We start from the raw sequence: 72,089 nt of genomic DNA on the forward strand, positions 1-72,089 counted from the left end.
CACATTACCATAATAAAGGAAGCTTTGTTAATCCATTTACTGTAAGCAGTCAGCTCTGCCCTACTGTCCTGAAAAATGCTACGAATTGTCACCATTGCCAAAGACACCATCCCCCGTCTGCTAGGACAACTAGTGTGCCGCTATGAATGTGCCTGTACTGAATATTCAAAACTGACTTTGCCACTACGGTTATGACTACATTACAGTGCACCACAGACGCCTGCCGTAACAAGAGAATTAGTGTCGGCGTGCGTCGTGCGTCGTGCGATGTACGACATGCGTCACTGGCTAGTCAAAATGTCTTCTGTCAGGGCAAGACGCTACTCGTCTGGCGAGCTCTTTGTCTTGGTTAAGTGGCGGGACCAAGCGTTCGCCACTAACCAAGACAAAGTGCTCGCCTACAGAGCCGCGAGTAATGAAATATACAGCCAATATGGCATTCGCCGTTCAGGTCGCTCACTGCAGCGCAGGTGGAGTGACCTGCTTCGGAGGGACAGGCCTCGCCTACAGCGAATTCGGAGGCGAATAATTCATAGTAAGTACAGCATTGCTGTATAATCACATGAATTACAGTATACTGTACAATAACGAATACAGTACAATGCACGACTCTGACATACTCTACATTACTGTACACTGCACTGTAGGGTTTTGGATAGTACAGTATCTGACGATGACTGACAGTTGTTAACACATACTGACATGACTGGCAGACATTTGATTGACAGGCTGATTAAATCTACAGTACATTACATGGACTAAAGGGTTACACACTATTGGTCGACATGGCTTGTTTGATTAATAAATTAGTAACAAAAGGCAAGGTGATTGATCCACCATTCTAATGTCTGTCGACCAAATCTGTTAACCTACAGTACTGTACACACTATTTTTCTGTGCTGGGCCTGCCCCCTTTAAGTCTGACATTATTACTGTGCGTCATGGACAGATTCAGGGGTCTCCAATCAGCTCCCAACTGTCATCTCACAGGCTGTGCTTGAAAAATGATATTTGGGAACTGATTGGCTGGTATCTTATCACTACTCACTCTGTGCCCCATTTACAGTACAGTACAAAAGAAGGGAAATACCAGGGCGAATTTTCATTTGGTATCACTGTGATACAAACGAAAATTCCACTTACCCCTCCGGCGAGGTCTCGCAAAGTCCTCAGCGGGGTCCTCCGCTGGGTTCGGGCTCCAGTGTCATGCGCATGTGCCATCTTGTAAAGCTCGTGGGGTGGCGACAGTGCCACCCACATAGCCTATGTGTAACGTTGCACCACTTGGTCATACAGTACTTTACTGGACTGTATGGGTTTTTTTTTATATACAGTACAGTACAGTACCATACTGTTTTATTTTGGCCCCAATGCCAGCTTCACAGACTACAGTAGTTTATGTACTACAGTATACTGTACTGGTTTGTATTTTAATCAATAGCTAATTCCCTAAGGCCATCTACCTTAATAACGACATGTATTTTTCCCCACAGGGCGAGCAGCTCCCCCTGCCCTGGCAGCACCACCACCGCCGCCACCACCGCCACCACCGCCGCCACCACCACCATCACTGCCAGCAGCCGGGCCCAGTTGGCTGAATTTTCAGAGTAAGTACAGTACACACTACTGAGGCCATCTACAGTACTGTACCGTAATCCCTCTCCAATTTGGAATAGAGGTCTGAACTCTTGTTTTCAAATGCTCCTTAACGACATGTTTTTTTCCCCACAGGGCCAGCAGCCCCCCCTGCCCTGGCAGCGCCACCACCGCCGCCACCACCATCACTGCCAGCATCTTCTCCAGCCTCCTCAAATGACAGTGGTAATGATTACAACAGTTACAGTATGGACAAAATAGTGTCATGCTACTACCTTTTTGATTTTTTGTACTGTATAATATATTTTTTTCTTATACTGTATACACAGACAGACTCGTCATTGATGAGGAGGCTGCAGGAAGCCCCCTGCCCTGTAAGTAAAGTACACCTCCCTCTCCCTCTTTCTTTCTCTTTATCTTTCTCTCTCTTTCATTTTCCTCTCTCTCTCTTTTTCGCTCTCTTTCCCTGTTTTTCTCTCTTTCTTTTTCTCTATCTCTCTATCTCTCTCTCCCTGTCTCCCTCTGTTTCTCTCTCTGTTAAAACATCTCCAACGTCTTCTCCTTACACAATAATTGTTTCTGTCCTTGTGTATTTTAGTTGAAGACATTGAAGTGCCTCAGCCCTCCCCAGGGCAAGAGGAAGACCCAGACTCACCTCCCCAGCCAAGTAAGTACTGTATACAGTTTTATACTGTAGGACATTTTGTATTAATACTGTACTGTAATACAGTACAGTATACTGTATACAGTAGTAATGTTACAGTTGAGTATGTTTACCCTCTACTTTCCCACTGAGTACTGTACAATAGTGTATTATTATTTTTTTTATGCAGAACACCTCCATATAGTGATTGTGGAGCTGGAGAGCAGCGAATCCAGTAAACCTTTCTTTGTTTTTCTCTCTCTCTCTCACTCTCCCTCTTTCTTTCTGTCCTTCCCTCTCCCCCCCTCTCTCTCTCTCCCTCTGTCATTCGCTCTCGCCCTCTCCCCCTCTCCCTCTTTCTCTCTCTCCTTCCCTCCCACCCCCTCTCTCTCTCTCTCTCTCTCTTTCTCTCTCTCTCTCTTTCTATCTCTCTCTTTCTCTCTCCCTGTCTTTCTCTCTCGCCCTCTCCCCCTATCTCTCTCTCTTTCTCTCTCTCCCTGTCTCCCTGTGTTTCTCTCTCTCTCTCTTAAAACATCTCCAACGTCTTCTCTCTTTTCTGTAACATACTGTACTGTCATTTTTTTCAACAGCATCACCAGAGACCGTACCCCCCCCCCAGCCCCAGCGACAGTTTGCGTAAGTACAGTGCATTGTTCTCTCTATCTCTTTTCATTCTCTCTCTCTGTCTCTCTCCCTCTTTCTTTCTCTCCTTCCCTCTCCCCCTCTCTCTCCCCCTCCCTCTCTCTTTTTCTCCCTCTGTCTGTGTTTGTTTTTTGTTGTTATAGAGGCTCTGTTCAAGATTTATGGTGCGTACACACTAGGCGATAAAGTGGACGACTCAGGGAGCATATCGTGTAGTGTGTATGCACCATTACACAGTTTATGTGTTTCCAAATGGTTTTGATGGAAACTGTTCTTTTTCCACAGTCATTCCACCGTCAACAATGGTGGCAACACCACCACCACCACCCCCACCGACTCGCGTCTCCATGCCGCGTAAGTAAAGTACACCACATTGTTTTGTACAGCACTGTATCGCTCTCCTTTTTTAACCTTGTCAGTCTCTCTCTCTCTCTCTCTCTGTCTTTCTCTCTTCCTCTAACCCTCCCTCTCTCTGTCTCCCTGTGTTTCTCTCTCTCTCTTAAAACATCTCCAACGTCTTCTCTCTTTTCTGTAACATACTGTACTGTCATTTTTTTCAACAGCATCACCAGAGGCCGTACCCCCACCCAGCCCCAGCGACAGTTTGCGTAAGTACAGTGCATTGTTCTCTCTATCTCTTTTCATTCTCTCTCTCTGTCTCTCTCCCTCTTTCTTTCTCTCCTTCCCTCTCCCCCTCTCTCTCCCCCTCCCTCTCTCTTTTTCTCCCTCTGTCTGTGTTTGTTTTTTGTTGTTATAGAGGCTCTGTTCAAGATTTATGGTGCGTACACACTAGGCGATAAAGTGGACGACTCAGGGAGCATATCGTGTAGTGTGTACGCACCATTACACAGTTTATGTGTTTCCAAATGGTTTTGATGGAAACTGTTCTTTGTCCACAGTCATTCCACCGCCAACAATGGTGGCAACACCACCACCACCACCACCACCGACTCGCGTCTCCATGCCGCATAAGTAAAGTACACCACATTGTTTTGTACAGCACTGTATCGCTCTCCTTTTTTAACCTTGTCAGTCTCTCTCTCTCTCTGTCTTTCTCTCTTCCTCTAACCCTCCCTCTCCCTGTCTCCCTGTGTTTCTCTCTCTCTCTCTCTTAAAACATCTCCAACATCTTCTCTCTTTTCTGCAACATACTGTACTGTAATTTTTTTCAACAGCATCACCAGAGACCGTACCCCCACCCAGCCCCAGCGACAGTTTGCGTAAGTACAGTGCATTGTTCTCTCTATCTCTTTTCATTCTCTCTCTCTGTCTCTCTCCCTCTTTCTTTCTCTCCTTCCCTCTCCCCCTCTCTCTCCCCCTCCCTCTCTCTTTTTCTCCCTCTGTCTGTGTTTGTTTTTTGTTGTTATAGAGGCTCTGTTCAAGATTTATGGTGCGTACACACTAGGCGATAAAGTGGACGACTCAGGGAGCATATCGTGTAGTGTGTACACACCATTACACAGTTTATGTGTTTCCAAATGGTTTTGATGGAAACTGTTCTTTTTCCACAGTCCTACCACCACCACCACCACCAACCGCGGCAGAAACAGCAGCACCACCACCCTCCAGGGGCGTTTCATTTTCAGCATTTAGAATGCGGCTTGCCACCCTGAGTAAGTACCGTGCACTACTGTACATTGTGCTCTCCTTTTTACACTGCCTCTCTCTTTACTTTACTCCTGTACTCCAAAGACCCATGTCCAACCTCTTCTCCTTACACACTAATTGTTTCTCTACTTGTGTAACTGGAATATTTTTTTTTTCCCCACAGTGCGGGAACGTGGAAGGCCATATCCACAACGCCCCACCGGCCAGTTGCCGGAAACGGGGCGAAGCAGGCCTCACAGGCCGTGTAAGTACTGTACCCTACACAACTGTACATTGTCTTCTTCTGTACTGTCTCTCTCTATCCTTTTTTTGTTTTCACAGCTTCTCTCTCTCTCTTCTGTACTACAAAGACGCATCTCCAACCTCTTCTCCTTCCACACTTTGTGTTTTTTTTTTTTTTATAAAGGACATCACGCTAAAAGGTGCCCATCCACTTAAAAATACCGGTATGACAACCACTGCATGATTACGACATTTTAATCGTGCAGTCGTTTGTCAGTACAGTAAGTGATGAGCCTACTCTGAACAAGCAGTTGTTCAGTGCAGGGTCATCAATCATTACTGTACTGTATCTACACTGCACCTAAAGTATCCCTCTATCTGCCAGCCTGAAGCTTCAGTCAGTATAATGACCTTTGGTGTAGCAATGTTTAGACTGTACAGTAAAAACAGCACTATTAATGTGAATATATTTTTTTCCAATACAGTCTTCAGTCAGGGACCCCAAGGGAGGCAGGGACCCCAAGGGAGGCAGGACCACGCCTGACTCGAGGTAGAGTACAGTATTTACGGTAGTGTCAAGATTGTACAATATTGTACTGTATATTAGTGTTGTAATACTGTACCCTTTTTTTCCTCCCTACAGAACAAATAATTATGTTTTTGGCATTATATCGCCAGATGGCCCACCACCTGGTGGATTTATTTTTTAATTTTTTGTTCACTTTATTTTTGTTTATTTTCGATTTTTATTAAAATTTCTTTTATTTAGTACAACGTTGTCTGTCTTTACTTGGTTCTGTGGATAAAGTACAGTATACTGTATTGAAATTTATTGATACGGTAGCAACTAAAAAGTAAGTCACCCATTCTGTACTTTTATTAATTGCATACCACTCTTAAGGGGTGATTTCATAAAGCTTGGAGAGAGATAAAATTGGAGAAACTGTAAATACAGTAGCACCAACCAATTAGCTACTACTGTAACTGTCATTTTTCAAACACACCCTGTACAGTGACAGTTAGGATCTGATTGTTTGGTGCTATTTACTGTATCTACAATTTTATCTCTGTCTGAGCTTTAACTTAATAAATACACGACAACAGTAAACTTTTTTTAGCCAATCACGTGTTTTTGCGCGCCCCTGGTGAGTGAAATCCTGGCAAATAGGGCGATACACCTCTGCATCTGTGTGTTATTGACTTTTTGTACCTTTTTAATTACAGATGAACGTGTTGGGTCTCAGGCGCACTTAAAGACTGAATTACATACAGTACAAACACCAATTGTATAAATTAATGACAATTTTTATTTAACCTACAGTAACATGCTTTACAGAGGGGGGGGGAACTTCTTTAGCTTTCCACCCCTGTAGTCCTCTACTGTCACATGCTTCTTTCTTCTGCCGCTGGCATGTCCTGGAGTTCCAAGCTGGACACAGACACGACTACTCTACAGTATCTAGGAGGAAAGAGATGACGTGAGAACAGCCCTTACTCAATGCCGACCGATACGCCCTACTGGACCGATGATTACACAAAAAGAGTTGGCTTTTAAGTTAAAATCATCACTGGCACTTTTGGCCTCAGATGCAGAGTTTCACCTATACCAGGTGCAGACTCTACCTTGTATCAGAGTGCAAGGTCCACTGTACGCCCTGAAGAAAGGAGGATAGGCAGAGACAAACAGACAGTAAAAGACAGACACACAGGTACAGTACTCACCGGAGATACTCTTGTTCTTTGTCCCGCTCAATCCCACACAGAGGTCCCTGTAGGAAAGACAATATGCCATGCAAGGCCCTTTCCTGCTCTAATAGTGTCACACTAATCTACTGTAACATTAATATCATCCCTACTGTATCTCAGCAGCCTAACAAACTACAATATAAATTAATGTACTGTACAGTACAGTTGGCCTCACAGAGGGCCTACCGGTACCTGTTATGGTGGAAGAGGCTTTGAGGGGTGGAACTTCTTTAGCTCTTTTGCTTTCCACCCCTTTAGTCCTCTCCTGTCCTCCGCTTTTCTCTTCACATGGGTCTTCCTCTCTTCAGACCTGTTGGTCTACTGTAGGTTGGTTTAATGTTCCATTGGCCTCACATAGGGCCTATCTGTTATGGTGGAAGAGGCTTTGAGGGGGGGAACTTCTTTAGCTCTTTTGCTTTCCACCCCTTTAGTCCTCTCCTGTCATCAGCTTCTTTCTTCTGCCGCTGCCATGTCCAGGACAGCGGCGGCGCCGGGTCTTCCTGTCTTCTGACAAGTCCCTTCAAGTCGTGTTTGTTGATTGCAGATCTGTACTTGCATGCGCGACTGTCCTCCATGCATGTTTCCTTGGCATGCGCAGCACCCCATTCAGCGTGTCCTTTATCCGAGTAAGTTCTTCTTTTCCAATCCTGAATCTTGTCCGACATCTTGAGAGGATATCTTCTCTTAAATTGTTGGGGATTGGCACTTTCTTCCGACTTCCATCAAAGTTCACCCGCTTCGTCCAATTGCAATACAGGTCGTAGGGCACGTGTTCCTGAAATATTGCTTGCGCATATCGATGCATCTCACAATTCACAGCTCTGTAAATTTCATTGTCCTTCTCCACGTTGATCACAGCCAGTGGTATATCCGGTAAGGGTGTTCCAAATACAGTCAGTGGTGCTGGCATGCTCGACATGACAGGCGTTCCTGGTGAAAGTACAGGCATGCTTGCATTGTTGATCCTTGATTCTTCAACTGACCGTTCAGGCAGGCGATGTGATGCCACTGGTGTACTCTCCCACTGAGGCAGGCTACATGATGGCACTGGTGTCATGTCCAAGTGCTCTGATGCCACTGTATTGTCCATATGTAGCAAGTGGAAGGATGGGTCAGTCTCCAAGTTGAAATCGTCGTCGTTCTCCTCAGGCTCAAATTCATCCGGTGTGACCATTTCATACTGGATTGCCTGGTCATGTCCCTTCCTGGTACTCTGGGCAGCGGCCTCTTGCCATTCTTCTTTACTTTGCCGGATTGCTTCTTTCATTGCTTCTGCAATGGTGTCCTTCAGCCCTTCCTTCAGCTCTTCTTTCAAGTTGTCAATTTTCGCTTCCAGTTGACCAACTTTTCCGACGAGGTCTCTCACCATCCTGGCACAGCTACATTTGCATGCGTTATCTTCTTGGAATGACAGTTTTCGCCGAGTTGGTGAGCAGGATACATCTTCAACAAGAGGCTCAAAGGTGTCCAATTCTTCTGGCCCATAAATGACTGGTGTTTCCTCCTGGTTCGGGACGTTCATGGGTTGCTCCACGTTCCCTGGTCCATTTTCTCCGATGTCCACTTGCAAAGTGTTGTTCTTCGCCTTTGCATTCTTCCTTGCCTTGACTAGAAGAGGTACCTGTAAATTTTCCTTACCTGTTTTCTTCTTGGAAGGTTTGCTTGTAGACCGTTGTGGGACTAGTGCACTCAGCCTTTTGGTCAGTGGAAGTGGGCAAGATTTGTTTCCGTTGTAAAAACCTTTGCTCTTCACCATGTTGACAGTTTGGTGCACTCTGAAATACACAAGTATAAAGACACTAAATACAATGTTAAGTAAAATACTGGAAATACTGTACATGTACTGTATACAGTAAATGTTTCACATTACAACACTGTAAACAATTACAGTACTCTTTCTGTCTCCTAAGACTGTGCGTGTGTTATACAGTATATACAGGTAAATATAGGAGATTACACAGCGCTAAAACTGTTAAAGCACTAACCACTATTGTGAGATTGTATAGAGGCACAAGATAATAAATATGATAAATACAGGTATATAAAAAACACTCCGTAATTATATACTGTACGGTAAGGTACAGTAGGTGTCAGCTCAACAGTAATAAAATGTGTGAATATCTCAACTGATATACAGTACAGTCCTGTAAAGTACAGCGCCAAATTTGCTATTTTTATTACATAAATCAAAACTTAGTGTGTACATGACCATTAAAACCATTAGTCTCAAAGTTAAATGTGCAAACTGGTGCAATAATGCAAACACACGTTAAACACAGCAATATTGCGACTGAAAAAACAAATGGCCGCCGAGCAAAACAAGATGGCGGCGGTCAGTCATGGGAAACTATGAGGGGCAACGGGAGGCTAGGAACGATCGGTATGTGTGTGTGATAGTTACTGGATTCACAAGTAAGCCTCTACGGGGATGGGTGAAGGACGGGGCATACCGAGGCAGCGGGTCGATAAACACAGCAATATTGCGACTAAAAAAACAAATGGCCGCCGAGCAAAACAAGATGGCGGCGGTCAGTCCCGGGAAACTATGAGGGGCAACGGGAGGCTAGGAATGATCGGTATGTGTGTGTGATAGTTACTGGATTCACAAGTAAGCCTCTACGGAGATGGGTGAAGGACGGGGCATACCGAGGCAGCGGGACAATAAACACAGCAATATTGCGACTGAAAAAACAAATGGCCGCCGAGCAAAACAAGATGGCGGCGGTCAGTCACGGGAAACTATGAGGGGCAACGGGAGGCTAGGAACGATCGGTATGTGTGTGTGATAGTTATTGGATTCACAAGTAAGCCTCTACGGGGATGGGTGAAGGACGGGGCATACCGAGGCAGCGGGACGATAAACACAGCAATATTGCGACTGAAAAAACAATTGGCCGCCGAGCAAAACAAGATGGCGGTGGTCAGTCACGGGAAACTATGAGGGGCAACGGGAGGCTAGGAACGATCGGTATGTGTGTGTGATAGTTACTGGATTCACAAGTAAGCCTCTACGGGGATGGGTGAAGGACGGGGCATACCGAGGCAGCGGGACAATAAACACAGCAATATTGCGACTGAAAAAACAAATGGCCGCCGAGCAAAACAAGATGGCGGTGGTCAGTCACGGGAAACGCAAATCAGCGTCTAACACAGCAAACTGCAAAAACATAGCAAGCTACCGTACTTACAGTACCAGTGAGTTGATACTGTAGGAAACAGCTGTAGAAGCTCACGGTACAGCAACAAAGGTGACTCGGAAGTCAGGCAGAGTTGCAGAGGTAGATCCCGGTAATGAGCAGCAACAACAGCGACTTAGAAGTCAGGCAGCGTTGCAGGTAGTAGTACAGTATCTCAAGGGTTCGTACTGTTGATACGTGCCGATGAGACAATCCGAGCAGCAAGTCCGTACAGTTAAGTAGCAGATTCACAGTGTGGATAGCTAGTGCGGTCTGAGACGCTCTTTCATTCTACCAGAGACAAAGAAAACCTTGCCGCCGAAACTCTGCCATGCCATTGGACCACAAGGAAGTGCATATTTCAAATACACCAATCAGCGGCCAGATTTTCTGCGGGAAGGAATTCTTTTGTATCTGGTAACATAAAAGAGCGTCTCAGACCGCACTAGCTATCCACACTGTGAATCTGCTACTTAACTGTACGGACTTGCTGCTCGGATTGTCTCATCGGCACATATCAACAGTACGAACCCTTGAGATACTGTACTACTACCTGCAATGCTGCCTGACTTCTAAGTCGCTGTTGTTGCTGCTCATTACCGTGATCTTATGTACCTCGGCAACTCTGCCTGACTTCCGAGTCACCTTTGTTGCTGTACCGTGAGCTTCTACAGCTGTTACCTACAGTATCAACCCGCTGGTACTGTAAGTATGGGAGCTTGCTAGGTTCACGGTCATTTTGCAGTTTGCTGTGTTAGACGCTGATTTGCGCAGCGACTTTTCAATGCATATACGGTACCGTTTTGTTTTGCTCGGTGAGCATTTTTGTTTCAGTCGCAATATTGCTGTGTTTATTGTCCTGTTTGTCTCCTTCATACAGTACTGTAGATGCATATTTGCGTATTTAGGGGCATACTGTATGAAAGCTTGATGTGAGATTAAATTGGGAAATATATATCACAAATTAGCTCAAAGCTATCATTTATTAAACACAGCCTGCAAAATGAAATTTACTAGCTGGTTATACTGTACATGTTATGGCTGATGTACAGTAAGAATGTAATAACCCCATGTGTTTAAGATACTGAACATTACATTACTGTATGTACTGTATACTGTACTCAGTCTGTATACTCAGCAACAGTACTGTAACGTATTTCTCTTGTTCTTTACACAGATTTTGTCATCAAACATGGCAAAAATCAGCAAAGCCATCAGCAAGATAATTGCAAGCATGAAAAAAGAACACAAAACAACACGACAGATTCATGCCTGGCTGAAAGAGTGTGGTGTTCTTGTTAGTTTACAGACTGTGCGCTATCATGCATTTGAGAGAACGCGGACCAGATATAGATTTCCTTCTACATGCACACTAACTGTCCAATAATTGCTATATGCTCTGTATGTGTTCTACCGTAGGAGTGTCAAAAAGATTGTGCACAAATTGACTTGTGAGGATGATGAGCGTACAGCTTTACAAATCAAACATATTCTAAAAGCAGAATGTGACCTGGACATCTCCTGTTCCAGCATCAAACGGATGCGTAAGGAACTGGGATGGACTTTTGGCCCTACAAGGTACTGTACATACTGTAAAATATATATACTGTATATTAATAATGCACTGATTTTACATGACAGTAAACTAAAACTTGTTTTTATTTCACAGGATAAATCCCATGATAAGGGATGTTAATAAAGTAAAGAGCGTTGAACAAGCACGACGGTGGATAGAGAGTGGAGAGAATTTTAATGACGTCATTTTCACAGATGAAACTTCGGTTTCTCTCGAGAGGTTCTCAAGACTGTCCTTCCGACACCATGCACATCTCTCACTTAAACCACGTCCGAAGCATCCGTTAAAAGTCCATGTATGGGGAGGTATATCTCGTTGGGGTGCAGGACCGATCTATATTTTTGAAGGTGCAGTACAGTAATGCTTGTTTTAAAAATGATTTACAGTCCTGTACAGTGTATGCTTGTTACTGACAATTTCTCATCTCTTTAGGCATCATGGATAAGACCTTCTTCCAAGAAAAAATAGTAGATTGCTGTATGGTGCCATTTGTGAGAAAATGCTTCCCATCAGGACATCGATTATTCCAGGATAATGATCCCAAACATTCGGCTTCAGCAAAATTCATGGAAGGGAGAGGGATAAATTGGGAACGCACACCACCAGAGTGAGTATTGTCCTATAGTACTGTATTAACTGTTTATTGTACCAAAAAGTATGTACAGTACCAAGCAGTAATTATTCTAGTACACTTTATACTAAAGTACAGTACTGTGACTGAATATTTTTTTTATTTTTACTTACCTGTAGGTCACCGGACATGAATCCCATTGAAATGGTCTGGGCCCAGTTGAAGAGGTTCATCAGGTCTGATGTGAAACCAACAACTAAACAGGAACTTTTGGATGGGATAATGAAGTTTTGGAGAACAGTATTGACACGTGCCCAGTGTAACAATTATATTGATCATCTCCATAGAGTCTTACCAGTTGTCATCGAAAGAAACGGTCAAGCAACTGCTATGTAGCTTATACTGTACTGTATATAATTTGTAATGTGGAGGAGGGGTTTAACTTCCTTGATGTTGCCATTTGTAATGCTGATGTTTCAAGTTTTCAGGTTCCTTTAGTTCATATACACTACAATAGTAGTGGCTGCTTCAACATCCACATCCATAGTTGCAGACATACTGTACAGTAGTGGGTGCACCGTGAATTGAGAGACAGGCTTCTACTGTATGGTTAGAGCGGCGGTCCCTTCGACATCAGGATAAGGTGAGATTTTTGGTAATGTTAGTGCTCTGTTATCGTATTCACACAGCTGGTGTTCACCTCCATCTGGGGCACCCAAATACTGTTTTGTTTCATGTATTTTTTTTTATGTTATATTATGGTGCACTCTGATGCACGGTAGAGTCTGCACCTGGTATAGGTGAAACTCTGAATCTGAGGCCAAAAGTGCCAGTGATGATTTTAAATTAAAAGCCAACTCTTTTTGTGTAGTCCTCGGTCCCCCAGTAGGGCTAAAGAAGTCCCCCCCCCTCTGTAAAGCATGTTACTGTAGGTTAAATAAAAATTGTCATTAATTTATACAATTGGTGTTTGTACTGTATGTTTACGTCATTTTGCCAGGCGTGAAATTATCGCTGTATTCAATTTGAAAGCTTTTCTGCCTACTGTAGGCGGGAAGTCAATGCAATGTACAGTAAGACAGTATGTAAAAAAGTTTCGCCTACTGTATGAATAGCAGGTGGAAAAATTTCGTGAATTGGGGTGCAATGTTGCGGGAAGCCTTCAACGTCCCCTAAAGGTACTGTAAACTGCATAAGTTTTTTTTTTTTAAAAAGTCAGAAGACACTAAAAATTCACTTTCATTTTGGGGGGTGGAAGAAAAAAAATTGGGGGGAAAAAGTGAAACTTATAGGGGTAAATTTACTAAGATGGGCGTTCTATTTAAGAAGTTACTGTACTGTACAGTATGTTGCCCATAGCATCCAATCAGATTCTACTGTACTTAGCATTTATCTACAGTAGCACCTTCTAGAAGATACTGTACAGTAATACCTGGAATCAGATTGGTTGCTATGGGCAAAATCACTTAATAGCACTACCATCTTAGTACATTTACCCCCTAATATATAAAATGTACTGAGTTTAGTAAAAAAAAAAAAAAAAAGCGCTAAATGGGTATACAGTAGATCTGGGCATGCGCCTGAGATACGATGACGTACAGTATTGTAGGAAACACTCAAGCCAGGTGCAACCTTGGTATTGCAGGCGGCTGTAGTGTAATGGTAAATAATCAAACCAATACATTACGCTGCCTGTACAACCCTTTTGCGAGTTCGAAGCTTGAAAGGTTACACTTTTTATTTTTTATTAACAAGGTTAGACTTTTTGGTCAAAGTACTGTGGCATAGAAATACCAGAATTTCTGGATAATGTACTGTATTAGTGAAGATTTAAAACAAAATAAAATTACCGTATAAAGTATGTACTGTACTTTAAAGGTCTCGAACCAGCGGTACAAGAAAATGGTAGATGCAGTAGGGCTAGGCATTAGCCCCCTAGACTACTGCATCTACTGTACTGTAGTTCCTAGAGTCAGGGAATCACTACAATGTCTACCGTATTGTACTTACAACTACAGTTATAAGTACCGTATAATACAGACAACTGGGCATGCGCAGTGCTATGAGACTCAATACGCCACAGTGTAGCGCGCAACAATGCGGTATACTGTATGGCGTACCGTATGGAGCAACAAACTACAGTACTGTAGCTGGGCACATATACAGTACAATAGATTGATTTTTGTAAGGGTTGGATAACAATCCATTAAATTATAAAGGTCTCGAACATAAGGAGAGAAGTGTAAGCAAGACGGATCACCTAAGCCCTTGCTCACAAGTCTCTCCTAGTCCTCTACAGTACTTTATGTGACATCTACAGTACCATACGATGACGTACAGTACTCAGGCGTCTGTAGCGTAGAGGTAAGAAATCGTACTTCTACATTGCAGACGTCTGTACAACCCGGGTTCGAAACCAGGAAGCTTAATAATGAAGCTTTTCATTATTATTAGACAGTCAAGGTTACACTTTTTATTTTTAATATTATTATTACACAGTCAGTGTAATAATAACACACTTTCACTGTGTGTGAATCATGACCTGGTACTGTACAGTATGATATTCCATACTGTACGCCATGGCGTACAGTACATAGCCATAGCGCTACAAGGGTATGGCTATGGCGCAGCACCACTGGCAATGCATTGCAACCCCGCCACTGGGCACAAGCCAGAGATCCTATTTGTACCGTAACCCATCAGAACTGGCTATAAGTTACCACAACGCAAACTGTGCTGACAGTTGAATCAATTTTGCGGTTTAAACGCCGAGTCAGTTTGTACTAGAGAGACCCCTCTCTTATACACAGTCAACTATCAGTTACTAAACATATTAAATTAATAATGTTACCAAGTCTAAGACAGCATTTTCATTGACGCAAGTTTGCGCTCTGCATCTGCCCTACAAACTGCTGTTAGTCCACTACTGTAGCACCTTATGTACTGTAGTAATGAATTTACTATTGTCTATACTGTGCGGTACTGTAAGTCTCGGACAGTGCAGAATGGCACTAGTGTGAAAATTCAACAGTACTGTTGGCAATACAGACAACTGGGTATGCGCCATAAAATAGCGCAACTTAATGTATGGCTTGGCTCCACTGGACATGGGGCACACATTCCATTGTAATTAAAATCCGACCACTGGGCACGCGCAGACATTGACGCAATTTTGCGGTTTAAACGCACAGTCAGTTTGATATACAGAAACCAGTTTCTTTAACAGGGCCCATTGCCACTTGATGGTCATAATAAATAACTATAATGTCCGCGTTCATGTCAGCGCCGGCATTGACGCAAGTTTGCGTTCTAAGGTACAGTACTGTATGTACAATAATAAAAATCCTAGTTTCGCTGTTTGACTCCCGAAGCACTGGGCAGACAAGCGCTCCACATGTACTGTATTGAATACTGAATATTTTAAGTGAAGATTTTAAAAATAAATTAAAAAAACATACTGTATTTTCAAGGTCTCGAACCCACGGAACAAGAAGAGAGGAGAAGCAGTGAGACTAGGCATTAGACCGCTAGGCCACACGCTTCACCCATTAATAGAGTTCTGTAGTTTGTAAAGTCTAATGTCTAAGCTTCTGTCAAACAATCATCGGCCGGTGATACAGAACATACCGTACGGTACATTGGAAAGTGACACCTGGTGGGCAAAATGTTGTATTACACATCATGAAATCACACGCATGCGCTATGTAGTTTAGGAAAAGTGACACCTGTTGGGCAAAAAGTTGTATTACACTTAATGAAATCTGACGCATGCGCTATGTAGTTTAGGAAAAGTGACATCTGGTGGGCAAAATGTTGTATTACACATAATGACTTTTTTCACTAATAAACTTTCTTTGTGGCGCGACTCATGGCGTGGTGTGTGGCGCGCCATACGTGGCGTGAGAGATAGCGCTGTGATGCCACGTTATAGCTGGGCACATCAGTATGCATCTTGTTATCTATGTGCCAACCTATCCATTTATGTGTTTATATTAATTGCAGTAGTGGGAACATATTATATTGATTTAAACAGTACAGTGTAGCTTTCTTTACAAGGCATGATGCTATTACACAGTGGTTTTAGTCATTGGAGGGGGTTGTTAATTACTGCCCAGGGCCCAATGCGATATTAATGCACCGTTGGACACAGATGGGATTCATGGAAAGGGCACATCTTACAGTAAATTATGGAATATTTCTTACAGTCTCCGTTTTACCCATAATGAGACGAGAAGGTGGATGAGAGCATTTGCATCAACTAGAGTCAGCTTCCAAGAGATGAGTTACCAGACAGCTTTCCTCTCCCAGAGCAAACACACATTTCATTCAGTATCGTTTAAAGCAGGGAAAATTCCTGGAAAGTAATTTGCTACAAGTGAACATAAGTCTCATTTACATGCTACAAGATAGATTCTGCATACTAAGAACAAATGTTACAACAGAACCAAAAGCAAATCGGAATGTCAGGAGGAGTTGAGCACACTAACAATCACATGAATGCAAGCTACTAATGACTATATACACGTTGGTATTTATTGCAAGTGTTTAATGCAGGTTCTCAAAACTTATTGAACATGTCTTGACACTGGTAGTCCAAAAACAAATGCAGGCGAATGGACCTGTACACACACTTTCTGACAAGCATTTGCTTTACACCAATGCCTGTAGTGTACAGATGCATTCAATGTGTATTTCTATAGAGACGCTATGGGAACTTTTTAACACCTTCAGTAAGTACTCATCAGGGACACTTGACCTGTTTCTAGAGTAGCTTGCCTATTGATAACCACAAAGTGCTGGATCAGGAACAGTTGAAGAGCAATCAGGGAAGAGAAACAGTTACAGCATTAAATGTCTGGTATTAAGGTGATGAAGGATCTTCCAGAGCTGCAGGACTACCCCACAGCTGGCTAGGCCCACAAGAAGGAGGTGATGTGTCCCCTCGGCATACACGACTCAAGATAGGATACATCTCTGAATACATTCGCCCGACAGTCCCATGACACTCAAATGAGATGTTCTCTTCTGCGTGAATTTCCAGTTGCTGCCCAGTTGACACCTTAAAATGACCATTTCACGTAGGGGGAGAAATGGCTGAGAGATGTCCAACTCAAAATCTCCCTTCTTTCCTTACTGACTACATCTGTGTCACCCCTGTCTGTCTGCCCCTCTCCTTTAGAATGTACTGTAAGCTCCCACAAGCAGGGCCCTCTTCCCTCAGTGCTTCTCCTTCCATTACTCATACTACCACATACACCTAACTCCCCACAAGGGCGGGTGAATGGATAAGTGGTGGAAGTGAGGCATGGTATATGGAGGTGGGCAGTGGAGAGAAGGGGTGTGTTCAGGAGGGGGTGTATACTGGTGTGTGGTGGTGATGCTCTGGGATATGGTAAGGTCTAGCTGTTCTGGAGAGGTGATGTGTGTGAAGTTTGTAGGTGGTTGGGAAAAGGAAGGGGGGGAATGAGGAGGAGGAGAAAACGGGAAAGAGAAAAAGGGGGGAGAGAGGAAAGGGCAAGAAGAGATGATGTGGGGGGACTTGGCTGTTGGTGGGAGAGGGAGGGGTAGGGAGTAGGTAGGTGAGTTGGCTATATGAGTGATGCTGTGTGTGGGTTTGGGATGGGGTAATCTCTAATGTGGTTCATAGTCTGGTTGGGGCTCGGGGGGGTGATGTGGGGGGATGATATGGAATGGGTGGCGGGTGGTGTGATGTATGGTGTGCTGAAGGTATGTGGGGTTGGGGTGATGATGGAGTAGAGGGGCATGGAGAGAGAGGGGATGGAGAGGGGGGGAGCAGGGGGAGAGGGGGAGTGCATCAGGGGATGGATAGCAGTGTATTGGTGTTCATCTTGTGATGACGGATTTCACTTCATTGTCGATGTTGAGACCTTTGGGTGTGAATGTTTGGAGTGTGAAGATCCACCTCAGTTCCTCTTTTTTGAGGATTCTGGAGAGGTCGCCTCCTCTCCAGTTTTTCTTCACGTGTTTGATTCCTGTGAATCTAAGGCCCTTGGTGTTGCTGTGGTGGTGTTCGTTGAAGTGGATGGGTATGCCGTGGTTGTCTGCTTCTTTGTTGATGTTCCTGAGGTGTTCTGCGATTCTGGTTCTGAGTGGTTCTGAGTGGTCTGGTGGTCCCTCCTATATATTGTTTGTTGCAGGGGCATTGTATAAGGTATATGACATTAGAGGTGTTGCAAGATATTTGTTCCTTGATTTTGCGTGTGTGTCCTGTTTGTGTGGATGTGAAGGTTGTGGTGGGTGTGGTGCTCCTGTATCCCAAAGTATTGCAGTTCTTGCGTGTCCCACAGTGAAAAACAAACTTTCATTGTTATTGTATTGTCCAGGGTGCTTTGTGTGAGGGTAGGGGGTGGGATGAGGTTGCGGACTATTTTGTTGTGAATGTTTGGAGCCTTATGGTAAATTACTTTTGCTTTATCTGGTAGTATTTCCCTAAAGCTGGTCGTCTTTAAGAAGGAGGTGCCAATGTTTGTTAATGATTTTCCTGATGTTTGTTGCATGAGTGTTGTATTGTGTGATGAATGGGACTTTCGGCCTGATTCATAGCCGCTCGCTATTTGCAAGCGCTTGCTCTGAATCAGGGCGGGGAAATTTTTTTTGGCCTCCAGGCCACTCGCTAAGCTGTGGGTGATCACCCACAGCTTTTGCGAGCAGCCTGGCAATGCTCGTGATTATCGCAACCATCAGGCTTGCAAGGAGACCCTGTGGTAGGGTCTCAGCTCTTGCAAACACGAGTGGACTTCCTGCTCTAATAGAGCAGGAGTCCACTACTGACATCATGAGTGATGTCAGTAGGGCTGCCCACAATCGCCAGGCATTCCTAACGGAACACCTGTGTTTGTGCAGCCACCCCCTCCCCACCTACAAAATGGGGTAAGCTGTCAATCAACATCGACAGCCACCTCGTCTTGTATTGAGACCCATTGTGACGGAGCTGCCATCGCAGTATGGGTCTCGCACATGCGCACGCCGGAGGCGGCGCATGTGCAGTCAGGGACCATCGACCTGCTTGCGCTCCCGAGCGGGTCTGAATCAGGCCCTTTATCCGTTGGTAGTTTGATATGTTGTTTGTATTCGAGAAGGGGTTTCCTGTCCTCCTCACCTATTTGTATGAAAGTTTTTTCTAGTTTTTTGTGTTGTAAGCTTTGTGTATGAATTGTTGTTTGAATGATTGTCCCTGTTCTCTGTAGTCTGTGAGTTTGGTGCAGTTGCGTCTGATGCATTTGAATTGTCCGGTGGAGATATTGTTAAGCCAATTGGGATGATGACCTCTGCTTGATAATATGTAACTGTTAACATCAATGGGTTTTTAAAAGGTTCTGGTGTGGATTTGTTTGTTTTAAATGAAGATCTCTAGATCGATAAAATTAATGGAGACCTGACTGTAGCATGTAGAGAACTGAAGGTTTCTGGTGTTATTGTTAATGTGTTGAATTAAGTCAAGTAATGTGTTGAGGGGTCCATTTCAGATACATAAGATATCATCTATGTATCTGGTCCAGAGGACCAAGTTCACCTCCCAGCTATGGCCTGTCCAGATGTGGGAGTCCTCCCATCTACTCATGAACAGGTTTGCATAACTGGGGGCAAACTTGATCCCCATTGCGGTACCTGTTTTTTGTAGGAAAAAATCTCCATTAAACCAAAAGTAGAGTATGTATTCGATGCCTTCTAGAATGAATGCTGTCTGGAGTGGGTCGAGGGTGCTGTCCTGATCCAATTAATGTTTGACACTGTCTAGTCAACGTTGGTGATTGATGATGGTGTAGAGTGATGTGACATCGCTGGTGACAAGCCAGTGGTCATCACCCCAGTATTTTCAGTATGTGTGTGGTGTCTTGCAGGTGTGACTTTTGTTGTTTGACAAATGGTTGCAGAAAGTGGTCGATGTATTGTGACAAATTGGATGATATGGAGTTGATGCCGGAGATGACGGGTCTGCCTGGTGGGTGTTTGGTGCTCTTGTGTACTTTGTGAAGATAGTAAAAGACCGGGATGACTGGATGTGGCTTGTGTATGAAGTTGTGTTCTTGTTTGGTTATGATTCCTTTAATTAGGCCTGTTGTGAGGATGCGTGTCAAGCTGTGGTTGAATTTGTGGGTTGGGCCACTGGTCAGGGGTTCGTATGTGTTTGTGTCCAGGAGTATCCATAGTGACTCTTTAATGTAGTCAGTCTTGTCGAGGAGGACTAAACCTCCCCCCTCGTCTGCTGGGTATAATGATGAGAGTGTTATCTGCTTTGAGGTTGTCTATGGAGGTGCGTTCTTTTTGGGTGAGGTTTTGATTGTGGACCCTGATGGTGGTTTCTAGTTTGTTGACGTCATCTGTAACTAGTTGCTCAAACGTGTGTACAAGGTGTCCTTTGCAGTGACTGGGGTAGAAATTGGATGGTGGTTGGAGTGTGGTGTGTTTGTAGTTGTCTCGGTTTTGTTCTTTTGTTATAGGGTTGGATATGAAGTATTTTTGGAGTGTCAGTTTGCGAATGAATCTGTTGACATCTAGGTAGGTTTCGAAATGATTCAAATGGTTCTGTGGGGTGAACTTTGTTTAGAAGTGTGATGTCGCTGGTTGTGAGAGTGCGGCTGCTTCGTTTGAATATGCGTTTTGTGTCTTTCGTGTCCTGGTGTATCAGTGTTTTGGATTTGGTCGTATGTCCCCCTCTACATCCTCATCTAGTTGGGCCAATTTTTTATTTGTCCTGTTGGGGCTGTTTGTCTGTTTTGATTGGAGGCAGGTCCAATTGCCTACCTCTAGGTCTAAAAATGGTGGGCCACTGGTCCTCTGTATTTGACAGTGTACATGTTTGGGTTGTTTCTTCTGTAGGGGTTTTGTGTTTTTCTCCTCCGTATATTGGAGGGTGTTCAGGTGTGCCTCTGAGTGTGTTTACCCATCCTTGTTCGAGTGATTTTCTTGCAAGGTTTCCGTATTGCTCTTTGTCTAATTGTTCCTCTATTTCGTGGATGCTGAAAGAGATGTCAGTGTCTGAGTCTGTGTCTGGGTGGGTTATATGTCGGTCCTCCAGGGTCGTCTTGTCTGCGGTGGGTTGTTTGGATTTGAGGATTTTGGACATGTATTGCTGATAGGTTAGTTGTAGTTTTTTGTATATGGGGGTCTTGTTTGTTTCATTGATGTTGAATGTGTGTTGTCTGTTCTGCATGTGTGGTTTATGTTTTGCCTTCCTGATGCTGTTTGTGGTATTGGTGTCAATGCGTGATGTGTTGTTCCCGTGGATCTGTGATTTGGTGTCGTGGTTCCCAAACTTGTCCTGTATGAGTTTGGATTTTTACTTCTCTATGATGGATTCCTCGGCCTTGTTGAGTTTGTTCCTAGTGAGTGTAACTAGATTCCTGAAGTCTTCCTCCCCTTTGTAAGGGTTCAGATCATTATCTAGTTTGGTGATTATGTTGTCTAGTTCCCAGAGTTCCTCTTTGTGATGAGTTATGATCAAGTTGATTAGTTGTTTAGAGCAGTCATGTAGATTTTGTTCTATTGTGTCCATAAATGTGTGGTTCTCTTGACTATGTGTAGGTGTTTTTTGTATGGTTAGGCCCTTGGGGATGATATCTTGACTCAAGTACCATTTAAGGATGTGTGTGTCTCACCAGACCTTGGACTTCCTTATGATGAATTTTTCTAGTTCTAAGTATGTGTGGCAAAATGAGCTGTTATTATTTTGCAAGGTGTCTCTTTGCTCCAGTTCCTTTATGAGGTGGTTTGCCCTATCTAATCTAGTGTCTCTGAGGTTAAAGATGCCCATGTGTGTTTGTGCTGTTGTGGCATCTGGTATTGTTTGTATGTGTGTTACACCACACAGGAGGAGTGCTGCAGTTCCAGGTACTTATAATGGCTACAGTTGGTTGGAGTGAACTGTGTACATCCAAGGTGCGGTGTTGTAGGGTTGTGGTGTGGGGGGATTGGATACTGTGTTCATGGTTGTATGTTGTTGGCGTGGAGTTGGGGGAAGTGGGGGTGGTGTTTAGGTTAGAGAGTAAAAAGTATAAGAAAGGGGGCATTTGTTAGGTTGGTAGTGGGGGAGCAGAAGGATGGGTGCGGGAGTGTGTGTGTTGTCAGGGGGTGGGGTGGTTGTGTTGGATGTATGTATGTATGTGAAGTGCTGCACCATATTACAGGAGTACCAGGTCTTGGTAATGATAGAGTCATTATTTATAGGTCAGGTGCGCTCTTCTTGGGGTGGTGGGTATGCTGATTGTTGAGATGTGATGGGATGGGGGTAGTGTTGCGTGTGCTGTGAGTTCCTTGTAATACCTACCGGTAGGTGGGTGGTGAGTGGATCATTGCGGCCGGGATTGTTGTGGGTATGTACCCTATTTTTGCTGCTTTGTCCTGGCTCGGTCTGCTGGTTCGATGTAAGGAACCCAGGTGGTGCCGACCATGTGGCAGCAAAGTTGGAAGCGGAGGTGGGTGCGGTGACCACACTAGATCTGGGCCCAATGGTGAGGTAGCTTGCTGCAGCAAAGCAGCTGGGGTCAGACGTGGGGCGACCCTCCTTTGGGGGTAGTGTGGAGTGGTTGCTTTGGCGTGTAGCTGACACCAAGATACCGATGTGCAGGATGGTTGTCTGGGGTGTGCTCTGGTGTCTGCCCAGGGTGAGTGTACCAGTGGCTGAAGGTGCTGCCGGAACCCCTGTCAGGTGAGCTTCCCTTGGTTAGCAACCTCCTTTGCTGGTGGGTGATGGCGTGTTGCTGGGAGGGGGAGCAGGTAGTGGCACAGTCAGCTCTGACTCTGGAGTACAAGAGCTCTGGTGCCTGGGTAGGGGGGTAGCTGGTCAGTGGGTGGTGGTTGTATCTCCAATGCGTTTCAGCCTAAGCCTTTTTCCAGGAATATATGACAGAATGAAATCATGATCTGCCATACACTCCTACATCTACGGTTATGAAATTATAACTGCTGTCAAAAATTGTAATTAAAACGTTAAAAAAAATTTTTTTTTAATTGAAAGATTTTGAACATCTACTGTCATCTGTATTGATGACAAAAAGTCAACAACATACAGAATTATCAATGCAAAAGAGTTTCTGTCAAATTAAACTGAAATAAAACACAAAAATAGAAGACTTAACGTGATCTGAGAAACAAACTGACAATTTCTAAGATCATTTCACTACTTTTTAGACATTCTTCCTTACCCAAAACTTACTAGTTTGAGACATCATGGTAAGAAGTTGCTGGTATGCTAATTGTTTTACAGTCCAAGAGCATTTATAATAAATGATTCTGCCAATATAACTATCTACAAGAACATAACATTTCATTAAACATATGATTTTTCACACATATCTGTATGGAATCTGTATGATTTACCGCCGGACCCATGCCCGGCGGTTGGAATCCCGACAGCGGCATCCCGGTCATAAAGGTAAGTATATGCTAACCTATTTCTACCCCGGGGGGGTGCCTAACCCTAAGTCCCCCCCGGGGTGCCTAATGCTGACCCCCCCTTCCCCTAGCCTAAACCTAACCTCTCAGGGGGGTGCCTAAACCTAAGCCCCCCCAGGAACCCTAAACCTAACCCTCCCCCCGTGGCTATCCGTGCTCGGCGCCTGTCGTCCCTTCAATCGTGATGCCGGGCGTCGGGCTCTCGGTGTATGTCTTTTTTTTTTTAAAAGATCTGTTTATTTTGGATTTTCAAAAATCAAGTGACAGAAAAAATAGAAAATGTTACAGGCAGATATCAATAACAGTAAATAGTTATACAAAGGTAACATGGGAAAAGCAAATCCCGGTGTATGTCTAATGCCAGGCATCAGCATATCAACGTCTGTCTTTAGACCCTTGCCAGGATATGACAGTCGGGAGGCCGGCTGTCGGGATTAGATCCGCCGGCTAACCGACTGCATACCATCTGTATATGAAATATTATGTTACATTTATTTATTAGGGAGACACATTATACCTACAGGTTCTATATGTTGCCTAAATACAGGGTTGAACTGGCCCACAGGGGGAAAGGGGAAATCCCCAGTGGTCCCCACTGCCTGAGAGCCCCTATGTATGGCTCAGGGCCCAGGCCATGCACTTGTTATGATCCACGTGTCACAAGCCACCGCACTGCAAATGCTGTGCAAGGTCAACATCGGGCAGGTGTTCATTGAATTTCCGCCTACCTCCTGTCCATCATTCTGTGGATCAGTCCAGATTGGCTCTGGCATCTATATCTTGCTGGTGCTCATGCTGCTCCGATGCCAGTGATAGAGTTCTCGTATTTCCGGTTTCTGCCTTTGTCTCCTGTCTCCAGTTGAGCTCCAGTTTTCCTGCATTCTATATTGTTGTTCTGCCGTTCATGTCATCCAGGTGGCACAGATAGTACCCTCTGTACAGCGTTAGCTGCTTGTGTCAACCCGGCAGCACTGGCCACACTACAGCGTCAGCTGCTTGTGTCAACCCGGCGGCACTGGCCACACTACAGCATCAGCTGCTTGCATCAACCCGGCTGCACTGGCCGCACTACAGCATCAGCTGTTTGTGTCAACCCGGCGGCACAGGCAGCACTACAGCGTCAGCTGTTTGTGTCAACCCGGCGGCACAGGTCACACTCCAGTGTCAGCTGCTTGAGTCAACCCGGTGGCACTGGCCGCACTACAGCGTCAGCTGTTTGTGTCAACCCGGCTGCACAGGTCACACTCCAGAGATTTTTGTGCACAGTTCTGCACATCTAACACCAGTGACTTTGTTGCAGCTATACCCGGCTACTGCCGCATCTTGCCAAGTCATTCCATCCCTCAAGGTTGCTACACAGCCCAAAGGCTGCTACTCAAACCAAAGGCCGCATCCAGCCAAGTCATGCCAGCCCTCAAAACTGCTGCATGGTCCAAAGGCCACTTCATAATCTATGGCCTTCCAGCCCACCTAGCCAATTTTCTTCCAGCTCACAAAGCTGTTGCACGGCCGAATCCGGCTAAGAGTTCCAGCCCTCAAGGCTGTTGTAGGACTTTTACTCAAAGAGTCATTCGCATCCTAACACCGCAGCAGCGGATCATCTTAGTTGCAGGTCCCAGACGTATTAGGCACTGGGGCACTGAATTATGCCTTAGATTCCAGTCCCGGCTGTTGCTAAGCTGCTGGTACTCTGTCTGTGTGAGTGCAGTTCTTAGCTGCAATCTATTCAGTCTGTGTGTGTGCAGCTCTTAGCTGCAATCCATTCAGTCATCAAGGAGGCTCTCTGCAGGGCTTGCTCCCATTGGTACCTGCTTCTGTCAAGTTACAGCCAGCCATACACTTCCTGCTTCTGATATTGCCTGATTTCCAGAGTATGTGTGCTCAGAAGCCAGAGCTTTAGCCGGTCGCACCTTGTCTGCAGTTCCTGCTTTCAAAGTACTGTAGCTGTTGTTTCCAGTTTCCTGAACCTGTCTTCCTGATCAGAAGTCACCCTGATTTATCTGCTGTTATTCTACCTGCTCATGTCCTTGCTGCTGGTACTATATGGAGCAGCAACTCCTGCAATCACGGCCTATCTATTCTCAGCCTGCGCCATTTCCGCACCACAGCCAAATTCAAACCCTCATCAGTCAGTGATCAACAGCTTCAAGCCAGCAGTGGTCTCCATCTTGCTGCCTCCAGCCTGTGCTCTAGCCGTACCTGTGACCATCTGTATGTCATACCCCAGCCGGTGGCTTGTCGCACTTCGGACATTAGTTTGCTACTTCAGCCAGTGGCCCAGCCACATTTTTGTGCTTGTCCTGTTGTAACTCAGTCCGTAGCATAGGCCGTATTACCATCCATGGATCAGTTGCTCCAGTCTGCGGTCTAAGCCACACCAGCAATCACCCATCAGTCATACCTCAGCCAGCGGCATAGCCACACCTCGGACTCTAGTCAGCTACATTAGCCAGTGGCTTAGCCACACTGTTGTACTCAGTCTAGTTGCTCTACAGTCCGTGGCATTGGCTGCATCACCATCTATGGACCCGACACTCCAGCTGAGGCCTACTGTAGCTGCATCATAGCCCTCACTCCTGTTACGCAGCAGCCTGTGGCCTGGTCACTCCTGACCACGATCCAGCCACTCTGCACTGGAATTCATAGCCATAGCCTGAGACCCTGCTGTACCACAGTCCTGGTTGCTCCTGCTCCATAGCTAGCTACTATCCACCCAGTGTTTAGCCACTTTATGCCTGTCAACCCAGTTGCACCATAGTCCCTAGACACACTTGAGACCATCACCACTTGCCGCTGCCAGTGTACTGTTACCATTGTTCCTGTTCAAGTTACATTCTGCCTGCAGCTTCACTCCAGCTACTTCCTGCAGTGGTAGGACACTTCATAGCATAACCTTGTCTCCTGCCAGTAGTCCTGCCATCTTTCGTCAGTTGTGTAAGCCTCTACTGCTGGAGGCTTAAGTTCAGGAGGCCACCTAAGTACTGGTGTGAACATCTATAACTAAGGGAACAGCGAATGGCTGTTATTGGCGGAAAAGTCTTTCCATCTATAGAGGTCTTACACAACTGTGTGGGTTTCCATAACAGTTACTTAGTGGAGCAGGACCACGGATTGGTGGCTGACATGCTGACATGGGTCTATATCACTACATTCCCCCCCCCCTCCTCGGTGGGCCCCTTGTGTCCCAGTCTGATTCTCCCTAGATGTGTCATTGACACATATTATTTGGTTAATTACAATGGTTTTGCAGTTACAGTATACAGGGGTATACAGGGGTCTTCATAAATATGAATTATGGAAATTATTGGTTTTCTTAATTATGCTTACAATCTTTATTAACTGAATTTGAGAAAAAAGCAGGATGACAGAAACTAGGCTATAAATCATCTATACTGTTCAAAATGTTTTGCACCTTTCTACACTTTTGGCGAGATTCAGAGATGTTGGCTAACCCGATAGTAAGTGTACATCTCTGATGGTAAGTGGTCTGTGATTGTGCAGGATCGGTTCTGCGCATGTGCAGAATGGGTCCTCCGATAACACATGGAATTCCCCCAAGCCTGCCTGATTGACAGGCAGAAGCGTTTGAGCGGCGGTGTGGGGACGGGGACGGCCTGCATTCCTGGAAGAGGGGACATGTCACTCCCATTTTCTGAGAGTGCTGAGGGCAGGGTCTGCGTCCATTGATGCAGACTTCCTGGGCCCACAAGCCGCCAGGACCCAGTCAGTCTGCGGTAAGCTTAAGCTACCGTAGCCTGGCCAAAGGAACAATCATCAGGACCTCAGTCGCAGTGCTGGGATTGTAGATGTAGCAAGGAAGTGTCTGTTTCCCACCAGACCCTCGGCACCCCACCCTCTCCTTTGCCAGCCTATACCTCTCCATCCATCTTACCATCTCTGACTTCTTTTTCACCTCTATATGCAGATGAAGTTATATCCCTCATCTGATCTTCACCCTCCTCCACCTTCCCCCTTGATCCCTCCAGTCTCCTCCACTACCTCTCTCCTTCTGCCTGTTCCCATCTTGCCCACCTTCTCAATCCTTCTCTCTCTTCAGGAACTGTTCCTCCTGCATTCAAACATGCCCTTTTTTCCCCCATTCTTAAAAAACCTACCCTTGATCCTATCACTCTCTCCAACTACCGACCCATCTCTCTCCTCCCTTTTGTCTCCAAACTTCTTGACCTCCTTGCTGCCAAGTCCAAAGGCCACTACTCTCTGCTAATTCTTCTCGAACTCTCTGCTACTTTTAGCACTGTGGACCATCCTCTCCTCCTGCAAATACTTTACTCCCTTGGTCTATGTGACACTGCCCTCTCCTGGCTGTCCTCCTACCTCTCTGACCATTCCTTCTCTGTTTCCTCTCATGTCTCCACTTGCCCCCACTTCCACTAACAGTCGGTGTCCCCCAAGGTACTGTTCTTGACCTCTCCCATTCTCCCTCTATACATCCTCTTTAGGTTAGCTCATTAGCTCTTTTGACCTCCAATTCCATCTCTAGGCTGATGATACTCACCTTTACTCCCCTGACCTTTCCCCTCTCTCCTCTCTCATATCTCCCAATGTCTCTCTGGTATCTCTTCCTGGATATCCCAGCTCTTTCTTAAACTTAATATGTCTAAGACTGAACTGATCATCTTCCCATCCTCCCGCGTAAGCTCACTTCCCAAAATGTTATTATCTATTGATGGCACAACCATCTCCTCTAGCCCCCAAGTGCGCTGTCTTGGAATTATCTTTGGCTCCTCCCTCTCTTTCAAACCTCACATTCAGTATCTCTCGCAGTCCTGTCTTTTCCATCTCAAAAATATTTCCAGGATCAGACACTGGATGCTACTATGACCCTCATAAACTCACTAGTAATCTCCAGATTAGACTACTGTAACCTCCTCTTATTTGGCCATCCTAACTCCCACCTCTCTCTACCCCACTCTGTCCTCAATGCCGCTGCCTGGCTCATTTTCCTCTCCAAATGTACTACATTTGTCTCCCCTCTTCTAGAAGTTGTACACTGACTCCCCTTTCCTTTCAGAACCCAATTCAAGCTTCTTGCACTCACTTACAAAGCTCATACCCCATCCTCTCCCAGTTACATCTTTGATCTCATCTCCCTTCACACTCCCATCTGCCCTCTTTGCTCTGCTAATGAAAGCCGCCTCTCCTGCCACCTGATTGCTTCTTCCCACGACCACCTCCAAGATTTTGCATGTGCTGCTCCCTACTTCTGGAATTCTCTACCTCTCCCTGTCAGAATCTCTAGCTCTCTGAAAAACTTCAAACGGGCTCTCAAGATCCACTCCTTCATCATAACCTTCCAGCTCTCATCCTAACACTCTGTCCCATGGTCACTATCTACCCCATCTGTGTCACCCCTGTCTGTCTTCCCCAACCCTCTAGAATGTAAGCTCTCACGAGCAGGGCCCTCTTCCCCCATGTGCTTTTCCTTCCCTTACTATTACTTACGGAACCCAACCCTTGACTTCTGCCACCATTTTACTTATTTGTAGAGATGAGCAGGTTCGGCTTCCAGAGATCCAAACCCACCCGAATTTAGCAGAACTGAGTCGGATCCAAGCAGGCTCGGATGTTCCCACCTTACACAGATCTCTCAAATTGAGGCAAAACCATAGAGACGAAATCTCAAGGTTTGCGAGCTTTTATCTCTATGATCAATGTAGTATATAAGGGACCACACGATGGATGCCATTTCACTCCGGCTGTGGAGACTGAACAGGGAGGGTGGGTAGTGTAGGGCTGGGAGTGGTGCTGGTGCTGTCTGATGTATCGTGGGCTGGTGACTGCTGATCCATTCTGGGCTGGTGCCTGTGACAACTGTCACTGTGCTGTCTGCTTTGTCCATCTGGGCTGTTGCTGATCCATCTGGGCTGTCTGTGCTGTCCTCTGTGTCCTGGGCTGGTGTTTTTCATGTCTGCTGTGTCCATCTGGGCTGGTACAGAACTGTAGATACATCTGGGCTGGTGCTGTGTCCATCTGGGCCCAAGTTCTGGACTCATTAAAAAAAATATATATAGTAAAAAAAAAATCAAAATGTCTTTTATATTTTTCTGTGTGTGTGTGCGTGCATGTTAGGCTTAACCGCAGTACCACACAAGATCCAGCCAGCAACGCAAGTTGCAAGCTAGCGCTGCCTGACTCCAGTCGTGCTAAAAAAAAAATCAATCAAAGTGTCTTTTATATTTTTCTGTGTGTGTGTGTGTGTGCGTGTTAGGCTTAACCGCAGTGCCGCACAAGATCCAGCCAGCAACGCAAGTTGCAAGCTAGTACTGCCCGACTCCAGTCGTGATCAATCTGTGCTCTGAGCTCAAGTTCTGGAGCATTAAAAAAATGTAAATCAATTATCTTTTTTTCTAATAATTGTCTGTGTGTCTGTGCATGTTAGGCTTAGCCGCACAAGATCTAGCTACTCAGCAATGCAACCTAGTGCTGCCCGATTCCAGTCGTCATCAATCTGTGCCCTGGGCCCAAGTTCTGAACTCGAACCCCCCCCCCAAAAAAATAGTGTCTTTTGTCTATTTACTTTCTGTGTGTGTGCGTGTTAGGCTTAGCCACACAAGATACAGCAACGCAGCCTAGTGCTACCCGGCTCCAGTCGTCACCAATCTGCTCTGGGCCCAAATTCTGGACCCGAAAAAAAAAATTGTGTCTTTTGTATATTTTTTTCTGTGTGCGCACGACTGCAGGTTTGTGAATTTTGTAACCGCACCTTGACTACACTATTGGTGCTTGTGACACTGCTTCAAGACCGCAGAAAATATGGAGGGCTGTCACATGACAGGAGAGCAAGGGCAAGAACCACATGTTGTAGCCCATGCCTTCAATCCTCAAGGGTAGCCCAACCATCATCTTTACACAGTCCTCAACTCTATTAATAATTATATCAATCAGTTTTGAGCCAGCAAGCTGGATGTAAACTTTTGGCCCTTTAACTAGATTTAAAAAAATCAATATTGTGAGCTGTGAGGTAACCAAAATTGACTGGAAATAAGTGGAAATAAATGTTATTGAGGTTATTAATACTGTAGGGACAAAGAAAAGCACATTTTATGTGATTTTAGCAGTTTTGTTTTATTTTTTAAGAAAAAAATCCAGATCCAAAATCAAAACACGAAAACAAAACACCAAGGAAAAAAATCCAAAACCAGATTCAGATCTAAAACCAGTGGAGAACCAGATCCCAAACCAAAACACGAGGGTCGGCGCCAGGGTTGGACTGGCCCACAGGGGTATAGGGGAAATCCCCGGTGGGCCCCACTGCCTGTGGGCCCACCCCCTCCTCTAGATGTCAGGTTTCAAACCCCAAATTATAAATTGTTACACTATTAGACAGTCAGTTACCTGGTGGAGCAAGACCACTGATTAACAAGGGGACTTGGGGCCTGATTCAAAGCCGGACGCTATTTGCGCTCGCTCGTCCAGAAAAAGGGGCTGGCTATTTAAATTAACAGTTCACTCTTTGCGGTCTGTTCACGCCTCTATGTCTGAACGAGCGAACGAAACATGCAAATGTAATTTTGAAAAAAACGCCCCCTGGTCGCTCGCATCATACGTCATGTCCGCTATTTAATAGATTAATCGAGTACATCGGACGGCGTATGAACTGCTCGCTATTCTTGTGGTTGGTTTTTCCTACCACAATCATGCGAGCAGTTCTAACTATAAAACAACCAAGTGACTTGGGCAATGACGCTGCTTTGTTAATTATGCACACCCATTAAACGCCCGTTTTGACCTTTTCGCACACCTGCGTTCGGATCTCCACTTCCCGTTTTCAAGCAGGCATTCGCTATTTAGCGAGCACACGATTTTCGGCCGCACTGACTGGTTCGCGCATGCGTATTACAATCCGTACGCATGCGCAGTTGTTCGAACATCGGTCGGAACGAACGAGCGGCCGCTCTGAATCAGGCCCTTGGTTCACTTCTATAGAATCTACACCAAGATATGCCTAATGGTTAGCCAACCATCTGTGGTGGCAGGCCACACCCCCTCTGGTGGATGACCACTCCCCTTAAGCATGGGCCCTTACCACTGATTATCCCGGTGGGCCACTCATGCTCCAGTCCGACACTGGTCGGCGCACATCTCTACTTATTTGAGAGCTATGGATCTGATTCAGGTTGGTTTGCAAGGCTGCGTTCGCACGCACCCAGCTCGCTGAGAAAATATGCTAATGAATGCAATTGCACGGCAACCGCAGCTCTATACCAAGACGCCCACCACTGTATAAAGCCGCCCACTTCTCATGACATGCATCCGCAAGTCGGCGAAAACATCGGTAACATCGGAACCATCCGCACAGTTGTGGTTGACCTGACCCTACCGCAAAAACTGCTAAACTTCCTGTTATTGCCATCTAGACTTCTGCCAGCATATGCTATCGCAGGGGCTAAATTATGCACGTCCCTGTAACAGCGCTTAAACATCCAGGCATGCCTGCGTTTCCCTGACCACCCCCCGTCACCACCCTCAAATGGTCACTTCCTGTCAATCACTGTGTGAGGGCTCTGTGTGCTACCCGGCCAGTGGCCAGTTCGCGCACGCACACTTCATCTTACGTGCATGGACAGAATGCAAACATCTGCTGGCTGCATGCAAACGCAGCCTTGCGATCCAACCTGAATCAGGCCCTATGACTGCTGTTTCAGCAATGTTTATATACCATGTACTTGTGAAAACATATTAAGCTGATATGAGCAACTACTATTTTGTATTGCTGTTTTGAGAGGCGTGGACGGGACCAGCATTAGGAGGGTGTGCTGGTTCCTGTAGTGCTATTTGGAGGTTTCTGGGTTACCTCCTAGTTGAGTTGGCTCTCAACTTAAATATATTTATGTATGTGCTGTTATCATGTGGCACCACAATATGCAATCATGACCAAGAGTGGGTGCTATTATTATGTAGCATTAGGGATGTCAGTACAGAGGCACCTTGACGCAGCCCGGCGCTTAATCATGTATTTGTAAATATATGCAACAAAGACCTCTGGATTTCTATTATCATGTAGTGTTCAAGCCTTTTGCTGGTATTTTTGCAGTGTGCTGGAGGGAAACTTTTTTCTTTCTTTTTCTTTTTTTCTGTAGTACAGTAGTAAACCTCTTCTTAACCTTTTGTTTAAACTGAATATAATCATGAGACATCAGGGATGAGTACAGATAGTCTGCCACACACATGTACTCACATCTGACATTTTATATTTTATATCAAGTTGAAGAAAATTGCAACGAGATGAAACACTCAAGGTTATAAATGTTACAGTGATAATACAGAAAATCTGTGTACAGCCTGGCTGAATGTTTATTATGTTTGCATTCCTGCACATACGCCCACACAAGGACACTGGTTAGGAAATACCTTTCTTCTCTCCGAGTATTTGTTTATCCTGGATGAAACCCTCTCCCAATATGCCTTGATTTTAAAAATCATAAAATAAACTTGCAAAAATATTTTATTACCTATGGCAATGCTTTGATGCAACAGTTAGTTAGTAAATAACTAATTCTTAACCCATTTAAAGAATTTACTATTTTCGGTAGACCCTTTAAATGCAAAATTAAATGTATGCAAAATGCAAATTCTCCTGCATGCAGATAAACGGCCAAGAGCAGGATTTTGTTTAGAGATGTGCGCTGACCCTCATGTTTTGGTTTTGGATCTGAGTTTTTCTTTTATTTAAATTGATAAAAAGTTTTTTTTAAAAAAAGCTAAAATCATGCAATCCAAAACCTGAAATTCAGATTTAAAATCCAAATTCCAAACCGCGGGAAGATCAGAACTGCAACTCAGATCTGTCCGGTTCTACTCAGGAGATCAGAACTGCGATTTGGATTTGTCCGAATTCACGAAATTCATGCATGCAGATAAGCAGCCAAGGGCAGGATTTACTTTAAAGATGTGCCCTGACCCTTATGTTTTGGTTTTGGATATGAATTTATCTTGGTGTTTTGGTTTTGGCTTTGGATCCGGGTTTGTTTTTTTGAAATTGATAAAAAAGTTTTTCAAAACAGCTAAACTCATGTCATTTTTGCAATCCAAAACACGAAATTCTAATTTAAAATCCGAATTCCAAACCACGGGAAGATCAGAACCGCAACTCGGATCTGTCCAGGTTCATGGAATTCGGGTTGGTTAGGATTTCTGGAGAACCGAACCAGACATCTCTAGTTTAATTATTAAAATATCTAATTGGCCCTACATTATTTGATATTCATAAGATATAGACTCTTTGCTGTTTACAAGACAAACAACGTAATGTAGGAGGCAAGATAAAAATAAAATTTTAAATTAAAATGGTGCAGAGCAATGTGAAGATCAATAAATGTTTGTAGCAAAACCCAAAGAAGTCTGAATACCATGATGTCTGCAGATAGTCGACCCTGATCCAGAGGTGAAGGCTAATGCAGCAGCGCAACAGTATCTTTATGCTAATGCAGCAGCCAATGGGATTCACACAGAGACGCCCGCCTGCAGCGTATATGCAGCTTTGCATATTATGGTACAGCATCTAACATTGCACCAGCCCTATGGAAACGCAGAATGTTAGTCTGAACATGGCCTCCAAAATCAGCGCAACTGCAGAAAAAGCCACAGTTGCTAACCACAACACGCCATCTGACTAGCCATCCTTCCTGATACCACCCAGGACGTCCACCAAAATTGCCTCTCACTGCGTCCAAAATCGGTTCTGCGGATTCTGGCGGTAACCTTCGGAATGCATGTGCACGCTGAAAAAATGCCAGTTTGCACCCAACATCGACACTGCAAGCACACAGTATAATCCTCTAATATAGTATGCTACTATTCAGTAACAAATCTATAATTGGTAGGTGGGCCCTTGCATCCTGGGGGGGCCCCCACCACAAACCCTGTATTGTGCCAGCGCCATATTTTTAAAGCAGTTACCAGAATTATGGTTCCAGCTCCATATTTCTGAAAGGGTTGGGTACGGGATGCCGGGGCTTGGGATTCCGGCGGTCATAATCCCAATGTCGGCATCCTGACAGGGTTAGGATACTGACACCAGTCGGGTAAGTATCCTAACCCTCACCCTCCAACCCCACACCATAAAACCTAACCTCCCCCCTAGTGCCTAAACCTAACCCTCCCCCAGTGCCTAACACTAACCTTCCCCCTAACCCCACTACTTACTAGGGGTGTGCACCGGCCACTTTTCGTGTTTTGTGTTTTGGTTTTGGATCTGGATCTTTCTTCGTGTTTTGGATCTGGATTAGTTTTGCCAAAACCACCCTTCCGTGTTTTGGGTTCTGGGTTTTGTGTTTTGGATCTGTATTTTTTTTAAAAAAAGCATAAAAACAGCTAAAATCACAGAATTTGTAGGTTTTTCTGCTCCTATGCTATTATTAACCTCAATAACCTTAATTTCCACTCATTTCCAGTCTATTCTGAATACCTCACACCTCACAATAGTGTTTTTATGTCCAAAAGGTTGCACCGAGGTAGCTGGATGACTATGCTAAGCGACACGAGTGGGCGGCACAAACACGTGACCCATCTAGGCGTGAAACTGCAGTGGCAGACAGGATGGCATTGAAAAACTAGGCCCCAAACTGTACATAATGCAAAGGATAAAAAGAGGTGCAAGATGGAATTGTCCTTGGGCCCTCCCACCCACCCTTATGTTGTATAAACAGGACATGCACACTTTAACAAACCAATCATTTCAGCGCCAGGGTCTGCCACACAACTGTGGCTGAAATGATTGGTTCGTTTGGGCCCCCACAAAACAAGCTGGCAATTTATCTGTCCCTGCACAAACTGGCTCTACGGAGGCTTGTCATCCTCATCCTCCTCATCCACCGATTCCTCACCCTCTTCAGTGTGTACATCCTCATCCTCACAGAGTATTAATTCGTCCCTGCTGGAACCACAGGTCCCTCTGTACGTTCTGGAGGCTGGTCTCCCTGGAAGTGTTGATAATTCATTTTATGAACATCATCTTCTCCACATTTTGTGGAAGCAACCTCCTACGCCTTTCGCTGACAAGGTTCCCGGCTGCACTAAACACTCTTTCGGAGTACACACTGGAGGGGGGGCAACTCAGGTAAAATAGAGCCAGTTTGTACAGGGACCTCCAAATTGCTTCTTTTTCCTGCCAGTACAGGTACGGACTGTCTGACATGCCTACTTGGATGCTGTCACCGATGTAATCCTTTAACAGACAGACGCACGCTTGTCACTGCTGCTTTGAGGATTCAAGTGCGGCTACAGCCCACACAATTCACAAAGACAGAAAAAAAAAAAGAATATTTTTATTGTTTGTGGAGCACACTTTGAGGGTTACACCACTCTTTAACAGACAGACGCACGCTTGTCGCTGTTGCTTTGAGGATGCAAGTGCGGCTACAGCCCACACAATTCACAAAGACAGAAAAAAGAAGAAGAATATTTTTATTGTTTGTGTAGCACACTTTGAGGGTGTCACCACCCTTTAACAGACAGACGCACGCTTGTCGCTGCTGCTTTAAGGATGCAGGTGTGGCTACAGCCCACACATTTCACAAAGACCGAAAAAAAAAGAACAATATTTTAATTGTTTGTGTAGCACACTTTGAGGGTGTCACCACCCTTTAACAGACAGACGCACGCTTGTCGCTGCTGCTTTAAGGATGCAGGTGCGGCTACAGCCCACACAATTTACAAAGACAGAAAAAAGAAGAATATTTTTATTGTTTGTGTAGCACACTTTGAGGGTGTCACCACCCTTTAACAGACAGACGCACGCTTGTCGCTGCTGCTTTGAGGATGCAAGTGCGGCTACATCGCACACAAGTCACAAACACATTAAAAAAATAGTTTTTTATTTTTTGGAGCACTTTGAGAGTTACACCACCCTTTAACAGACAGACGCACGCTTGTCGTTGCTGCTTTAAGGATGCAGGTGCGGCTACAGCCCACACATTTCACAAAGACCAAAAAAAAAAGAACAATATTTTAATTGTTTGTGTAGAACACTTTGAGGTGTCACCACCCTTTAACAGACAGACGCACGCTTGTCGCTGCTGCTTTAAGGATGCAGGTGCGGCTACAGCCCACACAATTCACATAGACAGAAAAAAGAAGAAGAATATTTTTATTGTTTGTGTAGCACACTTTGAGGGTGTCACCACCCTTTAACAGACAGACGCACGCTTGTCGCTGCTGCTTTAAGGCTGCAGGTGCGGCTACAGCCCACACAATTCACATAGACAGAAAAAAGAAGAAGAATATTTTTATTGTTTGTGTAGCACACTTTGAGGGTGTCACCACCCTTTAACAGACAGACGCACGCTTGTCGCTGCTGCTTTAAGGATGCAGGTGTGGCTACAGCCCACACAATTCACAAAGACAGAAAAAAAAAGAACAATATTTTAATTGTTTGTGTAGCACACTTTGAGGGTGTCATCACCCTTTAACAGACAGACGCACGCTTGTCGCTGCTGCTTTGAGGATGCAGGTGGAATCTAGACGGGATTTGGAACCGAGGACACACTACCTCCATCAATTGTCTAAATCCCACTGCACTAATGTCGGATACCGGACGCACGTCTAACACCAACATAGCAGTCAAGGCCTCAGTTATACGTTTTGCTTCAGGATGACTGCTGTCGTACTTCATCCTCATCGCTAGGGACTGTTGGAGGGTCAATTGTTTAGTATAAGTAGTGATGTTCCTACTTCCTCTCTGGGATGATGAACAACTCCCAGCAGCAGCAACAGCACTAGGAGGAAGTGGTTCTTGATCTTTCCCTATTTTATTTTTATCGGAGAAAGTTTGGTCCTCCATTTATGTTATATTGATATATATACGTGCGGCTAAAGCGCACACAAACACAGAAAATATATTTTTATTTTTGCTGGAGAGTAGTGCACTTTGTGGGTTACACCACACTTTAAGAAATGAGCCAGCCGGCTCTTTACTTATGGGACACAGGCGCACGCTTGGCGCTGCTCCTTTGTTGATGCAAGTGCAGCCACAGTGCACACAAGTCACAAACACAGAAAATATATATTTTTTTGGTTTGGAGTGTACTTTGGGGGTTACAGAACCCTTTAATGGTCAAGCCAGCCGGCCCTTTACTTATGACACAGGCGCACGCTTGGCACTACTTTGTTGATGCACGTGCGGCTACTGCGCACACAATTCACAAACACAGAAAATATTTTTTTTTTTGGTTTGGACTGGAGTGTACTTTCGGGGGTTACAGCACCCTTTAATGGTCTAGCCAGCCGGCCCTTTACTTATGACACAGGCGCACGCTTGGCACTACTTTGTTGATGCACGTGCGGCTACTGCGCACACAATTCACAAACACAGAAAATAATTTTTTTTTTGGTTTGGACTGGAGTGTACTTTGGGGGTTACAGCACCCTTTAACGGTCAAGCCAGCCGGCCCTTTACTTATGACACAGGCGCACGCTTGGCACTACTTTGTTGATGCACGTGCGGCTACTGCGCACACAATTCACAAACACAGAAAATAATTTTTTTTTTGGTTTGGACTGGACTGTACTTTCGGGGGTTACAGCACCCTTTAACGGTCAAGCCAGCCGGCCCTTTACTTATGACACAGGCGCACACTTGGCAGTACTTTGTTGATGCACGTGCGGCTACTGCGCACACAATTCACAAACACAGAAAATAATTTTTTTTTTGGTTTGGACTGGAGTGTACTTTGGGGGTTACAGCACCCTTTAACGGTCAAGCCAGCCGGCCCTTTACTTATGACACAGGCGCACGCTTGGCACTACTTTGTTGATGCACGTGCAGCTACTGCGCACACAATTCGCAAACACAGAAAATAATTTTTTTTTTGGTTTGGACTGGAGTGTACTTTCGGGGGTTACAGCACCCTTTAACGGTCAAGCCAGCCGGCCCTTTACTTATGACACAGGCGCACGCTTGGCACTACTTTGTTGATGCACGTGCGGCTACTGCGCACACAATTCACAAACACAGAAAATAATTTTTTTTTTGGTTTGGACTGGAGTGTACTTTGGGGGTTACAGCACCCTTTAACAGTCAAGCCAGCCGGCCCTTTACTTATGACACAGGCGCAAGCTTGGCACTACTTTGTTGATGCACATGCGGCTACTGCGCACACAATTCACAAACACAGAAAATAATTTTTTTTTTGGTTTGGACTGGAGTGTACTTTGGGGGTTACAGCGCACTTTAACGGTCAAGCCAGCCAGCCCTTTACTTATGACACAGGCGCACGCTTGGCACTACTTTGTTGATGCCCGTGCGGCTACTGCGCACACAATTCACAAACACAGAAAATAATTTTTTTTTTGGTTTGGACTGGAATGTACTTTCGGGGGTTACAGCACCCTTAACGGTTAAGCCAGCCGGCCCTTTACTTATGACACAGGCGCACGCTTGGCACTACTTTGTTGATGCACGTGCGGCTACTGCGCACACAATTCACAAACACAGAAAATTTTTTTTTTTTAGGTTTGGACTGGAGTGTACTTTGGGGGTTACAGCACCCTTTAACGGTCAAGCCAGCCGGCCCTTTACTTATGACACAGGCGCACGCTTGGCACTACTTTGTTGATGCACGTGCGGCTACTGCGCACACAATTCACAAACACAGAAAATAATTTTTTTTTTGGTTTGGACTGGAGTGTACTTTCGGGGGTTACAGCACCCTTAACGGTCAAGCCAGCTGGCCCTTTACTTATGACACAGGCGCACGCTTGGCACTACTTTGTTGATGCACGTGCGGCTACTGCGCACACAATTCACAAACACAGAAAATAATTTTTTTTTTGGTTTGGACTGGAGTGTACTTTGGGGGTTACAGCACCCTTTAACGGTCAAGCCAGCCGGCCCTTTACTTATGACACAGGCGCACGCTTGGCACTACTTTGTTGATGCACTTGCGGCTACTGCGCACACAATTCACAAACACAGAAAATAATTTTTTTTTTGGTTTGGACTGGAGTGTACTTTTGGGGGTTACAGCACCCTTAACGGTCAAGCCAGCCGGCCCTTTACTTATGACACAGGCGCACGCTTGGCACTACTTTGTTGATGCACGTGCGGCTACTGCGCACACAATTCACAAACACAGAAAATAATTTTTTTTTTGGTTTGGACTGGAGTGTACTTTTGGGGGTTACAGCACCCTTAACGGTCAAGCCAGCCGGCCCTTTACTTATGACACAGGCGCACGCTTGGCACTACTTTGTTGATGCACGTGCGGCTACTGCGCACACAATTCACAAACACAGAAAATAATTTTTTTTTTGGTTTGGACTAGGGATGTGCAGGCTCGGATAGGTTCGAGTTTGCACGTGGAGTTCGGATTTTTCCCTCCAAAAAAATGGAACTCAGAACGAGGCAAAACGTCATCTTACATGGACGAACATCATCATTCCTGGACAAAAGACCAGGAATGATGATGTTCGTCCATGTAAGATGACGTTTTGCCTCGTTCTGAGTTCCGTTTTTTTGGAGGGAAAAATCCGAACTCCACGTGCAAACTCGAACCTATCCGAGCCTGCACATCCCTAGTTTGGACTGGAGTGTACTTTCGGGGGTTACAGCACCCTTTAACGGTCAAGCCAGCCGGCCCTTTACTTATGACACAGGCACACGCTTGGCACTACTTTGTTGATGCACGTGCGGCTACTGCGCACACAATTCACAAACACAGAAAATAATTTTTTTTTTGGTTTGGACTGGAGTGTACTTTTGGGGGTTACAGCACCCTTAACGGTCAAGCCAGCCGGCCCTTTACTTATGACACAGGCGCACGCTTGGCACTACTTTGTTGATGCACGTGCGGCTACTGCGCACACAATTCACAAACACAGAAAATAATTTTTTTTTTGGTTTGGACTGGAGTGTACCTTCGGGGGTTACAGCACCCTTAACGGTCAAGCCAGCCGGCCCTTTACTTATGACACAGGCGCACGCTTGGCACTACTTTGTTGATGCACGTGCGGCTACTGCGCACACAATTCGCAAACACAGAAAATATATTATTTTTTTAGCACTTTGGGGGAGCACCCCTGATGGACAGAGCACCCCCTGGACAACACTACAGCACCCCTTTAGGACCGGGACACTGCACAGGACTTTGGAGTGGACACAGCCCCTATGGAGAACTGACTGCACAACACAGTCCAGCCAGCCCCTATGGACTTTGAAGTAGTGGACACAGCCCCTATTAACAACAGCAGCACAGCACAACACAGCCAGCCCCTATGGACTTTGAAGTAGTGGACAACAGCAGCACTACACTACACTACACTACACAGCCCTAACTCCCACCCTCCCTCTTCACTGTCCACAGCCGAGTGAGAAAATGGCGCCGACGCGGGTACCTTATATAGGATCCAAAACCCGCGAGACTCGGAAGGCGGGATGATGACGTTTTGCCTCGATTTCAGATCCGAGTCAGGCGGGAAAAGTCGAGCCTGATTCGGATCGGACTCGGATCGGGGGGGCTCGGGGGGGTTCGGATTTCAGAAATCCGAACCCGCTCACCCCTACTACTTACCATCGGGATGCAGGCGGTCGAGATTGCTGGCCTCGGGATTCCGGCTCGGAGTATACAATCGGGAAACCGGCTGCCTTAATACCGACAGCCAGCTTCCCGACTGTCATATCCCGTTGAGGGAGGGCTAGGGTTAGGCACCCCCGGGGGTAAATTAGGGTTAGGCACCCCCCCGGGGGACTTAGGTTTAGGCAGCGGGGAAGGGGGGGTTAGGGTTAGGCACTTACAGGGGGGATTAGGGTTAGGCACTTGGGGGGGAGGTTAGGGTTAGGCACCCCTAAGGAAGGTCAGGGTTAGGGGGTTAGGTTAGGTTACTTACCTTAGCGATGACCGGTATTTCTAGCGCTGTCGGGCTTCCGTTGCTGGATGCTCTGCTTTTTTTCGGCCAGGCGGCTTGCGGTATTTCATACCGATTCCCCGGCTCGGGCATCCCTCATGTCGATATTTCAACTGCAACCCTCTGAAAATAATGCCAGATTTTTGTGCATGTGCAGAAGATTCTTGCCACATGTGCTGAAATTTTTTGAGGAGGGACCGAGCCCACTGACATCTGTACACAGACAACCCTCCAGCCCTGGCAGCTACGGGTATGGATTTGCCAGACATCAATTTACTTGTGTGTTAATCCATGTACCAAACAACACATCTGCCTTATACTTCTGATAGCACACATGTTCACTGATCCAGCAAGTCTCCGATCCTGAGCCCAGATTCCCAGAATAAACTGCCCACTACACATGGAGTCTATGAAAAGTACAATTAAATCCACTCTCAGTAACCCAATGGTTACTCAGAGAGACCGGAGCCGTTTTTTCTGTGTATGGGATCACAATTGCAGTCTGCGACACGACCCCAAAACATTTGCAACATACCTGAGTTTTTGCCACCACTCCCTCTTTCCCTCCCCCAAATCCTCTCTGACTGGCAATCACTCTGTGGCCAAATCCTTACTGCGACAGCCGACGGTAATGACACTTGATGCGTGCACAGTGCAACTCATACGCATGCGTAGACCACCGATAACACAGGTCTGTGAAATTTAAGGTATTGAAAGCTTTTTTTAATAATACTTTTATATTCTTAATTATACTCCTGTGTACATCAAGAAAAAGTATATTAAAAAAAATGACCACATCACATTTACTTATAAAGGGGTCACATATAGTTTTAAGAAAAAACAAGAAGTTTAATTGTTTTTGACATATTTATTGTGAAATACAAAGAAGTGTAGATGATATCACTGTGTTTTTTTTTTTCAAACTTTGTTTTGTCGCTTTTCACCGATAAGCTTTTTCTGTGTCATCTCTGTGTATCATCCAGCAGTAGTCAGCCATCATGCTGACGTCCCAATGACCCTGGTATCTTCTTTCTACATCTTTAACGTCTTGGTGGAACTGTTCACCCTGTTCTTTACTGTAATCTCCAAGATTATTCGGCAAATGCTCAATATGGGAATTAAAAAAATGTACCTTTAAACTCATATTGCAGCCAAGGTTTCTGTAACTATTAAGCATTTCCCTGACAATTTCTTTGTAGTTTGGATCCTTGACATTGCCTAAAATTTTTTTAAAGCACTTGTACTGTATGAGTGGTGTGTACTGTATATGTACTGTGTGTGTGTAGTGTGTACTGTGTGTGTATGTGTGTGTATGTGGTGGTAGGCAGGGGTTAAAATGAGCTGGCACAGGATAGGTTAAAATGAGCCGGCACTGTTGTATTTGGTTTCACCTTCGCCAGTGCACCTTGTATTTGTAGTTGTGTGTGTGCAATGTTCCTTTAGACAGTATGGGGTTTAGGTCCTTTATAAATTTCAGCTCCAGTACCATGTGGACCTTAATTTGGCACTGGGCGGGTGGAAGTTTTCTGATGAGAACTGAATTGCAACGTTCTATACTGCCGACTGAATTCATTTAAGACAATGTTTTATAATAAATGTAGGCAGAATACATTTATTACTTTAAAGAATATGCAAAATCGGGAGTCATTTTCATGTTCAGAAGCCAAAAATCTATAAATATCACATAAATTCGTTATAAAAGCTTTTTCATCGCAGACCTGTGTAATCGCTCAACTGTGTAAACATCGACATTGCTCCATCTCTGAATCAGGCCCTGAGTCCCTTGTTCAATGGCCTAGAGCTGTTTGTCACTAATGCAGTCAGACCCCAGACTGCGGGTATCAATTCTATAGAGCCACCAGCCTGGTAAAATTACGAGACCAGCACTAGTCTACGGAGGGTGATGGTATTGATATTTTGGGGGTCTTTAACACTTTTTATCCTCCCAAATATAGGATGACCTCATGCTTTGGTTCCCCTATGGGACTGGATGACCTAACTTGCCGGCCGATCGCAGATTGGGTTTCGATCCCCGCTGGAACTTGGGGTATCAGGGATTCCCTCTTACCATCAGTAACCACCTGTTACTGACTCCGCCCACTGCGCCTTTGGACTTGAAATGTTGCTGCTACCACCAAATTCCTTCAATCAGCGTTTGGAACCGCTTTCTGCTGTGTATGCATCGACTAGCTGTGGCCACACCTCCTGATTGGTGTCAGCTGATACCCACTGATCCCTCATAATGGACCAGGCTCTTCATATTAGCTGGCAGAGGGCTTGAGCTTGGAGACACTGTGCTCAATCCAGAACAGCTGGAAAGTGAAATAGCGTTTTCCACAATTCTGATGTCGCAGGACTCAGATGCAGTCATTGTAAAGGCAAATATATTTATTGCTCAATTGTCTTGAAAAAGACTCTTCCCCCAGCTTTAAGGGAGTACAGCATGCAGAGATGTTACAGTAGTTCTTCTTTCTTGATGTTGAAAAAGATACACCCATATATGGCTCACATGCCCTTTTATCCTGCTCCAATGCACATTACCACAGGGGGTAAATCTGCCCCCTGTGGTTTTTAACCAATCAACTTAAGTGCATGTGCTGTCCACATACACATTTAACATTGTCCCCTATGGACAGTGGGAAGTGGTCACTCCCCTGTGCCTGAGCCCACCTGGTTTTAGTAGTCACCCAGGAGTTGGCTTGTCTAGGGCTGGGTAAAGTTTCCCTCCAAAATAGACTTCCAGGAATCTGCTAAGGGACCAATCCTGCCACCTCTGCCTAAATCTGAGCTCCAGAGGTGGGCAACCAAGTTCCCCGAGCAGGGTTTCTTGGCCACGGAGGGGAAGCTCATTGGAGCTCCCTGAAAATAATTAGCTGGCTACCTTGGCCTATGCATGAGGCTGCATAGGAGAGCAGTCCATTTCCCTGGAAGTGGCTGGGGTATCCAGCAACCCACCTAGAGCCCTGGGACTTCCAGGGAACAAAGACAAACATTTTTACATTTAAAAATATACACTTTTACATACAGTTTACATATACATGTAAATATTTTAATGTACATTATGTACTGTATCCATCTGGGGTGTGTGCTTTTATACAATGTGCCGCTGGGCTTTACTAAACCAGCCATGCTGTGCTGGGACACTTGGAGCCGGGGTCCCAGTGTCCCAGCGTGGCGCACCGAGGGTTAAACCTCCTGTGCTACAGAACTTTGGCTGTGAGCACTCCATACTGCCCCCTCTCACTGGCCGGGTTTCAGGGAACATGCAGCCACGCTGCCCTGCAGTGCCACGCTGTGGTAGTGGGGTGCCGGGAGCTAGGCTCCTAGTCCCCAGCATTGGAGCACTTGGTGGCTCCTTACACACTAGTCCTCCCCGGTGTAGCAGTGGGATTAAATACTGAGCGCCCACAGCTGCCGGAGCTGGTCTGGGCTGCACGGCACCTGGCCCTCTACACTGCCCTGAAGTCCCGGGAAAGCACAGTAGCTGGCCACTCATAGCCCTGCAGTCCAGGACACTCATCCCGGCTGCAGTGGCTTCCTGCCACCCTGGAGTGCTGGAGGGCTAGGAGTTATTCTCCCGGTCCCCAGTGGTCGGCTTTCAACCCTGCAGCCAGGGACCATGTACAAGCTGCAGGGGATCTTTATATCCAATCCCCTGGTGCAGAGCACTGGGGGTTAAAAACATTTAAAAATGACGCCTAGCGCCCTTTGTCCATGTAAAAATGGCACCATAGCACGGAGGTTAATCGCTCCAGTGCTGCGGTCGCCATTACCACATGGTGGGGGGTTGGGAGCCGGCATCAGGACTTGGACCCGACCACACCCTAATTTTGGGGGCTGACGATTTTTTTTTTACATTGACATAACCTACATTGAAGTTATCAGCGTTAGGTTTGGGTTTAGACTGCGGTTAGGGTTAGATATTATTGTCGCCATTTTTACATTATGTCCCTGTTGACATAGTGAATGTTGACATGACAAATGTCAACATGGAGACCCCATTGACACACTGAATGTCGATATTCTAACTAGGGGTGAGCGGGTTCGGATTTCTGAAATCCGAACCCCCCTGAGCCCCCCCGATCCGAGGCCGATCCGAGTCAGGCTCGACTTTTCCCGCCTGACTCGGATCTGAAATCGAGGCAAAACGTCATCATCCCGCCTTCCGGGTCTCGCGGGTTTTGGATCCAATATAAGGTACACGCGTCGGTGCCATTTTCTCACTCGGCTGTGGACAGTGAAGAGGGAGGGTGGGAGTTAGGGCTGGCTGGGCTGTGTAGTGTAGTGTAGTGCAGAGTAGTGTTGTGCTGTGCTGCGCTGTGCTGCTGTTGTCCATAGGGGCTGTGTCCACTACTTCAAAGTCCATAGGGGCTGGCTGTGTTGTGCTGTGCTGCTGTTGTCCATAGGGGCTGTGTCCACTACTTCAAAGTCCATAGGGGCTGGCTGGACTGTGTTGTGCAGTCAGTTGTCCATAGGGGCTGTGTCCACTCCAAAGTCCTGTGCAGTGTCCCAGTCCTAAAGGGGTGCTGTAGTGTTGTCCAGGGGGTGCTCTGTCCATCAGGGGTGCTCCCCCCAAGTGCTAAAAAAATAAAAAAAAATTCTGTGTTTGTGAATTGTGTGCGCAGTAGCCGCACGTGCATCAACAAAGTAGTGCCAAGCGTGCGACTGTGTCCCATAAATAAAGGGCCGGCTGGATTGACCGCTAAAGGGTGCTGTAGCCCCCAAAGGGCACTCCAAACAAAATTAAAAAAAGTTTTCTGTGTTTGTGAATTGTGTGCACTGTGGCTGGACGTGCATCAACAAAGGAGCAGCGCCAAGCGTGTGCCTGTGTCCCATAAGTAAAGGGCCGGCTGGGTGGTGTAACCCACAAAGTGCACTAGTCTCCAACAAAAATAAAAAATTATTTTCTGTGTTTGTGTGTGCCTTAGCCGCACGTATATATCAATATAACATAAATGGAGGACCAAACTTTCTCCAATAAAAATAAAATAGGGAAAGATCAAGAACCACTTCCTCCTAGTCCTGAAGCTGCTGCCACTAGTCATGACATAGACGATAACATGCCATCAACATCGTCTGCCAAGGCCGATGCCCAATGTCATAGTAGAGGGCACATACAATCCCAAATGACAAAGTTCAGGAAAATGACCTTGAAAAAAACATTTAAATCATCTGAAGAGAAACGTAAACTTGCCAATATGCCATTTACGACACGGAGTGGCAAGGAACGGCTAAGGTCTTTCCCTATGCTCATGGCTAGTGGTTCAGCTTCACATGACGATGGAAGCCCTCCTCCCGCTAAAAAAATCAAACGAGTTAAGCTGGCAAAAGCACAGCGAAGAACTGTGCGTTCTAAGAAGATATCACAAATCCCCAAGGTGAGTCCAAGTGTGGTGGCGGTTGCGATGCCTGACCTTCCCAGCACTGGACGGGAAGAGGTGGCTCTTTCCACCATTTGCACGCCCCCTGCAAGTGCTGAAAGGAGCACCCACAGTCCACTTGCTGATATGCAAATTGAAGATGTCACTGTTGAAGTACAACAGGATGAGGATACTGGTGTAGCTGGCACTGAGGAGGAAGTTGGCGAGGAGGATTCTGATGGTGATGTGGTTTGTTTAAATCAGGCTCCGGGGGAGACAGTTGTTGTCCGTGTGATGAAAAAGCCCATCACGGTCATGCCTGGGCAGAAGACCAAACATTCCACCTCTTTGGTCTGGCAATATTTCTATCCAAATCCGGACAACAACTGTCTTGCCATATGTACCATATGTAAAGGTGAAATAAGTAGGGGTAGGGACGTTAACCACCTAGGAACATCCTCCCTTATAGGGCACCTGCAGCGCGTTCATAAAAAGTTACTGTCAAGTTCAGAAACTTTGGCTAAGACCGTAAGCAGTCCAGGGACACCTAAATCCCTTTTTCCTGTTTTATCCAAGGAATCGGTGGATGAGGAGGATGAGGACGACATCTTGCCTCCGTAGAGCCAGTTTGTGCAGGGACACATTAATTGCCAGCTTGTTTTGTGGGGGCCCAAACGAACCAATAATTTCAGCCACAGTCATGTGGCAGACCCTGGCGCTGAAATGATTGGTTTGTTAAAGTGTGCATGTCCTATTTATACAACATAAGGGTGGGTGGGAGGGCCCAAGGACAATTCCATCTTGCACCTCTTTTTTTTCTTTGCAGTATGTACTGTTTGGGGCCTAGTTTTTCAAACTGCCATCCTGTCTGCCACTGCAGTGTCACTCCTAGATGGGCCACGTGTTTGTGCCGCCCACTCGTGTCGCTTAGCATAGTCATCCAGCTATCTCGGTGCAATCTTTTGGCCATAAAAACAATATTGTGAGGTGTTCAGAATAGACTGGAAATGAGTGGAAATGAAGGTTATTGAGGTTAATAATTGCATAGGAGCAGAAAAACCCACAAATTCTGTGATTTAAGCTGTTTTTATGCTTTTTTTAAAAAAAATACAGATCCAAAACACAAAACCCAGAACCCAAAACACGGAAGGGTGGTTTTGGCAAAACCAATCCAGATCCAAAACACGAAGAAAGATCCAAAACCAAAACACAAAACACGAAAAGTGGCCGGTGCACACCCCTAATTCTAACCATGTCAACATTCTTCTGTAGACATGCTGAATGTCGACCCTTTGATTGTCTAAAGCTGGTCATCCACTATACAATTATCTGTCAGATATCTGTCCAATCTGGCTGGTTGGAAAGAAAACCTGGTAATGTATGGGAGCAAATGACAGTCGATCATATGGGTTTTTTAAACACTGAAAATGTGTGTGTTTTAACCAATTTGTCTGAATAACCATTATTGTCTATTTTCCAGTGTTTGTGAGCAAATGGACGCTTGTCATTTGCTCCCATACATTACCAGGTTTTCATTCCAACCAGCCCAATTGGACAGATATCTGACAGAAAATTGTATAGTGGATGCCCAGTTTAACTCATGTACCACACCCATTGTTTTGTACGATTTATTTGATGAGGGTTAAAAGAAAAGACCCAGGTTGACCCTCGCCTCTGATAAGCATACAGTGCCAGGACTACAGGATGCTATATAGGTGCCTCCCAAGACGAGGAACTAGAATAGATTTACCAGATTTACTGTTATTGTTTTTTTCATAATTAGATCTATAAATAACTATATAGGTAAATGACCTCTACTATGTAATTGCTATTACATAGTTTTCATATATGTTTATATATATATATATATTATATTGCACATGTATTAAGCACATTACTGAATCTTTAATTTGTTATTCATGTCAGCAATAAATAGCTTCAATAGTTTAGGTACAGTTTGTAACAATATCTGCTTCACCTAAAAGCACCCAGCAGTGGGAGTTTGGCCAGTCTACACAACACCCTCCTACTTCTCCATAATGTTATTGTCCAGTGTAATATACACAAATGTATATTTTATGTGTACTGGATGCACACAAATCTACTATTTGGGATATATTGCAGTATTATTGGAAGCCTATGTTATTAGTGAATACTCACAAGGCAAAATGAAGTGCATACACAGCATTGTGTAATCTCTGCTGGCTTTTTGTTCATGGGACTCGATGCTGGGATCTATACAAACCCTACCATTATCTCTGAATGATATAGTGCCAAGTGCAATACGCATCTCCAAAAATGTATTTAATCATGTGCACTATATTGGTTCCTATTGGGGAGGATGGTTGGTTTGAGAGGAAAATAATATGTGAAAATAAAATTCATTTTGTACATTATAATGTTATCAATTTAAATATTGTGTCACTATTAACTATTAAAAGCTGTTAATAATAATTAATGCCTTATGTAGTAAGTGTCAGGACTGTGGTATTTTTGTGTTCCTGACCGTGATGCTGGTGGCTTAGTGGAGGAACTCAGGATCTGGAGATTAGCCTGCTTGATAGAACTCTAGGAATAAGCTCAGTTACTGGAGCCTGGCAGTGACCAGGACTATGAGGAAGGAACACAAGGAGACTGCACTCAGGAACTAGCACAGACTGACAAGACTCTTGGAGATAGCAGAGGTCGACTGGACTCTTGGAGATAGCACAGGTCGACTGGACTCTTGGAGATAGCATAGGTCGACTGGACTCTTGGAGATAGCACAGGTCGACTGGACTCTTGGAGATAGCACAGGTCGACTGGACTCTTGGAGATAGCATAGGTCGACTGGACTCTTGGAGATAGCACAGGTCGACTGGACTCTTGGAGATAGCACAGGTCGACTGGACTCTTGGAGATAGGACAGGTCGACTGGGCTCTTGGAGATAGCACAGATCGACTGAACTCTTGGAGATAGCACAGGTCGACTGGACTCTTGGAGATAGCACAGGTCCACTGGACTCGGGGGACTGAGGGCCTGATTCAGAGCCGGTCGCTCTGACAGACCGCTCACTCTGAATCAGGGCTGGCCTTTTTTTTTTTAGAACGCCTCCTGGTCGCTCGCATAGCTGTGGGTGACCACCCACAGCTATAGCGAGCGGCCAGGAAGATGGTCGCAATGGTCAAGACCATTGTGACCATCGGGCTTGCGACGAGACCCTTGTGGTAGGGTCTCTTTGCCGCAAGCCCCAGAGAGATTTCGGCTCTAACAGAGCCGAAATCTCTCCCACTGACATCACTCGTGATGTCAGTGGGGCCACCCCAAACGGAGGCGTTCCCATGGGAACGCCTCCATTTGGACAGCCACTCCCCCGGCCCGCTCACCAAAGGGGGCGTGCTGTCACTCAACATCGACAGCATGCCCCCTTTGTTGCGAGACCCGGAGCGACGGAGTGCCAGTCACTATCTGGGTCTCGCGCATGCGCACGATGGCCCACCATTGACCTGGTTGCGACCAGGTCTGAATCAGGCCCTGAGAACTAGATAGGTAGAAAGAGTTGGCTAATACCCTAGCCAGGGGTGCAGAGTCTAAACACACAAGTGGTTTTCTCCAGGCAACCCCATAAGGATATTTGGTTTTTGCTGCATCTGGAGTGCAGGCCGCGGCCCCGTGATAGGGTCTCCCAAGGACTTTATCTAGAACTCTCTGAAAATGCTGAGTCCTAAGCCCCAGATCTATGCACATAGTTAATTGAGAAAAAGAAGCTGGAGTCAATGATAGAGATACGATGATTCCGGTTGCAGCTGATAATGAAACCAAAGGTTCAGGTAGCGGATAGGGACTGATGGTGCTGGTATCGGATAGGACCGATGATGCTGGTTATCAGATAGGACTGTTTGCTGGCTATCAGATAGGACTGATTACTGGTAATGACTTCCATGGCTGTAGGAGTCTGGAGTCTGGAGCATAGGTACATAGCACAAGGAGCGAGACGTGTTGTCCAAGGCACTGACTGCTAGCCAGTGGATTCCTTAATCACCCCTAGCTTTCCTGATTGGCTAACAGAATCAGGTGACCGCTGTAGTGAATATGATTGGAGGAAAGGGAACCAGTACTGAGTCGTTGCTTGGAATCATGTGACCGCTGCAGAGACAGAGACAAGAGGATCAGCGGTCAGCTGACCGGAAAGTGTCATGGCGGCGCCCAGTCTCATGAGCACATGGAGAATGCTGGGACACTGGCACCTCAGAGAAAACAATGCTGCACACTGGAGCTATGCAGAAGCGACCGCACCCTGTACATGGATGCTTCGCTAGAATGAGTGACAGTACGTGTGGGTGGTGACAGGGGGTGGTCGATGGAAACGGGGTTGTGGTGGTGCAAACGCAGGCGTGTCTGTTCGTCTGTACATCGTTACAGGGGCGTGCATAATTAAGATGTAGCATCAGCATACACGGCACATGGCTGAATTACACACTACAGCACTCGCAGTGCTTGCAGTAAGGTATAGTCAGCCACAAGTGCTACTTATGGGTCCGATGTTACCGATTGTGTAATACACTTCCTGGAATGACGTGTGGTCATGAGGGAAAGCGGGCGTCTTGTGTCAGGCTGGTGGGCATCTAAATACATACCACGATCGCATGGCAAGACATAGTGGGCGTGCTAATGTCTTGCTAGCGATCATGGGATTTGCATACTTTGGCAGCGATGGCTGCGTGCGAACGCATCCTAGCGAACGTGTCTGAATGAGGCCCTCAGTCCAGAAGGGAATCCAGGAGCTAGCAACACAGACATACTGCAACCTGCAGGCATTCTGGATATCCTGACCTGCAGAGCAGGTAGCAGAGGTATGTCACGGGAGAAATCAGTAATGTATGAGGGAAATAAGTCAGGATTGTGACAGTAAGTAAGGGACACTAAAACCATGAAGTGCATGTCACAGAACCATTTAATTATGTGTATTGAGCATGGGTTTCATAAGGTAGACAATTATTTGGTCAACACCAGAAGGTCGACATGACAAAAGGTAGACAGTACAGAAGGCCGACAGGTACAAAAGGTCGACATGGAAATGGTCGGCACAGACATGGTCAACACATTTTTTTTTTTTAGCGTTAGGGTTAGGTTTAGGGCAGGGGTGAGCGGGTTCGGATTTCTGAAATCCGAACCCCCCCGAGCCCCCCCGATCCGAGTCCGATCCGAATCAGGCTCGACTTTTCCCGCCTGACTCGGATCTGAAATCGAGGCAAAACGTCATCATCCCGCCTTCCGAGTCTCGCGGGTTTTGGATCCTATATAAGGTACCCGCGTCGGCGCCATTTTCTCACTCGGCTGTGGACAGTGAAGAGGGAGGGTGGGAGTTAGGGCTGTGTAGTGTAGTGTAGTGTAGTGCTGCTGTTGTCCACTACTTCAAAGTCCATAGGGGCTGGCTGTGTTGTGCTGTGCTGCTGTTGTTAATAGGGGCTGTGTCCACTACTTCAAAGTCCATAGGGGCTGGCTGGACTGTGTTGTGCAGTCAGTTCTCCATAGGGGCTGTGTCCACTCCAAAGTCCTGTGCAGTGTCCCAGTCCTAAAGGGGTGCTGTAGTGTTGTCCAGGGGGTGCTCTGTCCATCAGGGGTGCTCCCCCCAAGTGCTAAAAAAATAATATATTTTCTGTGTTTGTGACTTGTGTGCACTGTGGCTGCACGTGCATCAACAAAGGAGCAGCGCCAAGCGTGCGCCTGTGTCCCATAAGTAAAGAGCCGGCTGGCTCATTTCTTAAAGGGTGGTGTAACCCACAAAGTGCACTACTCTCCAGCAAAAATAAAAAAATATTTTCTGTGTTTGTGTGCGCTTTAGCCGCACGTATATATATCAATATAACATAAATGGAGGACCAAACTTTCTCCGATAAAAATAAAATAGGGAAAGATCAAGAACCACTTCCTCCTAGTGCTGTTGCTGCTGCTGGGAGTTGTTCATCATCCCAGAGAGGAAGTAGGAACATCACTACTTTTACTAAACAATTGACCCTCCAACAGTCCCTAGCGATGAGGATGAAGTACGACAGCAGTCATCCTGAAGCAAAACGTATAACTGAGGCCTTGACTGCTATGTTGGTGTTAGACGTGCGTCCGGTATCCGACATTAGTGCAGTGGGATTTAGACAATTGATGGAGGTAGTGTGTCCTCGGTTCCAAATCCCGTCTAGATTCCACCTGCATCCTCAAAGCAGCAGCGACAAGCGTGCGTCTGTCTGTTAAAGGGTGGTGACACCCTCAAAGTGTGCTACACAAACAATTAAAATATTGTTCTTTTTTTTTCTGTCTTTGTGAATTGTGTGGGCTGTAGCCGCACCTGCATCCTTAAAGCAGCAGCGACAAGCGTGCATCTGTCTGTTAAAGGGTGGTGACACCCTCAAAGTGTGCTACACAAACAATTAAAATATTGTTCTTTTTTTTTCGTCTTTGTGAAATGTGTGGGCTGTAGCCGTACCTGCATCCTTAAAGCAGCAGCGACAAGCGTGCGTCTGTCTGTTAAAGGGTGGTGACACCCTCAAAGTGTGCTACACAAACAATAAAAATATTCTTTTTTTTTTTCTGTCTTTGTGAATTGTGTGGGCTGTAGCCGCACTTGCATCCTCAAAGCAGCAGCGACAAGCGTGCGTCTGTCTGTTAAAGGATTACATTGGTGACAGCATCCAAGTAGGCATGTCAGACAGTCCGTACCTGTACTGGCAGGAAAAAGAAGCAAATTGGAGGTCCCTGTACAAACTGGCTCTATTTTACCTGAGTTGCCCCCCCTCCAGTGTGTACTCCGAAAGAGTGTTTAGTGCAGCCGGGAACCTTGTCAGCGAAAGGCGTAGGAGGTTGCTTCCACAAAATGTGGAGAAGATGATGTTCATAAAATGAATTATCAACTCTTCCAGGGAGACCAGCCTCCAGAACGTACGGAGGGACCTGTGGTTCCAGCGGGGACGAATTAATACTCTGTGAGGATGAGGATGTACACACTGAAAAGGGTGAGGAATCGGTGGATGAGGAGGATGAGGATGACATCTTGCCTCCGTAGAGCCAGTTTGTGCAGGGACAGATTAATTGCCAGCTTGTTTTGTGGGGGCCCAAACGAACCAATCATTTCAGCCACAGTTGTGTGGCAGACCCTGGCGCTGAAATGATTGGTTTGTTAAAGTGTGCATGTCCTGTTTATACAACATAAGGGTGGGTGGGAGGGCCCAAGGACAATTCCATCTTGCACCTCTTTTTTTTCTTTGCATTATGTACAGTTTGGGGCCTAGTTTTTCAAACTGAAATCCTGTCTGCCACTGCAGTTTCACGCCTAGATGGGTCACGTGTTTGTGCCGCCCACTCGTGTCGCTTAGCATAGTCATCCAGCTACCTCGGTGCAACCTTTTGGACATAAAAACACTATTGTGAGGTGTGAGGTGTTCAGAATAGACTGGAAATGAGTGGAAATTAAGGTTATTGAGGTTAATAATAGCATAGGAGCAGAAAAACCTACAAATTCTGTGATTTTAGCTGTTTTTATGCTTTTTTAAAAAAAAATACAGATCCAAAACACAAAACCCAGAACCCAAAACACGGAAGGGTGGTTTTGGCAAAACCAATCCAGATCCAAAACACGAAGAAAGATCCAGATCCAAAACCAAAACACAAAACACGAAAAGCGGCCGGTGCACACCCCTAGTTTAGGGTTAGGCACTTACCGGAGGGTTAGGGTTAGGCTGCGGAAGGGACGGTTAGATTTAGACACTTACTGGATGGTTAGGTTTAGGCACCAAGGGGAACGGTTATGTTTAGGCTCCAAGGAGTGGGTTAGGTTTAGAGTTAGGGTGAAGATTAGGATAAAAAAAAAAAAATGTGTCGACCATTTCCATGTCGACCTTTTGTGCCTGTCGACTTTCTGTACTAACTTTTATCACGTGGACCTTTTTAAATGTTGACATTTTGGTGTCAACCGAATGATTGTCAACCTTTTTATTGTCGACCTTTTGTATCACACCCATTGAACGCTGTCATCGGCGGTCCGCTGTTATGACATGTAGCAGAAGCCTACCCTATGCGCAGCTGTCCCAGCATCTAACATGCTGGCGGTGAGTAAAAGCCAGTAAGTTGCGTATGTAATCACATTCAATATGCGATTAATGATGCATTCCGCACATAGGGCCTGATTCAATGCTAATGCTAACGCAGCATTGGTGGCAGATCAGTCGATAATCAGCCTTCATTAGTAACCCTATGAAACTGAGACGTCGGAGCTATTTTATTTTGCATATGGGATCACAGTCACAGGCAGAGACAAGCCCTGAAAATGGTTGGGACAGATCTGCGTTTCAGTCACCCCCCCTCTATTGCCTCACACAACTAGCCGCTTCCTGTCAATCACTTTGTAAATGAATCCTCACTGCAAGTGTCATCAGTAATGAAATCTGAAGCATGCACAGTGCGACGTACTGTAGATGCATGTGCACACCATGATAATGACTCAACTACGTAACATCATCATTGCATCCATCTCTTACCCACTTAACTATTTTTCCGGCAAAACCGGTCAGAAATTGCCGGGTCCGCAGGAGAGTCCGGGGAGTCATAGGAGATCCATTCTGCACATGTGTAGAACAAATTTCTTCTTCAAATACACAGCGGGTGGTGCGGTCGCACCTTGTCAGTTGAAGCACAGCTGGCTGCGTTCCCGTCCCATACGACCACGTCAGTTAAGTGGTTAATCGGGCCAACAGACTGCAACTTTTCATCTCCCCAGAATTGTGCCAGATAAAGCCGCCAGATAATAGAGGTGCCTTTGGCATTTCAACTATCTCATCTGACACTTCAATAAAATAAAAAAAGAATAAATAATGAATGGGAAAAATTGTGCGGTTCGGTTCTCCAGAAATCCGAATCCACTTGAATTTCATGAATCTGGACAGATCTGAGTCGCGGTTCAACTCTCCGGAGGAAATCCAGATAAATCCGAGTCTCGATTCTGATCAGTGGTTCGGAATTCAGATTTTAAATCCAAATTTCGGGTTTTGGGTTGCAAAAATTTTATGATTTTAGCTATTTTTCATAACTATTTATCTTTTTTTTTTTTTTAAATCCAGATCCAAAACCAAAACACTTGAGGGTGGTTTAGCAAACCCAAAGCGCGAAGATTAAGCCATATCCAACACCAAAACACGGGGGGCAACGCACATCTCTAGAAAAAATGCATAAGGGCCCCCACATTCTGACCAATTAGAGCACTAAGCTCTGGTATGCAATCGGGAAGCCGACTGCCTAAATACCGGCAGCCGGCTTCCCGACTGTCATATCCCGGCAAGGGTGAAATGTCTAGATGTAGACGCCCGCATTTCGCCGACGCCGGGAGACCGGCGCCCGGCATCCCGATCGTAGTGATGCCGGGCGCCGCGAGCGGACAGCCGCGGGGGGGAGGGTTAGGTTTAGGGCTCCCGGGGGGGACTTAGGGTTAGGCACCCCCCCGGGAGGGTTAGGGTTAGGCTAGGGGAGGGAGGGTTAGGGTTAGGCACCCCCGGGGGGGACTTAGGGTTAGGCAGCGGGGAAGGGGGTGGTTAAGGTTAGGCACTTAGAGGGGGGATTAGGGTTAGGCACTTGGGGGGTAGTTAGGGTTAGGCACCCATAAGGAGGGTTAGGGTTAGGGGGGTTAGGTTAGTAGATACTCACCTATCCACGATCGGGATTTCCAGCTTCTTCGAACTCTGCTCATGTCGGGCTGCTGCTGCCGGCGGTATTTCATACCCATTCCCTAAGCTCTAAAATGGTCATGTGCAATGGGGTCCTTCAGGAGCAAGTTATTTGCCATTTAGATGATTAATATTTTTTTATGCCAGGGCATGCTGGCACATGTGGTTCTCCATGTCCCAGCTTGCCCTGGCAACCTTTAAAATTGTACAGGGTTGCTGCGACCTGTAGTGTGCAAGTACATTTAAAATGTAATTCTAATACTAAACAATATTCCTGCATACTAAATACTAAACAATATTGCATCTTGATAAGCATAACAAACTCCATTTCTTTCACCGATATAAATTAAATCTACAATTATGTCAGCAGGATATAGGATTGTGGGTAATAATCTAGGAGAAGCTGGTCCAGCTGCATGTTCAAAATTGTCATTTATACCTTTGAACATTGAGTTAATCAAATAAATAATTTTTCAAGACAATATTTTTCCATGAGCAGTTACGGCCATTTCCTTTATTATTAATCTGCAAGACTGATAAATAAAACAGCTCGCAATACATTTTGCATATTAAGCTTTTATCTTAAATCAGTACAGACAACTTGGCAGGTTGACACCGCTCTACTCCTCTCCCTCATACTTTGATCTGCGATGATGGGAATTTTTGTCTCAATGAGAACAATGAGAGACATGTATCAAATTTCCTGTGATATGCAAATGTTACTTTCATATTGTCAAACATGGAGATTCCTCTGCAATAAACAATCGATGGAGCATGCTCATAATACACAATCATAACCAGAAACTTAGGCTTCGTTAAAAAGTGATGTCACTATATATAATACTATATTTTTTTTCTAGGACAAACCCTGATGGAATCGGTATGTGCCGGCTGCAAGGCAGGCAGTTTGAATCCCAGCAGCATCAGGCCAACAGAGGAAGAGATCCCGGCAGCGGCAGCCCGACAGCGCTGGAAATCCCGATCGTCCCTAGGTAAGTACTAACTAACCTAACCTACCCCACTAACCCTAACCCTCCCTTAGGGGTTCCTAACCCTAACCTCCCCCCCTGTGCCTAACCCTAATCCCCCCCCCATAGTGCCTAAACCTAACCCCCCCTTCCCCGCTGCCTAAACCTAAGTTCCCCGGGGGGGGTGCCTAACCCTAACCTCCCCCCGGGGGTGCCTAACCCTAACCCCCCCTTCCCCTAGCCTAACCCTAACCCTCCCTGGGGGGTGCCTAATCCTAAATCCCCCCCGGGAGCCCTAAACCTAAACCCCCCCCCCGTGGCTATCCCTTAGATTGGGATGCCGGTCTAAGGATTTTTAGACGCCTGTCATTTAACCCTAGACGGGATTAAGGAGTCGGGAAGCTGGTGGTCGGTATTGTGGCCGCCGGCATCCTAAACGCATACCACCCTGATATGACAATCAAATTAAGGGCAGAGTTGCACGCAATGCCGGCGTTCATGGAGTTGAGTGACCGTGCGTGCACGAAAATCCCAAAAAAAACTCGTACAGCGCATGCGTTACACTGTGAATGCGCAGAGCCGCAGTTACGGTTGAGACACACGGTCTCAGGAATATTTTTGATAAGTGCTGGGTGTTCCTGGGTGGTGAGTGGGAGGTGGCTATTAATGCGCAAAAATGGTCCATCTTACAGGCCTGCTATGGGAGTGTTTCCTACATACGATTCATCATTCTCATTAGAGGCCATGCATAGACGGAAAATCCTCAACTAGCAAAGTGCTGGTGGAAGTTTTGATGATGCAACTGATGGTGCCGTCTAAAGAAGCACCAAGTAGCATTATAGTATCTGTTCATGCTCAAAGTGGGCATCTCAGTCCTTGCACATTCATACACACGGATAAGTCGCAGGCGCATGACCACCAAAAGATGCAGCTGCATCTGACTCATTGTTTCTCAGCTCCACTCGGCGGTAGGTTAAGCTCTAATAAAGAGGTGTGTTTTCAAAGCACGTTTAAAGAGGAGTCCGGCAGTGCATAGTCAGTAGGCAGATGCTTTGTAACACATTTTACCAAGTCTAGACCAGTTGGTCAGGAGCCTCTCATTACTGCTCTACATTATTATTGCTCAAATTAGCTACATGCTGGCCTAGCTGCTCCCACATCATGTCTGCTTCCCTTAGGGTGAAGTTAATGAAACAATCTGTCAGAACCAGGTCTCAGAGAATGTGACATTTATATGACAAAAAGTTAATTACAAACAACATCCTGATCTGGATACAAATAATTAAAAGCTTCCATTCCTATTAATCGATTAATATTACTTTCGACGGAAACTGTATGAAAAATACAGAAAAATTCCCAGCAGCGGCATCCCTACACTGGAACAGATCCCGGCAGCGGCAGCCTGACAGCGCTGGAAATCCCAATCGTCGTAAGGTAAGTAATGACTAACCTAACCCCCCTAACCCTAACCCTCCTTAGGTGTGCCTATCCCTAACCTCCCCCTTACCCACTGCCTAAACTTAAGTCCCCCGGGGGGTGCCTAACCCTAAATTCCCCTGGGGGGAGCCTAACCCTGCCCCTCCCTCCCCCTAGCCTAACCCTAAGCCTCCCGGGGGGTGCCTAACCCTAAGTCTCCCCCGGGTGCACTAAACCTAACCCTCCCCCCCGCGGCTGTCCGCTCGCGGCGCCCGGCATCCCTTCGATCGGGATACCGGGCGCCGTTGTCCCTGCGTCGGTGAAATGAGCGGCGTCTACATCTAGATGCCGGGCATTTCACCCTCGCCGGGATATGACAGTCGGGGAGCCGGCTGTCGGTATAATGTCAGCCGGCTTCCCGATTGCATCCCCTTTCGACACCACCACTAAGGTTTGATTCAAGGGCTCACTATATACCTCCACAATTTATTTTAAACCAAATTTGATATTATGCTAACATTATCTGCCTTAAAATGTAGCATGATCAGGGGCGCTGAGAGGGGGGGAGCAGGTACAATTTACCTGGGCCCGGACTTCCAGAGGGGCCTGGGTCCTGCGCCACGCTGCCCCCTATCTCTTCTTCTCTCCCTCGCAGCAGCTGTGTGCTGGGATGCAGTGTGAGATTGCTCGCGGCTGCCTCACAGCAGCCACAAAAATCTCCTATGCCTGAGGGGGGGGCGATCACACTGATCGCACCCCCCCTGGCTTTGCACCGGGCTGAGGGGCTCATAGCGCCCACTCCACGGCACCTAGCGGCGCTGCTAAAGTATGTTTGTTTGTTTTTGTTTATTTTTTCAAGGGGGCGTGGCCACGCCATCCGCAATTAAGCCACACTCCCTCCTTACCGGGGCCCAGTGGCGCTCTCTACGACCCCAAGCATGATAACTAAAACCAAGCTTTCATTTGACAGGTGAACAATAAGAACAAGGACTCAGGGCTTATTCAATTTTATGATTTAATATGGAAAAATATCCACAATACTTAAGTACAAAACAACAGTAAAAATAACAAAAACTGTAAATTGCATGCCATGAGTTTACAACTAAACATAATTTTTGCCATTTTCTAACATTTTGATCAATGCTGGTAGTCAGAAAAGAGTATACATAAATCTCCCTGCCTAACCTCATCCTATATGCCATCTTCCTACACAGATCCCCCATCATCTTTTCATTCCAAATATAAGTTAATTTACAGTTCACTTTCGAAGGTTAAAAAAAAAATTTAGTTACCAAAATTACCATACCTTCAATCATTAACCATTAAATATTTGTAAATGTTTATTTTTATTAAATTAACAATTATTTATATAGCGCACACATATTATGCAGCACTTTACAGAGTATATTTCAGTCATTTTTATCAGTCCCAGTGGAGCTTACAATCTATATGGCCTATCACATGTACACACATACACACTAGGGGTCCTTTTTGTTGTTGTTGTAAGCAGCCAATTAAACTACCATTATGTTTATGGAGTGTGGGAGTAACACAGAGGATACCCACGCATATGGAGAACGTGCAAACATAACACAGATTGGCTGACCACTACACCAAACATTGCACAAAATATTGTGATCAATAACATAATCACCTTCAAACACCTTCAAAAAGGAAAAGTGGAGGTGCTGTCCATACTGTTGAAACCCATCAGATTCTAGCTATAATTTTATAAAATGTACTAGATTTATTTATTTATTAACAGTTTCTTATATAGCGCAGCATATTCCATTGCGCTTTACAATTGGAAACATAAATAGAACAAAACTGGGTAATAAAACACAGATATATAGGTAGGAAGGCCCTGCTCGTAAGCTTACAATCTATAGGGAAATAGGCATTGATACACAAGGATAGGTGCTGTATATTGCAATTTTGGTCCAGCCAGAATGGAGAGTTTCTTGGTGGGCTGCATGATCCAGTCACAGAGGAATGTTGGACAAATATCAGGAGGATGTGAGAGAAAGACGATGTGTGAAGTTGTGTGTGGACTGTGAAAGGGGATGTAATTAGATATGGAAGCTATGAAGGTTATGTGGGCGGTTCTGGAATCTGATAAGCTTGCCTGAAGACGTGAGTTTTCAGGGAACACTTGAAGGTTTGGAGACTAGAGGAAAGTCTTATTGTGCGTGGTAAGGCATTCCATAGAGTGGGTGCAGCCCGAAGAAAGTCCTGTAACCATAAGTGGGAGCAAGTAATGCGTGGGGATGAGAGACGCAGATCTTGTGCTGAGCGGAGAGGTCGGGTTGGGAGACATTTTGGAATGAGTGAAGAGATGTATGTTGGTGTGGGTTGGTTAATAGCCTTATGTGTAAGTAAAAGTATTTTAGATTGAATACGGTAGAAAATCGGCAGCCAATGGAGGGACTGACAGAGTGGTGCCTTGCGGCTGCACTCATAATGGATTGTAATGGGGATAGCCTGGTTTTGGGAAGGCCAGTAAGGAGACTATTGCAATAGTCAATGCGGGAAAAAATGAGTGCATGGATTAGAGTTTTAGCAGTGTCTTGTGTGAGATATGGTCAAATTTTGGATGTTTTTTAGATGTATGTAACATGATTTTGAGACAGATTGAATGTGGGAAACAAAGGACAGTTCAGAGTCAAGTTTGACACCTAGGCAGTGAGCTTGTGGAGCAGGGTGAATTGTCGAGTTATCAACAGAGATCATAAGATCAGGTTGGTAACTGTTATTGGCTGGTGGAAATATAATTAATTCTGTTTTAGAAATATTAAGTTTCAGGTGGCAAGATGACATCCAAGATGAAATGGCAGAAAGACATTCAGTGACACGGACCAATACAGATGGTGATAAATCTGGGGAGGATAGGTAGATTTGAGTATCATCCGTATACAAATAGTACTGAAATCCAAAAGAGCGGATTAGTTTAGTTAGAGAGGTGGTATAGATTGAGAATAGCAGAGGACCTAAGACAGAGCCTTGCAGTACTCCAACTGATAGAGTTAGCGAAGAGGAGGCAGAATCAGAAAAACGAACAGTAAAAGAGCGATCAGATTGGTAGGAAGAGAACTAAGAAAGAGCTTTGTCCTTAAGACCTAGGGATTGTAGTGTTTGTATGAGAAGAAAGTGGTCAACAGTGTCAAAAGCAGCAGAGAGATCTAGAAGAATTAGGAGCAAGTAATGACCTTTAGCCTTGGCAGTGACCAGATCATTTACTACTTTAGTCAGTGCTGTCTCTGTGGAGTGTTGGGAACGAAAGCCAGACTGAAGTGGGTCCAATAAGTTGTGTGAGTTAAGAAAGTGTGTGAGGCGGGTGTAGACAAGTCTCTCAAGTACCTTGGAGAGGCATGGGAGCTGGGAGATAGGACAGTAATTTGAGAGAGTGTTAGGGTCAGAATTTTGTTTTTTCAGAAAGGGAGTAATCATTGCATGTTTGAACAGTGATGGAAAGACGCCAGTAGAGAAAGAGAGATTACAGATTTTAGTTAGGGTTGGGATGAGCACTGGAGACAGAGCTTTACTGATTTGTGAGGGTATAGGACCTAGAGGAGAGGTAATAGAGTAGGAGGATGAGAAGAGAGTAGATATTTCATCTTCATTTGTGGGGTCAAATGAAGAGAATGTACCAGAGGGTTCAGGTAGGGAATTGAGCAGGTCATTAGCTGAGGAAGAGCATACCATTTCATTTCGGATCTAATCAACCTTGTCCTTGAAATAGGAAGAAAAATCTTGTGCACAGATAGTAGCAGGTGGCTTGGGTGAGGGAGGGGTAAGAAGCAGTTTAAATGTATTAAAAATTTGCTTGGTGTTAGAGGCTTGAGCAGAGATAAGAAATTTGAAATATGTTTGTTAGGTAGTGTCCAGAGCAGTATGATAAGAGTTGTATATAGTCTTTTATGTGAGGAAGTCACTTGGAGTACGAGACTTTCGCCACTGATGTTCTACTTTACGTGACAGTTTTTGTAGATGCCTTGTTAAGTTAGAATGCCACGGTTGACTTCTCAGTCTACGTGGTGTGTGATGGGTAGCTGGAGCTACTTCATCAAGGGCTTTTTCTAGAATCTGGTTTAGGTGTGATGCAGCAGTCTCAGGAGAAGTGAATGTAGAAATTGGTGAGAGTTGTTGTTGTAGAGAGGTAGCTAGTAGTTGAAAGTTAATAGCATTAATATTTCTGCGTGTTTTAGGAGGTTTGGTTGATTTCAATGACACTGAGGTTGATGTAATGGAGGAGAGCGTGCAGGTGATAAGGTTGTGATCTGAGAGAGGGAAAGGAGCATTAGTGAAATCATAAACTGAGCATAGTCTGGTGAATATAAGATCAAGGCAGTGGCCATCCTCATGAGTGGAGGAGTCAGTCCATTGGGAGAGGCCAAGAGAGGAGGTTAAAGAGAGTAGTTTGAAGGCATGACGGGATTGTGGACTGTCAATGGGGATATTGAAATCACCCATAATGATGGTGGAGATATCTGAGGATAGGAAGTGAGGGAGCCAGGCAGAAAAATGTTCCAGAAATTGTTGAGGTGGCCCAGGTGGGCGATAGATAGCAGCAACTCGCAGAGAAAAAGGGGTGAAAGTCCTGATAGAATGTACTTTAATTGATGTAAATGTGAGTGAAGGTACCCGTGGGAGAACTGTGTATGTGAAAGATTGGGAGAGTAATATTCCTACTCCACCTCCTTTACAATTACCAGGCCTGGAGGTGTGTGAGAAGTGTAGGTCACCATGTGAAAATGCAGCAGGGGAGACAGTGTCTGATTGTGTGAGCCATGATTCTGTTATTGCCAGAAGGTTGAGGTTAGTTGAAATAAAAAGGTCATGGATGGATGTTAGCTTATTGCAGACAGAGCGTGCATTCCATAAGGCACATTTTAGTGACTTGGAGGATGAAGTGAGACACGCAGTGTTTATGAGGTAAGCTGGATTTATATTTCGTTGTGGGTGTAGATACATTATAGCTAGTACCTGATTGGTTTACATTGGCAACACCTTCAATTGTCCTCTGTGGAATGTTTGGTAAATATCCTCTTAGTCACTGGCAAAAGAATGTCCATAAACAGAAAAGTAGCAGTGACAATGAATGACTTTACTCTTGTATGAATTTGTAACTGTAAGTATAAATAATTTACTGTAACTGTCAAGTATTTTTTTTATTCATTAAGTAATCGGCTGTCTGTTCCAGTAAATGACATACTTGTGCAATAAAATAGTCAGACTTCCCATACGGTTTGTGACCCGGATGATATGGTGATGATTTATAGACCTGTAGATTTTGTTTTGGAACATTTAAAAATTGTACGTACATCTCTACAGACAATAATTAATAAATACATTTATGTTATAAAAAAAAAACTAGCTACTTCTTTTCATCTTCTGTACCCATAATGTTTTTAGAAATTTGATATAAAAAGCACTGATGACAAAAACAAAATAAAATAAAAATAAACACCAGTCCTACCAATACAAAGTAGAGAACCTGCTCACAACTAGCTGAAAGGCCTGAGTCTGAGGTCCCTCCTGCCGCTTTCTTTATATATAATTACTAGAGATGTTTGTTTCAGTTCTCCAGAAATCCGTATCCACCTGAATTTCGTGAATCCGGACAGATCTGAGTCGCGGTTCTGATCTCCTGAGGAGATCCGGACAGATCTGAGAAGCGGTTGTAATCTTCCGGCGATTTGGAATTCTGATTTTATATCCGAATTGAACCTGAATTTCGGGGTTTGGATGGCAAAAATTAAATGATTTTATCTGTTTTTATAACTTTTTATCAACTTTAAAAAAAAAAAAAAAAAATACCCAGATCCAAAACATGAAGCTGAATCTAGATCCAAAACCAAACCATGGAGGTCAGCGCACATCTCTGGTAATTACCCTATGGCAATTTCCTTCTCACACACCGTTGCCTCCTCTGTCTTTATTCCATGCAGCGTTCTTTCAGTCACACCTCTCATACTCTTATTGCTATCCCATGGGCTCTGTCTCTTTATTGGAATTGTACTTGTACAGTATTTCTGAACTCCGTTGAATCCAGGGGAATCACTTGACATTTTCTGAAACTTAAAACCTAAAAGGATGAGTTAGCCGATTAAATACTGTTATTTCTCACATAAAACATTATTGTTACAACAGGGGCGTCTTAAGAGAGGAGGGGGCCCGTGTGCACTCCCCATGCGGTGCCCCCTCCTCTCTCCCCAGTGGCCGGCAGCCGACTGACACGGCTAGCCAGCCACCAGAACCTTAGTAGACTCCGGGCACTAGAGCGTGCCCGGAGACTACTCTGCATGCAGAGAACGCTGGAAAATGGCCGCGGCGGACATTTTGCTGTCATTCTCCACATGTGCAGTAGACTCCGGGCACACTCTAGTGCCCGGAGTCTACTGCGCATGCGCAGAAAACCGGAAAAATGGCCGCAGCAGCCATTTTCCGGTGTTCTGAGCAGCGCAGACACCCGACGTGGGACCACGGACAGGTAAGTCTAAAATAATATGAGTGCAATGTGTGCGCGGTGCGGGGCCCCCCTAGACCCGGGGACCCGTGTACCCCGCACACACTGCACCCATTATAGATAAGCCACTGTGTTACAAGACAGAGTAACACAGCTGCTGCCAATCAAACAGTACTACATTAACTCATTCATAAGTGGAATTGTGATCCCATAGCTAATGTCACAATTTATTATACTATAATTACCATACTGGCCACTCTTTGAGAATAAATTTCATGCAGTTTGCTACACAGTTGAATTTCTGGGATCCTCTCTTACAGTAAGTTTTTAATGTGCACTAAATACACCATGTGCCCTGCAATGGTTCCTTTTCCCTGAATTGTCCCCTGGAGCATGTGCTGAAGCACTTGCAACATTTACACTGCGTGAACCGAGATGTCTCAGCTTTTAGACAGGAAAAAAGTGTTCTTCTGCTTACATTAGTACTGAGGCTGCTGAAAAGATTCCCTTTGTGTAATGGATTGTATTTGTTGCCATATGTGTACTTTATATAAGGCTAGTCTGGCTATTTTCTGTTAATAAATATAATATTAAAGTCAAAAATTGTTGGCGTTTTATTTTTCACCTAAGAGCATTTTTATAAATGTACAGTACTAAGCCCACATGACATAACCTATCCACCTAGCATGACAATAATATACTTCTGTTCCATGACCTGACCAATGGACATAATGATAATACAATTTTATTGCACTCTTTACCAGGTGCGAATTAAGAACAGGGGAGGCCCATGTGCATCATTGAAGCATCCCCCTCCCCCATACCTGTTTTAAATTATATGCCTTTATTCGCAAAGTGATTGGCAGGCAGGGACCGTTTGAGGATGGCAATGGGGGGTAGTGACGAAAAAGCAGGCGTATTGCGACCATTTTCAGAGCCTGTAGAAAGTAGAAAATGGATGTACCGAAATGGCGCTAATTAGGAATTCCAGGAAGGGAGAGTAGAATAAGTGAACTGGTACTTAGGGATGTAGTCAGAATCCTAACAGTCAATATGCCAATGGTCACAATACCGAAAGCGGCATCCCGACGCTCAGAATACTGCGGTAATTATTAGGTTAAGGGGGAGGCTTAGGGTTAAGGGGAGGCTTAGGCTGTGGGAGGGCAGGGTTGGGGTTAGGCTGCAGGATGGAAGAGTTAAGGTTAGGCTGTGGGAGGGGTGGGTTAGGGTAAGGGTTACAATACTTACCTAAATCCGTTGGTATTCTGACCATCAGCATCCTAACAGATGTGAACCCGTACCCAACCCCGGTACATAGCTAAAAGAGCACACAATATGAATCCAATTTTACACAAGATAAAATAGTCCACTTAGCAGTTAAAACCATACACATGAACCAAGGACTATATGTGTATAACATTTCATATATTTATTATAATATGTCAATAAAACAGTCATAATAAACAGGACAATGAGTCAGTATAACTAGCCAAAAAGGAGGAAGAGATTAACTCTGGGAACGCATTGGCAATAGATTACTTTGGCCAGCCTTTGCTACATACAGCCATCAAGACTTTTCTCTATATATGCGGCAGCTGTACAGTGGTAGGAGGATCTGGAACCTCTGCAGTCTTTACATCCACCACCGTTGCATCCACCACCATTGCATCTACCACCATTACATCCAGCACCATTGCATCCACCACCATTACATCCACCACCATTACATCCACCACCATTACATCCATCACCATTACATCCACCACCATTACATCCATCACCATTGCACCCAGCACCATTACATCCAACACCATTACATCCACCACCATTACATCCACCACCATTGCACCCAGCACCATTACATCCATCACCATTGCATCTATCACCATTACATCCATCACCATTACATCCATCACCATTACATCATCACCATTACATTCATCACCATTACATCCATCACCAATGCATCCACCACCATTGCATCCACCATCATTGCATCCACCACCATTTCATCCATCACCATTACATCCACCACCATTTCATCCATCACCATTACATCCACCACCATTGCATCTACCACCATTTCATCCATCATCATTACATCCATCACCATTACATCCACCACCATTGCATCCACCACCATTTCATCCATCACCATTACATCCACCACCATTGCCTCCATCACCATTTCATCCATCACCATTACATCCACCACCATTGCATCCACCACCATTTCATCCACTACCATTACATCCAACACCATTACATCCACTACCATTGCATTCACCACCATTGCATTCACCACCATTGCACCCAGCACCATTACATCCACCACCATTACATTCACCACCATTGCATCCATCACTATTGCATCCATTAACATTACATCCAACACCATTACATCCATCACCATTACATCCATCACCCATTACATTCACCACCATTACATCCAGCACCATTACATCCAACACCATTACATCCATCACCATTACATCCATCACCATTACATCCACCGCCATTGCATCCAACACCAATACATCCATCACCATTACATCCATCACCATTACATTCGCCACCATTGCATCCAGCACCATTGCATCCAGCACCATTGCATCCAACACCATTTCATCCAACACCATTACATCCACCACCATTGCATCCACCACCATTGCATCCACCACCATTACATCCACCACCATTACATCCACCACCATTGCATCCAGCACCATTACATCCAGCACCATTACATCCAGCACCATTACATCCACCACCATTACTTCCACCATCATTACATCCAGCACCATTACATCCAACACCATTACATCCATCACCATTACATCCAACACCATTGCTGACTGCAACTCTAAGGTAAACAGTCTCTTTTTAGCTAATTATTCTGACTCATTGCCATGTTTATTGCTACTGTTTGATTGACATATATTTTAAGAACTGTATGAAATTTTATCCACATACTGTAAAGTCCCTGATTCATTTTTATGGTTTTACCTACAAAAGGGACTACTTTATCTTGTGTAAAGATGGATTCATATTGTGTTCTCATTTATGTTCATTAATACTAATCTCCATTACTGGCATTCCTAATTAGCGCCATTTTGGTACACCCATTTTCTACTTTCTGTCAGTTTTCTATCAGTTATCTGGTTATCGGTGGGTTAACCTTCTTTAAGTGTCCAAACGGCTGCTTCTCTACCCCTCCCCAATTCCTAAGCACTCACCGATTCCACTACCTTCTCTGTAATATTCCTCAGCCTGTGACTGCGATCCTGTATGCAGTAAAATGGCTCCGGCGTCTCCGTCTCCTGACCCCTGTACATGATCATATTACACTTCCAAAATGACCTGACCACTGAACATGATTATAGTACAAAGCTATTACACTCTATCCAGACATAGAACAAGTTAAAAAAATTTGAACGTGGGACTCCTGCCTGTCTTCCTACAGATGAAAACTGCAAAGGAAATCCATGAAAGTATGATGCAAACATTAAGTGACAAGTACCCTCTTTATTCCACTTTGAAGAAATGGTGTTTTGGCGTGTACATTTCGAGACTGAAGATGCAGCAAAATCTGGGAGGCCATCAACAGTGACCACACCTGAAATTGTTGATCGTGTTCATGACTTGACTTTGACAGATTGGCGAATCTCAGCTAAAACCATAGCTGAGATCCTGGAGATATCCAGGGAGAACGTGTTGGGTTCATAATTCAAGAGCTCTTGGATATGCAGACATTGTCAGCCAAATGGGTGCCCAAATGTTTTAACACCAATGAGAAATGAAAACAAGTGGATACTTCCAAGTTTGTTTTGCAGCATCTGATGATGATTTTTTGCAACAACTTGTCACAGTTGATGAAACATGGTTACATCACTACGATCCAGAGCCGAAACAACAGTCCATGCAGTGACGACAGTCGAGTTCTCCACGGCAAAAGAAATTCAAGACTCAAAGATCTGGAGGAAAGGTCATGTCAACAGTTTTTTGGGACTCAAAAGGCATTTTACTGGCTGACTATCTCCCAAAGGGTAAAACAATAAATGCTGAATACTATTCTAACTTGCTGTGCAGATTAAAGCATGCATTGAAGGAAAAAAGGTGAGGACAATGGATGTTCTGAAGGATTAGTTTGAGTGCATAGGTCATCCACCCTACTCACCATATCTTGCCCCATCAGACTATCTTCTGTTAACAAACCTTAAAACAACTTTGAATGGGAAGCATTTTTCTAATGATTCGGGGATGATATCAGCAGCAGAGCAGTATTTGAGTGATCAACCTTCAGAATTTTGTTTGGAAGGGTTAAAGAAACTCCAGAAACGCTAGGCCAAGTGTGTTGAACTTTGGGGTGAATACAGAATGTGGTATAGTCTGTAAGTACAGTATCATGGCTCTAGCCCATTTCCTTCTTGGTGAGGCCGAGGACTTTTCAGCATCCCCCTCGTACATTGCTAACTAAAACAGCTCTTGAATATGACTTAACTAAATAGATATGATCATTTATTACATGAATATTGCACTCTATGGGGTAAATTTACTAAAGTGAAAGTTTTTAGAAGTGGAGTTGTTGCCCATAGCAACCAATCAGATTCTACTTAACATTTATCTAGCACCTTCTAGATGATAGCTAGATGAAGATAATAGCTATAATCTGATTGGTTGCTATGGACAACATCTCCAATTCTAAAAGCTCTCACTTTAGTAAATTTACCCCTATGCATGAACACAATCATAATACAATCCTACTGAATTTTAAATAAATGTTTGATAAATGACTGCATATACAGCACACAGGATAAGTGATTGCTAGTGGGCAGCTGGTCATTATTAAAATCCAGGACTGTTATCTGGAACAGCAATTTGCAAGGGCAAATCTCATAAGGATGGGAAATTCGTTAATGCTAACATTGCTTAGTTTGTTACCTTGCTGTACTTAGCATTAGTAAAGCTAAAAATAAACTAGATAGCTCATTAGAACTGCAGAACGTGCACAATGTGCTAAAGTTAGGTATAACAGAATTTTCTCACCGAATGACGGAATATCACAGTTCTTTTTTTTTTTTTAGAAGAAAGTACAACAGACAGCACACTCACGTATTTATTGTGTACTGTAATTAGCTCAGCCAGTGCGTCAGTACATTGCACAGAACATATTGGCATCTCTCACAGACTTTGTTAATGTAGCTGTGTGTTAATGTGCTAAAACATTTTACCACAGAGTTTAAGCAGCTGTAATGAGCAGTCATGTCTCACCAGGAATGTAATAGTGTACGTCACTCAGAGCTTTAATCATCTGTGTGAAAACTGCTACCAATACCTCACAGAAACTCACAATTCCTGGTCACACTTATTACAACCCAAATAACTAAGGTTTATTTCTGTCACCAACACAACATATGGTATTTCTGTGACTACCATCGTATGACATTTCTATATAGGAACTTCCCTTTCCTTTATGACTTATCTGTTAAAAATAGCATTAGGTGGTAACAGGATGCAGTCAGGTAGCCGACGTTGAAACTTCCCGACTGTGAAATCCCCATGCCTGTCATTTTACCTACGCCGGGAGACCGACGCCAGGCTCACCGATCAAAGGTAAACCGGGCGGCGGGCGTGGACAACCGTGGGGGGGGGGGAGGGTTAGGTTAGGGGCTCCCCAGGGGGATTTAGGGTTAGGTACCCCCCCGGGAGGGTTAGGACTTGACTAGGGGAAGGGGGGAATAGGGCTAGGCACCCCCCCCCCGGTAGACTTAGGTATAGACTGCGGGGAAGGGGGGGTTAGGTTTAGGCCCTTACAAGGGGGTTAGGGTTAAGCACTTACAGAGGGGATTGGGGTTTGGCACTTTGGGGGGAGATTAGGGTTAGGCACCCCTAAGGGAGGGTTAGCGGGGGTTAGGTTAGTGAATACTTAAAATACTTACCTGTTGGGATCTTCACTGCCGCTCTTCCAGCGTCGGGATTTGAACCACCGGACATGCGTCCGGCGGTTTTTCATACCGATCCCGGTGGTAACACAAATTTTATGGATTCCAGTAGTAAGAACAAATGATGGTTAAGATGCCGGTATCATTGCACAAGTTTGCAGAAAGCCTTAAGCTGGGTACATACCATACGATATATCATCCCGACGCGGTTCGGAACAATATATCATACACATTCTATAGTGTGTATGCTTGATGCGTCATTCCCGGCCGTCGTTCATCGAATCGTCCCATCTGCTGTGCTGCACGTTAGATGGGATGTTTCAATGAACGACGCGGTGTAGTTAAATGCAGCATGTGCCGGATCGTGCAGTGTGTACGGCGTGCACGATGTATCATTACATCGCTCACTGGGTCACACAGTCGTAAGGTCTGTACCAAGCTTTACACATGGGATATCCATTACTGGTGAGGACATTTTTTGTAATGCACGATCTCATTTGACAAATGACCAACATTTTGTTACGGACTCTTTGGCTAATTACATATAGGCCCTCATTCAGAGCCACTCGCAAACAGCAGTACGCTCGTTGCGTTCCGATGTTGACTAACCGCGCATGCGTCGGTGTAACACTGCGCATGTGCGTACGGCAGATTGCGAGTTTTTTTGATCGCGTTCATCAAATAGCGTACAGGAAGTGACATGTCAAATGTGATTGACAGAACAGGGTGTTTTTGGGTGTTGACGGGGGTGGAGATGGAAAAACGCAGGCGTGGCTAGGCGTTTTTGGGGCGTACATACATTAGCAGATGCGAGCATAAAATGTGTTCGGACCGACTCATACGTCACTGGATGATCCTCTTTCCCTTCAAAATGCTCGCACAGCTTAGGGTCTGGATTACTCGACCACATTGGCGATGGCCTTCTCTTCCGTCCCGGGACTCCACGATGTTGTTGCGTTTAATCGCGGGTGGTCTGAAAAGCAATTAGTGTTGGATTGAAAACCGGCTTGGTATGTGTTTTGAAATCAGTTTTTTGGGATAGCACAAAACCGTACGCAGGTGGAAATCAGAGCTGCTAATGTCAGGATGACACAATCAATTTGGGTACATTTGTGGGGGTTTATTTTGGCCTCAATTTGGTGGTTAGGGCCTATTGTAACAATAATGTCATCATGTTTTAATTTTCTCACCTT

This window comes from Taudactylus pleione, unplaced genomic scaffold (genome assembly GCF_031769625.1).
Source record: "Taudactylus pleione unplaced genomic scaffold, aTauple2 ptg001091l, whole genome shotgun sequence".
Taxonomy (NCBI): Eukaryota; Metazoa; Chordata; class Amphibia; order Anura; family Myobatrachidae; genus Taudactylus; species Taudactylus pleione.